General features: G+C 39.5%; 1 long non-coding RNA gene across 1 annotated transcript; it reads left to right on the forward strand.

Annotated features, from left to right (window-relative positions):
• Positions 1-2,705: 2,705 nt before the first annotated feature.
• LOC109250324 (uncharacterized) lies at positions 2,706-47,308 on the forward strand. Its single transcript, XR_002072986.2, has 3 exons — positions 2,706-2,822; positions 41,688-41,795; positions 45,983-47,308. It is a non-coding gene; the product is annotated as an uncharacterized LOC109250324 (long non-coding RNA).
• Positions 47,309-72,089: the final 24,781 nt, after the last annotated feature.

Here is a 72,089-nt window from a genome sequence, read left to right on the forward strand (position 1 = left end):
TTCTTGCTAATGATCCCAAAGCTTAGCAGCTTCAAATGTCACACTATTTTGGCCCGGCTCAACTAGACGTTCCACTCAAGTGTCTTAGAGGCTGCAATAGAGTCATTGACTGGGCTGTAGTCATCTCAAAGCTTGACTGGGGAAAGTTTTACTCCTAAACTTCTGTGGTTGTTTGCAGGATTTAGCTGCTCCCTGGCTGTTTTAATGCCCTCTGTTCTTCACTGGGTGCTGGTCAAAGACTGCCCTCATTTCCTTATCATGCTGGTCTCAAACACTGTGACAGTTTGTTTCATCAAAGCGTGCAGTCTAAGAAGACAATAGAAGAGATTTAGGCAGCAAGACAGAAGTCACAAGCTTTTGCTGTCTAGCCATGGAAGTGACATTCCATCAAATTTCTCTTACTCCATTGACTAAAACGAGTCACTAGGTCCAGCCCACACTCAAAGATAGGCACTAGATCCTGATGTGGATACAGGAGGCAAGATCCACTTGGGGCCATCCTAGTGTCTGGTTATTAGGTTAGGATTATACTAAATATGACTTTGTAAGTATTTTTAAAACTATCCAAGTTGATTTCTTAAATAGTTTCTAATTCTGTTTTTTTTTTTTTTTTTAATTATGCTTCTGCTAAGAATTTAAAGCAAATTAAGTCTCTGGGGATATATATATATATATATATATATATATATATATATATATCTTTGAAACTAGGCTGGCATAGGTGTAAATATCAGGAGGGAAGAAAGATGGATAAATAGGAAGGGAGAAAAAGCAAGGAAGCAAGGAAAAGAAACAATTAAAATTGAGCCACTATGTGAAGATAGGATTTAGAGTCTGATGCTGTTACCGCTGTAAGACTCAGGTAGTCGCTATGTGAATGGAGATGCAGGAAGTCGTGAATGTTGGAGCTCTTGGATATCATTTGGGTGGTCAGGATGGATGCTAGTGTTGTTGACTATAATGATAACATGCATGGAAAGTCTACTTTTCCCAGGCACTGTAGTAAGTGTTTCATATAACAATTATGGTGATGATGAAGATGATGATAATGATCATGATGGTGATGGGGTAGGGGTGAGGGTGGTAGTGGTGATACCATTCATCAATCAATTTGTTTGTTCCAGGCTCTGCACTAAATACTTTACATACATGTCTTGATTCACCCTCATAATAACACTATGGTAATATTATGTCCACTTCACATATCAGAAACTAGGAATTCTAAAGTTTAAGTAACCTGCCCGAGGTCACAAAGCTAACAAGCAGCACAGAAATAATAGTAATCTGGAAAGGGGTACTATGGAACCTGTTTGTGGTTTTAACTGCTTTGCTACAAAGCTCAAATTGTTGGAAATTGGGTGGGAAGCCTGAAGTCAGTAAGGAAGCAAGCGTGTGAACCTAGAAGAGTATAATTTTTAAAAATGTTTAATGTTCATTTATTTTTGAGAGAGAGAAAGACAGAGTGTGAGTGGGGTAGGAGCAGAGAGAGAGGGAGACACAGCATCTGAAGCAGGCTCTAGGTTCTGAGCTGTCAGCACAGAGCCGGGCGCAGGACTCAAACTCATGAACCAAAAGATCATGACCTGAGTTGAAGTTGGATGCTTAACTGACTGAGCCACCTAGGCACTCTAGAAGGGTATAATTTTAAAGAGATGATATGGGAAAGATGAGTACATTGTGGAAGATTAAGAGAGGCAAAGCTCTGATGGTCTGATAAATGATTGTATTAGTTTTTAAAAAGAAGAGGAAGAGAAAGATGATGGCGAATAAGAAACAAAGGAGAATGGTGGCATTATTTTTTTTTATTCATTTAATCCAATTTTAACAGCTTAGGAAGGATGGGAAAATACAAGATTTTATCAGGAGGGAGAGAAAAAATCTTGCAGGCCATTGTAAATTAGGGATGGAGATTACAGTGTTACAATATTCCAGAAAATGCCTTTTGTGAGATTTTTCATGGTGATAATTTGATCATGAGCTCGCGAGGTCCCTAAGAGGACTCTTCGCCCAAGAACTTAACAGGTCTTGGTTAAATTTTTAGAAATAAGAACAACATAACAAAAAGACCATACCAGGTTTTGCTCTCATGATGCTTATCATCTGAAGTTTAGGGTGACCTTTCAAACCTGGGCATTTTAAATGACCTGTAATAATTTGCTGGGATAATCAGCATAGACTTAGACTGTTGTGAACAAACTATAATTTTTGCTCATCCTCCTAATGAAGAAAATAGTCAATAAGCAGACAAAAATAAATAAGTGTGTAATCACAAGTTTGTGAGTCCTTTAATAGAAACAAAATTTACTTGCATAGGGTGATCAGGGAAGGATTCTTTCTGGAGGTCACATTAAACTACTATCTAAAGGATAAAAGGGAAATATTCATGTGAAGAGGAATAACATCACGTTTTCATACGACCTGATCTGGGAAAGAACTCTGCCTGTCCAAGGAACTGAAAGGGTGCTATGTGTCTGACGGCCCCAGTGAGGGAAAGGCATGAGAGAGGCTGGACATAAAGAGACAACCAGTAGGTCAAACAGGATTTTTATTTTAAGTGCAATAGGAAGTCACTGAGATGGTTAACTAATCTAATAGGATAATCCAATTTATGTTAACTTGTGTGGGTGGGGGCTGGGAGCAGTCTTGTGAAAGTATTTAGCAGGGGGGCAAAAGTGGCAGCAAAGACTGAGACAAATGGACAGAATCTATGTACGATCTAGAGATAAAACAATCAGCTATGCTGACGGCCAAATGTAAGGAGTGTGGTGACCACTTCTGAGCTGGAGAAGACTTTCAGACAAAAAGCCATCAAAATATGAAAGGTAAGAGCAATTGATTCCAGTTTTTAAGACTTAACTCAGTCTTTCTCCTCTTTTCCTTGAAAACGTCCACATTATCAGAGTTCTTTAGTGGAAAGCAAGAGAAATGGATTCAGAATGGCTTGGGTAAAAGCGATGGATGGAAAAGCTAATGGGGATTCAGAGTCAAGGAGAAGTTGGAGATCCAGGTTTGGAAATAAGCAGAAACCAAGGTACCTGACGAGGCAGGAAAGACAAGTGACTAATTCGGGCCACCATTTTCAGCGTTTCTGAACCTCTGTGCAAGAAATTGAATCCAGGAAGGGAGTATCTGACTGGCTCAGTTTGTGTCATCTGCCCTTTCTTTCACCAGACTGTAACCAAATGGAAAAGTTAATTTCTTATATGAAGTGCAGAAAGCAGTCATTAGGCAGCCAGACCAACATCTGACATGTGCACAGGGAGCTATTGAGAGAAGAGACTTAAAACTGGATATGGAGAGGGGCACCTGAGTGGCTCAGTTGGTTAAGTGTCTGACATCGGCTCAGGTCACGATCTCATGGTTGGTGAGTTCGAGCCCTGCATCAGGCTCTGCACTGACAGTGTGGAGCCTGCTTGGGATTCTCTCTCTCCCTCTCTCTCTGCCTCTCTCTCTCAATAAATAAATAAATTAATAAACTTTAAAAAAACCTGGATATGGAAAAGGGGGAACCCTCATGCACTGTTGATGGGAATGCAAACAGGTGCCATCACTGTGGAAAACAGTATGGAGGTTCTTCACAAAGTTAAAAGTAGAATTACCATATGGTCCAGTAATTCCCCTACTGGGTGTTTATCCAAAGAAAATGAAAACACTAATTCAAAAAGATATATATGCACCCCTAAGTTTATTGCAGCATTATTTGCAATAGACAAGATATGGAAGCAATCCAAGTGTTCATCAATAGAATTATTGAACAAAATTGCACAGAATTGTTGAATCACTACAGTGTATACCCAAAACTAACAGAACATTGTATTTTAACTATGCTGGAATTTTAGAAATAAATTAATTTTTAAAAACCTGAAATACCTCCCCCCAAAAAAACCCTGAAATACCCAATGGTCCAGGAGTAATCAGGCATCCACTCAGCCACTTGGGAAAATCTGAGATGGGGGGAGGGGGTGGGTAGTAAAACGGTTCCTGAATTATACTCAGGAACGTAACAAGTACAGGGCCAAACTCCTGCTTTCCTGGATGGAAAGAAGAAGAGTCATTTCTACAAACCACTTTCCCCCACCCTGATATAAAAATAGCATAATTGCTCGCATTTTTATCAGCCATATTTAATTTCCTTTTTGGTCTGCATTTGGTGATAATCCAGGGGAATTAGTGAACCTGGGTCCTCTTCACTACACTGGGCTGATTTAGCTAATGATCTGTTAATGAGTTGTTAATCACTTATTCAAATTGGGAGGGTTGGGTGACTGAGCAGGTGTTAAACCTGGAGGAAGAATCTGCAGCAGAAAACCCTTCAATTTTCATTTCACCGGGAGCAGGCTCCACCTTGCTCCCCCTTCACTTTTGTGGTGTGTGTGTGTGTGTGTGTGTGTGTGTGTGTGTGTGTGTTTCTCCCGCATTCTGGCAAGGTCTTGAACAAATTTGGCTCTTGATGTGCCCTGAAGGGCTGATAGCCAGGGTGTCCGGGTCTTGAATGTCCTATCTTGGTTGCTGATGCAGCTAGGAATGCTAGTTTAGCGGCATTTTGGCTACACCAATTGGAAAGCCACTGAGCTTCAGAAAACTAATAATTGATTCATCTCTCAGTAACTGTTCTGGCAGCAACAAACTATAAAATTCTAAATAACCGTATGGAACTATACAGTATATGAAGATACTGTCACAGGCATGATGGCGTTTCATCATAAATAGCAGCCCTGTGACATGAGGTGAGGAAGCATTTCCCACACGATATGATGATGAGGAAGGTTAAGAACCTGTTTCCAAGGTCACTTAACTTGAAAGTAACATAACTGGATTTTTTTTTTTAATTTTTTTTTCAACGTTTTTTATTTATTTTTGGGACAGAGAGAGACAGAGCATGAACGGGGGAGGGGCAGAGAGAGAGGGAGACACAGAATCGGAAACAGGCTCCAGGCTCCGAGCCATCAGCCCAGAGCCTGACGCCGGGCTCGAACTCACGGACCGCGAGATCGTGACCTGGCTGAAGTCGGACGCTTAACCGACTGCGCCACCCAGGCGCCCCATAACTGGATTTTAATTCCAGGTGTGACTGACTCCAAATCTTATTTACTGAACCATGTTGCCTCTTGTAGAATCTAAAGTAAACAACCTAAAAGATATGGAATTGATATCATATGCTTCACGCATGAAACACGTATCCTGCTCCTACACTGGTGTTATTAAATGACAGACAGGAGAAAACGTCCTTCAGAACCGCATGGAGAATTGGTTACCATTCTTAGTCTCCATTCCAGATCTTCCAGATTTGAGAGTAGGTCCCATGCATCTGTATTTTACACACTCCCCAAGCAGTGTTTGTGCACACTAACGTTTGGGAATTTTAGTCCCTCGCTGATCGCTTTACCCATTACCATAGCCAACACATTTAATAAGATTAATGACCTAGTCTCTCAGACTAGAGTATATTAGAAGCATACATTAGAAGATGGAATGGAAAAGAAAATGAAAGGCTTTTTGAGGTGAGCACACATATCAGGAGGGGTGATATTTGACAAACTCCTACTGAGAAATAAGAAAGAAACGCTAAAATGTAAGCACAGCCCTGTATTTGTGACAGTAAAGTACAATAATGGAAGCTAATTATGACCATCCTGTCTCAAAGGCAAAACAAAAAACAAAAAACAAAAAAAAGTTTAAATCATATTCAGTATCTTTTCTCTGTGAATACCAGGAAAGACACCATAAATGTTTAAAAAATTTTGTGACAGAACTGTAAACAAAAACTTATTTTGATACTTGTAGAGTTGACATTTACTTTTAAGAGTTTCCTGAAGTAAGGGGGTGCCTGAGTGGCTCAGTTGGTTAAGCCTCCGACTTCAGATGATGATCTCACGGCTCTGTGAGTTCAAGCCCCGCATGGGGCTCTGTGCTGACAGCTCAGGGCCTGGAGCCTGTTTCAGATTCTGTGTCTCCCTCTCTTTCTGTCCTTCCCCTACTCATGCTCTGTCTCTCTCTCAAAAACAAACAAACATTTTTTAAAAATTTTTTAAAAAAGAGTTCCTTGAAGAAGAACATTTTACTCTAAGTTAAAATACCAGATTTCACTTCTTACCCTGACAACTAATTTTGTAACACAGGCAAGCTTTTTCACCTCTATTTTCTTAACTTCAGCTTTCTCACAACTGTGAAATGCCCTAAGTTTTGAGGATAAAATCAAACAGTGGCTGTGAAAGCCCTGTGTATATGGAAAAGCATTGTATAGATGTTAGGTATTATAAGCATCTGAAAAATCCCCAGACCGTCTTTATTCCTGCATGGTTCCAGATTAATAGGGCATCATTGTATTCTACTAGTTCGCTAGAGCAGGAATGCAGGAAGGACTTATCTCTTAAATAAATATAAATATGAGTCCAGTGAAACAATTTATCAGAATATTTATGTTCCTAGTTTCTGTTCCTAGTTCAAACGAGTGACCATAGGCAAAGAATCCATTCACTTAATATAAGCTTTCTTATCTTCAGAAGGGGATTGGAAGTCCTACTGATTGTATATCAAAAAGCATGTCATAAGAGTAGTGGAGAATCTCTTGGAAAATGGAATTTTCTGGACATTCTTAGTTTCTAAATGCAAACTAGGATCAGCATTTTCGTTGAAGTGTCTGATCGCCAGAGCTGGTAGGTAACCCAGAAACCACACATGATTACTTCTTTTATCATTGAACATAGAAATTCTAAAGCAATCATTCCATTGACAAGTTTTACGGAAAAATTTCAGAGTTGGGTTAATTTGGTGAGATTGAAATAAGAATGGTTACTTGCTGCTGTTATTGGTTATTTGTCTGCTTTTCTCTTTGGTTTTGTGATGTGTGTGTGCATGTGTGTGTGCGTGTGCGCGCGCGCATGTGTGTGTGTGTGTGTGTGTGTGTTGTGCTTTTCCTGAGTCAATATTTCCTCAAATCAATGGCCTGAAAAGGAATCTAAATAAGGCAGAGTTTTTCAAAGATGAGCAATATATTTAAACCTATTTTTCTGCTGAGATCTATGTTTTCTCATTTTCTAGAGAAAAAGGAATGTTTGAGACCTACTGACCAGAAAGTTTTGTTTAAAAAAAAAAAAAAACAGAAATTTTTAAATCAAAGGAAATATGGGCAAAGCTGTCACTCCAACAAGATGTGCTAGTTTCTCTTTCTTTTTTTTTTTTTCTTAACTCTTTGTTGGCAGATAAAATCGAAGGGAACAAAAGATCCACATTTTCCAGAACATACTAGGAGTTTACAAATGCCTGCCTGATACTCACTTGCCAGGTAATTTACTTTAGGGTTTTAAGATACCAACTAGTTGTGTTTTATTTTTTCCCCAGAACCAGGAGGGAAATTCTATTTTTTTTTAATCATACCAGCCAATAATACTCACATGAAATCATCTTGAGAATTTCTTTAATATACTACTAGTTTGAGTATTTTATCCCGGTCAACAAAACAAAATTTGCTGTTTCATTTCTTTTCAGGATCATTGATTCTTATTTAAGACATAAGACCCAAAATCCAACATGATTCACCTAAACTCCCAAACCAAGACAGCTTAAAACATGTAAAGAGGCTTTGTTAAAGGTCATTTAGATTTCCTCTAAATTGGGGGAAATTCTGCCAATCCCCATCCTTTAAAGATAAATGCGTTCATTATACTACTTGGAGAAAGGGATGTGATAAAATAAATAGAAGTTATTAAAGAAAAAGGGATGGGCTGCAGTTGAGACAACTGTTTGTTTTGCCACAACCAAATTCATTTCCAGAAAGAAAAGTCCTTATCAATTTCTAGGGAATGGTTTGTTCTGTCACCGTGGATGCAGTGTTAGTGTTCTTTATGGCTCTCTCAGAGCCAGTGCAGTGACACCAATGTAAATAAAAGAGAAGAGAAGGCTTAATCATGCCTGTCACTGGCCAGTTATTAACATTTTCCAACAAGGGCATTAGAAGACAAATTCTGAGAGGTCAATTTGTATTTCAAGAGTGGAGCCAAAAGAGAGAACACTTACTTGAGAACAGCGTGCTTATGGCAAGAGCAGGTGTGTGAAGTCCACTTCAATTTGGCAAGCCTTTATTAAGCATCTTTTAGGTCACAGACATCATCATTCAAGGAGTTTATTGTCTAGTAGAGAAAACTGTTAAGGAAACACATAAATGCAACAAACATTTGTCAAAGCAATTTTAATAGACATATATACAAGATACAAAGGAGAGATTGATTAACACTTTCTGAAAAATTAAATTCAGGGAAAGCCTTGAGCTGGAGGCATGGCTGTAAGGGAGACAAAAATGTCTGACACAAGAGATCATACATGAGCAAAGGCTTGGACGTGTCCAATACCATGGCAAGTTCTAGAAAACATGGTTCCGTATGAATGGAGCCTAATGTTCCTGGGGAAGAAGAGATTTGGCAGACAAGCAGAACTATATGAAACAACTTCACATTGGGAAGCCATTGAATGGGTATTTTGAATAACAATTAGATGATTAGGAAGCTTTTTAGAGATTGGGTTAAATGCGATCATGATTGGAGACCTGGAGATGCTAGGAAAATTTGGGAAGATCTAAGAGTGAGAGATGTGATGTTCTAAATCAAGGTGGTAGAGGTAAAATCAAATATAAAAATGGTGATGCAGGTCAGAGGAAGTTTATTCTAGAGTTTCTAGGTCTTGGTGTTGTTTTGATACAGGATACGTGACTTATTGGATGTAGGCGTGATACCCAGCTATTTCAAAGTGACCACTAGTTCAAATCTATCATGCCCTTCTGTCCGTCTGTCCTCCACTGTATCGTCATAACAAGTTCTGTGTCATCCCCTACTCCTTTCTCAGTCTGCCATACCAGACCATTTTTCTATGCCCTCTGGAATCGTCAATCCTGCTGTCTTTGTGGTATATGTGGATGTTCACTCAAAAATCCATTCTGAAGTATAGGTACTGTGGTTGAGTTCATTTTGTCATTATTTGTGCAGTTTTTAAATACTTTCCTCAAATAGTAGATAATTATTTTCTCACATCTGTTTTAATTCTAGAAAAAGAAGAGCTCGTGCTGTCCTTCTGGTTCTCTGTGACTTCTTACTGCTCTTCCTGTTAAATTTAAACCATCTCCTTTGAGGTTTCTGCCCTCTGACTACACCATTCTCTAAATAGCATGATCTGTTGTTTTCCAATTTGTCCCTCTTCAGTCTTTAAATAGTCAGCCCCATGAATTTTCAGTCATTAAAAATTCTTCCCCAGTCTCTTTGTAGCCAACCCAAACCCTCAAAATTCTCAAAATGGGAGCATCAACTCTCATTACTTCAAATTCTATAAGGATAATTCATTGAACAACCTTGGTTCACATCCTTAGGTTCTTCATCTCCAAACGACCCATTCTAACCCTTTCAAGTTTATTCCTTGAACTTGGTTATACGTAGATTGCTTCACATTCCAAAATCTCTATCAGTCACCCTCTCTTCTAAACAAAATTTTTTTCTTCCGCCTTGTTTACCAAAATTTTCTTGCTTTAACCTTCCAGGTGCCTCCACTCACTCTTCCCTTCTAATCTTTAGAATCCAGAATCCATCTCTTAAATAACACTGTCGATAAAGCATAACATCATTTCCCCCTCAGTGTTGTGCCTCATCCCCCTTTCAAACCTCCAATATTGAATGAACCTGGACAAATATATCTTCCATTCCTGCACCTGAGTTGCTGAGCACAGATTTATTTATTCATTCATTCATTCATTTATTTCTTTGAATTTTTTTTTTTTTGAGAGAGAGAGAGAGAAAGAGAGAGAACAAGCCTGGGAGTGGCAGAGAGAGAGGGAGAGACAAATCCCAAGTAGGCTACACTCTGTCAACGTAGAGCTCACACACTGTGAGATCATGATCTGAGCTAAAACCAAGGGTCAGATGTTTAACCAACTGAGCCACCCAGGCCCCCCTGAGCACATATTTAAAAACAAAAGAAAACAAAGCACCCAAAAAGACAGGCTGGCTCTAGTATAACTCCATTGTCTTCAAACTAAGATGAGTATACTATATTGACTGGCAAGTCTACTGTTTCTCTAGTCCACTCCCTCTCTCCCTCTTGCTACCCCTGCTTTAAAGAGAAATAGAAGTAGGGCACCTGGGTGGCTCAGTCAGTTGGGTATCCTACTCTTAATTTATGCTCAGGTCATGAGCTCATTGTCGTGAGATGGAGGTCCAGGTGGGGCTCTGTGCTGGGCATGGAGCCTGCTTACGATTCTCTCTCTCTCTGTCTCTAAAAAAAACAAAACAGGGGCGCTTGGGTGGCTCAGTCGGTTAAGCGGCCGACTTCAGCTCAGGTCACGATCTCGCGGTCCGTGAGTTCGAGCCCCGCGTTGGGCTCTGGGCTGATGGCTCAGAGCCTGGAGCCTGCTTCAGATTCTGTGTCTCCCTCTCTCTCTGCCCCTCCCCCGTTCATGCTCTGTCTCTCTCTGTCTCAAAAATAAAAATAAAACGTTAAAAAAAAATTAAAAAAATAAAACAAAACAAAACAAACCAAAAACCCACTCTTTAAAAAAACAGAAAAATAGAAGTTATCATCTAGAAACTTTTTTCATATTCCCCTTCCCAGGCATAAAAATCTTCCATTGTTTATACTCTCCCTCTCTTCCTCTTCTGTTACAACAAAGGGCCTGTTCCTGCAAAATGTACTTCCATTCCACTTATTATGACTTTTTGAGGAATTTAACACTGCTTTAACCCTTCTTTCTGTAATGGTTAAATGTCCCCTTCAATTAGATTCTTCCACAAACTTTTAATTAAGCTAATTTGATCTCAACAAAGAGAAACAAAGTAACATAAAACAAAACCCTCCCTTGACCCCCAACAATTACCTCCAGCTAAATTGTTATCTTTATCTTCCTCTTGAGAAACCTATCAAAGAGATGTCTGTATCCTCAATTGTCAAGCCACTTCCATTTGACTCTAATGGTAACACCCAACCCTTCACTGAAACAGCTTTTGCGAGGAAAACCAGTGACCTTCAAATTGTTAATCTAAAGAGTAATTCTCAGTCATCTTAATTGACAATGGCTTTCATATCTGAAACACCATCTTCTTGAACTCCTGTGAAACCAGTGCTGGATTTTCACTATAGCTGCTTATTTCTGTCTCCTGTGCATACTAAGCCTACTCTCCCAGGACAGAAAATGTTGCAGTTGCCAAGACTGTCATAGTCCTACTTCTTTTAAGCTGTTTTGTATCTCTAGCCAAGAAATCAGCAAGAAGTTAATATCAGCAGAAAGTTAATATTTCAGGATTTGTGGACCATATATTCTGTTGTAACTATTCAATTCTGTTTTTGTAAAGTGAAAGCAGACATAGACAATATGTAAATTAATAGGTGTGGCTGTGTTCTAATAAAACTGTATTTACAAAATCAGCCAGTAGAATGGATTTGTCCCATGGAATTTGCCAGTCTTCTGGTCTAGATAGTCTCTTCCATATCCGTGGTTTTAGCTGCTAGTTAGAGATGAATCAAAAACTTGTATGTCCATGACCTCCCCTCAAAGTTCCAAATGACTTTTGACATTTGCACTGAACTTCGGACTCAACAAGCGTTCTTATGATTAAAACTAAAGTCCTTTCAATGGTCCACAAATACTAAAAATATGGACCCACACTCATTAATTTTAAATATGATGCCTATTATTCTCCCACTCCACTCCAGTCATATGGCTTCTTTGATGTTCCTTGGATATGAGCATGCCCAGCAGGCTTCTGCTCCAGGGTCTTGGTCCTGGCTATTCCTTCTATTTGAATACTCCACTCCTGGATATCCACATGACTGGCTAATTCACCTCCTTCGCCTCTTTGCTGAAGTGTTACTTTCTCAATGAAGACTACAGCAAACGTCGTATTTAAAATAACATCTTCCACATTTTGACAGTTTCAATCTCCCTTTAGCTGCCCTACTTCTCTTTCCATAGCATTCACTTTCCAAAACACTGTATGCTTTACTTATTTATTGCATTAGTTTCATATTAGTTGCTTCCTCTTACAAGACTATAAACTACCGGAAGGTGGTGATGGTTTGTCTGTCTTATTCTGATTTATCCCAAGAGCATAGAGAAGTGCCTGAAACCTAGTCCAACTCAATAAATACAAGAAGAAAAAATAAATAAATGAAAATATCTAAAGCTGTACTCATAGTGCTTAAAATTAATCTTTAAGTAAAACCAAAATCTTAGCGTCCACGTGCCATTTTGTCGTATGTAACACTCTATCCAGTCTTGTTACAATTGACCTTCTTTCAGTTTCTAAACTGCACCATGATCCCTCACTCCCTAGAGCCTTTGATGTTCCCTCTGCTTGGAATGCCATTTCACTTTGCCCAACTAACATCTACATCTCTTGTAGCCCCAACTCAATCAATACTCTCTTCAAACTTCCTTGACTTTCCTAAGTCAACTAACATTATATGTTTTCAAGGTGCACATTTATTTTTGGGACTTCTTTATTATTGTATATTTCCTCCACAGAGATTATAAACTCCACGAGTACAAAAATGTTATCTCTATCTCTGTCTCCATCTCTCTCTCTCTCTCTCTCACACACACACACACACACACACAGACACAATCTAAGCAGTTAGCACAGTGGTTAGCACTTACAGTGTGAGGGGGGAAAAGGAGAAAGCAAATGCTGGGTTTTACTCTTGAATGAGATGAGTGATGTTATCTACAACTAAGTTAAGGAGAATAGACAAGATAAAGCATTTGAGTTTTAATTTGTCAAGTTAGAGATGGTTATACACTGGATAATTTCTTTTTTGGCTATGTAGCATTGGAACTTGGGAGAGGCCAAATCCATGAATAGAGACTTGAGAATCATCATTGTATTAGATTGGATGAGATTCCCTGATCACACTGGACTGAATTAGAAAAAAGTCAGGGAATAGGACCCTGATGGGTTCCCCTCTGTAGGAACAGCAGATGCGGATGCCTCAACCAGAGGACTGAGAAGTAGAAGAAGAGGAGACAGAGCAGAGTATGTTAGCAAGGTAATGGTGAAAGGAAATGTACTAGGCTAAGGAAGGATATGTCAATATTGTGAAATGGTACAAATTATTTTAATAACGCCTCCCAAACGCAAGAGATAGTTCACTAAAATAGTATAAAGGATGGTAAGAATAACACTGACCATTTATTGAAAATGTCACCATGCATCTGGTACTCAGCTGGAAATATTGTCCTGAGCCTTGGGAGGGAAGTATTTTCTTCCTATGTTTTTCAGATGAGGACAAGAAGGGATTAAAAGTTTAGGTAACTGTCTTTCACACACTAATCACACAGTAATAAATGGAGTGCTGAGAACTCAAAGCCAGATCTCTATAACACCAGTAGCTATGTTTTTAACACTTAAAACAGGTTTTCCCAAATATCACGTGTCTCTCTGTCTCCATTACTATTTTTGCCTAAAACGTTCCACCATCTACCATGTTTATCATTATTTCTCTAATATTTTTCATCCAATTTTTTTTACTGTGGATTAGACTCATGTCCGAGGGTTTTATTTTGCATAAAGAAGAACACTTACCAATTATACTTTATTAAATGCTCAATTAATTACATGCATATCTAATAAACATTAAACAAGTTTATTTAGAAATGGATGGCTATATATTGTTAATAAAGTTTTCTTAAACAAGTTAAGCCATATTTACAAATTTAGTATATCTAAGTCTTTTAAATATTTCAAACACCTTAAAGAGCAGTACAACACAAATAGAGTTACTATCTATAGTATCTGGAGAAAGTGCTATACTCCATCTAAAACCCATTTCCAATTATTGGTACCATGCATTTGGTTCATTTTGTCATTGTACACTTGTTTTTATACTTGCTTATAGTTATAGTCAGATGACACCATCCTAAGGCTATTCTCAAACTTATTCAGATGTTTTCCGAAAGTCATAGTTATTTTAGACAAAAAGGATAAATGATAGCATCTCAGACCAGTCAAGGTTACAGGTTCTGGGTTATAAATTAATGGATTCTTGGCCAGGTGCAACATGTCGTTGTTTTTTCCTCTCCACAGAAATCTCTAGTAAAAGGCCACAGATTTATATGATCCGAAGAGAACCAGAGTATGTAGTTGCTTTTTCTGAATGTAACCCAAACTTGAGCTACGTAACATCAGATTCAGCTTCCTTTTTATGTCTTAACTTCACTAGGTATATTGATAAAGCTGTTGGGGCCCATGCCTTTTAGTTAGCTTTAAATATTTTGCCAACTGGGACCTTTACCTAGAATAATATTCTCTTAGAGTCATGTTTACCTGGAGTTATGTGGCTGTCTTGTTACTGTATTATATTTAACTGCCATTATTCACCATCACAACACGTTTACCAATTTTGCTATCATTGTTAAAAAAATAAGCCTTACAAGCATCTTTTTTAAATTAGCAGTGTCAGTTGGAGGTATATGTCCTAGGATAAACAGAATCAATTGCATACTTAGTCTTCTTTGAAGGAGCATAGGGGGTATTATCTTGAAACAAACTAAACTTTGGCTGTAAATGGTAATTTGGTTATTTACCACCAAACCCTTTTCAAACTGATAAGCTACCAGGATAAGTATGATCAGTTTTATGGATAAGTTTTTTTAATGAGTACAGTTCCCAATTTGTCTAGAACTTTCTGGATTACTCCAAGTATTCTGTATCTACCGAAATCTAGTTACACAGAAAAAAGCAAACAAATATCTATGCTTTGCAACTATGTATTTTGAAGAACATATAAAATGCCCACATACAATAGCATTTGTTCCGTAATTAAACCGCTAAAATTAAAATTTCTCTGTTTTACCTTCTTTTGTGTGAAAACTTCCTAACCTTTCAAAACTTTTGTAATTAACCATAACTTTCATCCGCTTTAATATTCAAATGACTATAACCTTCCCAGTAGAGCTCCTTTGAGCCAACTTCTTTGTTCTTTATTACTGCCCTTGACAGTCTTAAAAATGTCCTTGCCTTCTGTCAATAATAGTCATTTCTAGCACTATGCTGATTTTTTTCTTGACTCAAATTATTTTCCTTGGAAGTCTTAGTTCTTTTTTAGTGGAGAATATTGGAGACCAAATCTGAAATGAACTAGAAATGCTAGACATGAACATGATTGTTGGTATGGGCAAAAGTGTTGTGACTACTGTTTGTCCACATTTTGACTCAGAGGTGAAAAAAATATATATTTCCTTTTAGGAATCATTCATTACCTTTCTTTTAAAAATTTTTTTTTTTTAACATTTATTTATTTTTGAGACAGAGACAGAGCATGAACGGGGGAGGGTCAGATAAAGAGGGAGACACAGAATCTGAAACAGACTCCAGGCTCTGAGCTGTCAGCACAGAGCCCGACGCGCGGCTCAACTCGCATACGCGAGATCGTGACCTGAGCCGAAGTCGGACGCTTAACCGACTGAGCCACCCAGGCGCCCCAACCTTTCTTTATCTCTTATTTCCTCAATTTAACATGAAGTGTTGATGTTCCCTACTTCAGTAAGGGCTATAATTTTCATCACTACTAAGTCTTTCTACAGTCGAAACATATAGTTTCAATTAATTTACTTTTAAAAAGGAAACTTTAGGGTGCCTGGGTGGCTCAGTCAGTTGAGTGTGTGACTCTTGATTTCAGCTCAAGTCATGACCCCAAGGCTGTGGGATGGAGTCCAACAGCGGGCTCCACGTTGAGCAAAGCTTGCTTGAGGTTCTCTCTCTCCCTCTGCTCCTCTCCCCCACTCGTGCTCTCTGTCTCTCTCTCTCTCAATAGAAAAAAAGAAAGAAAGAAAGAAAGAAAGAACAAAAGAAAGAAAGAAACAGAGAAAGAAAGAAAAGAAAGAAAAAGAAAAAGGAAACTTTATGTCAGTACTTTAAATCACTACCAGTATAATCTGCCCTATGTTAAAAAAAAAAAAAAAAAATCCTAAAAATAAGAGCCCAGCAATGCACCCTGGCAGCACACGCGCGTGATGCGCACACACACACACACACACACACACACTCCCTCAATCAAAATTTCAGTGGGGACAATAATGTTTTGAGGATCTTTGAGGACCCACTTTCCATCGAAACAATCATAATTGCTTAAAATTATTTTAGAAACAGCCATTTAAAGTCTCTGGAAATTGTAAGGTTATGCAGCAAATGAGGAATCATTTATTCAAGACAGTCTACTAAATTTTGGTAAAAACAGTGAGATTTTCTGCCACTTGAGCCATAACATGTTACTCAGCTCCCCCCAGCCCAGCTGAGCATGATGGAAGCCCCACTTAATGGAGATATGGCCAAGAAAATAGAGCTGTCCATCAACTTCCCATCAAGCACCATAGTATTTCCTGGGAGGGGCAGGTAATAGACATTTGTCATTCCTCCCAGCTGCATGTTGCAGAAGCTACATTCCAGGTAAGTATAGCTGAGAGGTCAGTAACTCCCTTTCTTCACACATGCCCCACTGATAGAGTGGAAGTAAGACCACCTGAGAACACTGGAATCCTGTCCCTCCTCACCCCAGCTTGCTTATGAGAAGAAGATCCTATACAGGAGAGAAAAGCCAAGAAGACCCAGAAGCTATTGCTGGCACCCATCTCTTTGAGTGTAAAACAGAATGTCTCTATGAGAGAAGCAGGCCACTGTCCCCATCTCACTTCTACATCAGTGGCTTAAAGATTCTTCCCAGGAAGAGTCAGGTAAAAAAAAACAGAGAATTATTCTCAAAGGAACAAATAGTTATTTGAAACAGAGTACTGATAGGGGAATTCGAGCCTCAAAAACGGTTGAGATTTTGATGGCAACCAATTAAGAAAAGGTTGGTAGCTTCATGAGAGCAATAAGAGAAATTGTGGTCCAGCTAGTTTACCAGAGAGAACCAGGGAAAGAAAAAGCTATGAAGATCTCCCAAAGTTAGAACTAACCTCAAAGATTGACTTCAAAAGCTCTTCCTGCTCAGTGTTCCAAACTGAATTGAATAAGACAGTGAAACAATTTATGCCCTTGGGTATTGTCAAAAACAATAGAACAATTAACTAGCAATTAGGGCAGTTTCAAGCTGGATGTAATGCCAACAGAGGCAGAAAGCTTATAATGGAAAGACACTGAGGGGGCCCTGCTAAAACCACTGTCATCACAAGGTGACTGTGTGCATGCCCAAGGCAGTGCCCTCTGTGGAGTGGCCGCAGAGACTTCACACTGGGGGAGAAACGTACTTCAATAAAATAGTCAGTGGAGCCAGGTCACTGAGAAAATAAACAAGCAAACAATGAGCAACAGAAAGCTCTGTGAGAGAGGATGATTATCTAGAGTTGCTAAATTGTCGAAAATGTTAAGTTTTCGACAAAATAACTACAAGACACGCAAACATATAGGAAAGTGTGACTGTAATTAAAAAAAAAAAGCAGGCAACAAAAATTGCCTTTGATGCAGAAAGGGACTCAGAGGTTGGACTTGATAAAGACTTAAAATCAGTAAACTTGAAGATACATTAATAGACCGTATGCAGTCTGAAACATTGAGAGAAAAAGAAAAATTGACAAAGCCACAAAGAAATGTATGTTACTAGTAAGTGCAACAAGATATTTGTAATGGCATTAGCAGAAGTAGAGAAGACAGTTGCAGAAAAAAAATATTGAATATATATTTCAAAAAACAATGGCAGAACACATCTCAAGTTTGATTAAAGTTGTTGATCTACACATCCAAGAAGCTCAAGAAGATTAAGGCAGAATAAATGCAAAGAGATCCACACCCCAATGCTTAATAGCAAAAATATTGAAACAAAAAGAAATCTTTAAAACAGCAAGAAAAAAAATCTTGCCATGCACAGGAGACCATCAATAAGATTAAGGTCTTACTTCCTGTCAGAAGCAGTGGAGGCCAGGAGGCAGTTAATGACATATTCAAAGTGCTGTCACTAAGAATCAGAAAAACAATCCTTAAAAAGAAAAACAAAGTAAAAACTTTCCCAGCTAAACAAAATTTGAAAGAGTATATTGCAAACACACCCATTTTATAAGAAATACAAAGTTTTTAAGCCTGACAGCATCATTTTACTACGAAGGACATACCCAAGAAAATAATTTGAACACACATAAAAAACCCACAAATGTGACCACAAATTCACCTATGTTCACACATTTGATAACTCAGATGACATGGACCAATTCTTAGAAAGATACAACCTGTCAAAGCACACACAAGAAGAAACAGACAATCTGAATAGGCCAATATCTATTTAAAATTTTGAAAAAATAATCCATAACAGAAATGTCCAAAACAGAAAGCAGCAAATTCTGATGGGTTCATGGTTAATTCTGTCACAAATTTAAGAAAGTCATTATACCAATTCTCTATGATCTCTTTCAGAGGACAGGAGCAGAAGGAACGTTTCCTAATTCATTCTATGAGGCCAGCATTACCCCAATCCCAAAATCAGACAAAGACATTATAATAAATAAAACTATATACTAATATCTCTCATAAATATAGATATGAAATTCTTAGTAAAATACTAGCAAATAAAAACCAACAATGTATAAAAAGAATTATATTCCATAACCAAATGGGATTTATCTCAGGCATGCAAGGCTGGTTCAACATTCAAAAATCAATGTATAAAATCCATTAGATTAACAAGCTGAAAAAAAATCACATGATTTTATCAATAGTTGTGGAAAAAGCATTCCACAAAATCCAACACCTATTTATGGTAAAAACTCTTAGTAAACTAGAAATTGTGAGAAATTTCCTCAACTTCATGAAGAACATCTATAAAAAGACTACAGCTATCAACATACTTAATAGTGAAAAACTCAAAGCTTTCCTTCTAAGACTAGGTAAAATGCAAGGATGTCCCACTACACCACTCCTTTCCAACATCATACTAGAAGTCCTAGCTAATGCAATAAGAGAAGAAGAAAATAAACAGTATACAGATTGGGAAGAAAGAAATAAAACTGTTTTTGTTTGCAGAATACATATTCATCTATGTATAAAATCCAATTGAATCAACAAAAAAGCCTGCTGGAACCAATAAGCTATTATATTAGGTTGCAGGACTCAAGTTTAATATACAAAAGTCAATCACTTTCCTATAAACCAGCAATGGACAAGTGGAACTTTAAATTAAAAACATAATACTAATGGGGCATCTGGGTGGCTCAGTCGGTTAAGCAGCCGACTTCGGCTCAGGTCATGATCTCGCGGTCCATGAGTTCAAGCCCCACGTCGGGCTCTGTGCTGACAGCTCAGAGTCTGGAGCCTGTTTCAGATTCTGTGTCTCCCTCTCTCTCTCTGACCCTCCCCCATTTATGCTCTGTCTCTCTCTGTCTCAAAAATAAATAAATGTTAAAAAAAAATTAAAAAAAAAATAATGCTATTTATGTTAGCACCCCCCTATGAGATAACTTAGGTAAAAATCTAGCAATATGGTACATTGTCAATGAGGAAGATAGCAAAAGTCTGATAAACAAAATCAAGGAATAACTAAATAAATGGAGAGATATTTGATGTCATGAAGAGGAAGACTCAATATGATCCAGCTGTCAATTCTTCCCAACTTCATCTATAGATTCAGTGCAATCCCAGTCAAAATGTTGTGAATATCAACAAGATGATTCTAAAATTTATGTGGAGAGATAAAAGACCCAGAATAGTCAATGCAATATCGATGTAGAAGAACAAAGTAGAAAGACTCACACTCTCCGACTTCAAGACTTATTTTATTTTTTTTATTATGAAATTTATTGTCAAATTGGTTTCCATACAACACCCAGTGCTCATCCCAACAGGTGCCCTCCTCAATACCCATCACCCACCCACCCCTCCCTCCCACCCCCTATCAACCCTCAGTTAAACAGGCACCCTCTTGCACTGCTGGTGGGAATGCAAACTGTTGCAGCCGCTCTGGAAAACAGTGTGGAGTTTCCTCAAAAAATTAAAAACAGACCTACCCAATGACCCAGCAGTAGCACTGCTAGGAATTTACCCAAGGGATACAGGAGTGCTGATGCATAGGGGCACTTGTACCCCAATGTTTACAGCAGCACTCTCAACAATAGCCAAATTATGCAAAGAGCCTAAATGTCCATCAACTGACAAATGGATAAAGAAATTGTGGTTTATATACACAATGGAGTACTACGTGGCAATGAGAAAGAATGAAATATGGCCTTTTGTAGCAACATGGATGGAACTGGAGAGTGTGATGCTAAGTGAAATAAGTCATACAGAGAAGGACAGATTCCATATGTGTTCACTCCTATGTGAATCCTGAGAAACTTAACAGAAGACCATGGGGGAGGGGAAGAAAAAAAAAAAGATGGAGAGGGAGAGAGCCAAACCATAAGAGACTCTTAAAAACTTCAAGACTTATTTTATTTTATTTTCAATATATGAGATCTATTGTCACATTGGTTTCCATACAACACCCAAGGCTCATCCCAACAGGTGCCCTCCTCAGTGCCCATCACCCACCCTCCCCTCCCTCCCACCCCCCATCAACCCTCAGTTTGTTCTCAGTTTTTGAGAGTCTCTTATGCTTTGGCTCTCTCCCACTCTAACCTCTTTTTTTTTCTTTTTTTTTTTCCTTTTTTTTCCCTTTTTTTCCCCCTTCCCCTCCCCCATGGTTCAAGACTTATTTTATTTTATTTTTTTTTTTTTAATTTTTTTTTCAACGTTTTTTATTTATTTTTGGGACAGAGAGAGACAGAGCATGAACGGGGGAAGGGCAGAGAGAGAGGGAGACACAGAATCGGAAACAGGCTCCAGGCTCCGAGCCGTCAGCCCAGAGCCCGACGTGGGGCTCGAACTCACGGACCGCGAGATCGTGACCTGGCTGAAGTCGGACGCTTAACCGACTGCGCCACCCAGGCGCCCCATGGACTTATTTTAAAGCTACAGTTATCAAGACACTGTGGTATTGGCAAAAGAATAGAGAGCCCAGAAATAAACTCACATAAATATAGTCAACTGATCTTTGACAAAGGAGCAAAGGCAATACAAGAGAGTAAGATAGTCTTTTCAACAAACAATGCTGAGAAATCTGGACATTTACTTGAAAAAAAAAAAGAATCTAGACATAGACCTTACATTCTTCACAAAAAATTAATTCAAAATGGATCCCAGATCTAAATGTAAAGTATAATACTATGAAACATCTAGAAGATAACACAGGAGAAAACCTAGATGACCTTGGGTATGACAATGACTTTTTAGATAAAAACACCGAAGGCGCCATTCATGAAAGAAATAATTGATAAGCTAGACTTCATTAAAATTAAAAACTTCTCTGTGAAAGATAATGTTAAGAGAATGAGAAGACCAGCCAAGGGCTGGAAGAAAGTATTTGCAAAGGACACATCTGATGAAGGACTATTATCCAAAATCTACAGAGAAGTCTTAAAACTTAACTATAAGAAAGCAAGCAACCCAAATAAAAAGTGGAAAGATATTAACAGACACCCCACCAAAGAAGATATACAGATGACAAATAAGAAAAGATGCTCTATATCATATGTCATCAGGAAATGCAAATTAAAACAACCACACTAAATGATAGTGAAGATGTGATACAAGAACTCTCATTCATTGCTGTGGGAATGCCAAATGGTTCCCTACTTTGGAAGACAATTTGGCAGTTTCTTATAAAACTAGCCTGACTCTTCATATGATCCAGGAATTGTGCTCCTCGATATTTACCTAAAACTCAAGATTTCTGTTGACACAAAAATACACATACCAATATTTACAACAGCTTTATTCATAATTATGAAAACTTGAAAGCAACCAAAATGTCCTTCAGTAGGTGAATGGATAAACTGTGGCACATTAAGACAATGGAATAGTATCCAGCACTAGAAAGGAATGAGCTGTTAAGTCATAAAAAGACACGAAGGAATCTTAAATGAATATTACTTAGTGAATGAAGCCAACCTCAGGAGGCTACATATTGTATGATTCTAACTACACGTCATTCTGGAAAAAGCAAAATTAGGGAGACAATAAACAGTTCAGTGGTTGCTGGGGTTGGTGCGTGAATGGGTAGGAAATAGACAGAACACAGAGGATACTTAGGCCAGTAAAAATACTCTGTATGATGTTATAATAACGGATGTACGTTATTATACATTTGTCCAAATCCATGGAATACACAACACCAAGAGTGAACCCTAAAGTAAACTATAGACTTTGAGCGATTATAATGTGTCTGTGTAGGTTCATCCTTGGTAAAAAGAAATATACCATTTTGGAGAGCAATGTTGATAATGGGGGATGCTATTCATGAAAAGGAACTTTAAAGGATATTATTAAGAAACTGAAGCGGCAACCCACAGAAAGAGAGAAAAATTTACAAATTATATATGTTCCAAGGGTCTAGTATCCAGAATAAATAATTCTTACAATTCAATGATAAAAAGACAACTCAAGTGAAAATGGGAAAAAAAGATCTGAATGGATAGATCTACAAAGAAGATATACAAATAGCTAATAAGCACACACAAAAAAACATCAACATAATTTGCCCCTATGGAAATTAAAATCAAAACCATCATGAAATACCACTTCATCACTTCTTTTATAATCAAAAATAGAGATAATAAAAAGTGTTGTCAGGGTGATGGCTGCCCAGCTCTGTGTAAATACCAAAATTCATTGGATTGTGCACTTAAAATGGATGAACTTTGTTATGTGAATTCTATTTCAATAAAGCTGTTTTTTTAAAAAACACCCACCTGGGTGGCTCTGACGATTGAGCGTCAGACTTCAGCTCAAAGCATGATCTCATACTTCATGGGTGAGAGCCCCACATTAGGCTTTGGGCTGGCAAAATATAAACATTACAAATATTGACAAAAATAAACATTAAAAAAATGCTTGGGGAGTGTAATTTTTATGAGAATGTAGGGTTTTTTGTTGTTGTTGTTTATGTGTTTTTGAGGTAGAGAGTGCCAGTGGGGGCAGGGAAGGAGACAGAGGATCCCAAGCAGGCTCCACGCTGACAGCAGTGAGCCCAATGTTGGGCTTGAACCCAAGAACCCTGAGACCATGACCTGAGCCGAAGTCCCGATGCTCAACTGATTGAGCCACCCAGGTGTCCCTTATGAGAATGTAGTTTTATAAGAATATGGATAAGAGATCTTCAACTCAGCCTGGAGGTCCAGGATTTGGGGGAAGACAGCCTCTGGGCAACAGTTCTTGGATTTTAAAAGGAGTCATCTGGCCAACCAGAGAAAGAGAGAGAAAAGGCCTGGAGTGGGGGTGGGGGATGGGGGGACAAGTGTAAAGAAAGAGAGAGATCATGTTGTGGTAGAGTATTCCATAGGAAAACTACAAATTCAGAGGTAACATGAACTCAGATGAAGCTTGCAAAATAAGCAAAGGTCATAATACAGAGGGCTTTTTAATGCCAAGTTAAGATGTTCTAACTTAATTCTATGCCCATTGTAAAACCATTGATGGACTTTTGATAAAAGACATAATGATGATGATGATGATGACGACGATGAAATTTGCATCTTCTGCACTGGGCAGTTGGATTCTTCAAGAAAAAAAGAAGCATAATGGGAAGGATGAAACTGAAGGTGGTGACCACAGCTGAGATATAGACAAGAAATGATGACAGCAGGACATAGACCAAGGGGGATGGAGTTGAAGAGCAGTAGAGGAGGGAGCAGATTGGAGGAAGACTGAGGAGGTTAACAAAAGGTGTTATGTCTGCTAGGTTTGTGATATTGCTTGCAAGGGGAAAGTAAGAAGAGAGAAGAATCCAGGCCCAGGCCCAAATTGCCAACAGAATCATCCAGTAATATCTGAACCAACAAGTGAGCTAGGGAACACAGGAGGAAGACTGTGTTTCGAAAATGCTGTGTGATGTTTGCTCTTGAAAATCAGTTATGTGCCTTTTTCATCTAGTAGATCCAACATATACTACACTGCAAAGCAAATAGCTGATGGGACATATTGCAATAGATCCAGATTCCCAAACTGAGTGTGCAAGAGCTCAAGTTCCTGCTGAGCCAATTCCCCTAAAGCCAAAAAGGAAATAGCCAGTGTTTGGGGCAAATGTGAGAAATAGCTGAACACTCTACTGGTTTCTAAGCCTGCCTGGTGCTTCTACAAAATGAGGTCCCTGCCAAAGTTCATGGGGACAGGACTGGGGAGGGGAGGATGCTATTGGGGTGGAAAAATAGGAATGCTTTGCAGAATTTTGATTTAGAGCCTCAGCTGTAAATGCCCGTTGTTTCACTAACTTCATTTTGCTAATGCAAGAACAGCTTTTGCAGTAATAACATATTTCAGTGTGAATGTCTTTTTAATAATCCTTAATTTGAGTCCTAATTCCCTTGATAGCCACTTTGAGGAGACAACTGCATTCCAAAAGTAACATCGCATGAGCGCATTTGAGAAAAGACTAGCCATATGTGCACACACACACAAAATCATAAAGTGGGTACACGTATTTTAATTCATTATCATATTTCTTAAATGTCATCAAAGGAAGACCCCGAGCCCTGTAATAAGCAACCATTCAGAATTTCATGGGCATCAGCAATTAACAGCCCGTACCTTATCACCAGTCAGAATTTGTGCAGGACGGAGATAGAAGACAGCGATGCTATGATAAAAAGAGCAATAGCAGAGAAAGACAAAAGAGATGAATAGAGAAAAAAGCACAACTTCTAATGTAACCACAGAAGCCAGGGCAAGCGCACAGCTATGGGGACAGCTGAATATATTTTATCATGGGATCTGATATAATTTAGCAACATTTTTTTTTTTTTTATCCAGTGGAGAGAGCCAACAAGCTAAGTCGGATCAATGACTTGACACTGATGGGTCCAGAGTAACAAAGCTGCCAAGAAAACATTAATGCCAACAAAGAAATATGTGTGTGCCCTCACCTCTCCCCTCCTGAGCCCTTGGTAGAATACATTTATTTTTGTGTTAAAGAAAATTGCTCACAGTAGCACCCCTACTCCTGATCCATTCCCAGCTGTTCTATTCTTCCCACCTGCAGTCATTCTTAACTCTTGCTCTGAGAACAGTTTCATGAGACCAGCTTTGAAATTTGGACCAGGAGTCTCAGAGAGGCTTAGACACCATAAAAGAAATACCAGCAATGCCATATGTTTATACAACATACTTCACTTAGCCTGCCCGGAGGGAAGAATTAATTAACAAAGGGGAAACCAAATATCAGATTCATTATTCTTCCACCTCCAGTCCAGACCAAGTCAAGTCTCCTTGTTATCAGGGTTTTTTGTTTGGTTATCATCCTACATTCCTCCTTTATTGTACTTATCAAAATGTTCTTGAATAATTAATTGTGTAAGTATTTTTTGTTGTCTGTTTCCCTGACTGTGAACTCCAGGAGAATAGGGACTGTGTTTGTTCACCAATCCCTTCCCCGAATCTCATGAACACTCAGTAAATATGTGTTTAGTGGTTGAAGGAGGAAGCTAGGAAGAGGGAGGAAGGAAAAAGGCAAAAGGAGAACAAGGTAAGACAAAAAGAAATGCCAACTCTTGGTTACTCATGAGCTGAGTATATAGCTAAACATTTCGCAGGCATTTTGGTTCTATATGTTTAGTAAGCATTTGGGCCATGTGACCCCACCAGAGTTTTACTCATACATAAGAGGTCTTACAATTTATGATCCAGGTTGCATTTTCCCCAAGATATGCCTGCTACTGGCCTGCCATTTCTTTGTGCATTACTATGAACAGAGAAGGCAAGATCAGCTCTACAATTTATGAAATTTCTGTCTCAATACCCAACAACGCACACATATTTGAACAGAAAGAAAAGCACAGCAGAGTGATCCAAAAGAAAAAAATACAGTAAGCATAATTTCATTTGATCACAACTCTCTACCTTTGCATTGGATAGTTCCATCATTTATGCACCACTTCAAAAGTAGCCCCAATCACAAGAAGTCTTAAACATCATGAAACAATCATCTACAAGTAGCAAAATAATTGTTCATTATTTCTGGTGATGCTATAAGTACAAAACACAACACACGACACACACACACACACACACACACGCACACATATGCACACATATGCACACATACAGATACCCCTGGTGGTGGCACCCTAAAGGTAACCTGTCTTTAAAATTTTCCAAAGGACATAGGTTCTACAGCACTGAGCAATAGAACTTTGTGGAATCATGATGTTCTTTATTGATGCCATCTCCAATAGGGTAGATTCTAGCTACATGTGCCTATTGAATACTTGAAATGTGGTTGATGAGACTACAAAATTAAATCTTTAATTTTATTTAATTTTAATCCATTTATATTGAAATTTTAATAGCCATATATGGTTACTGGCTACTGTGTAAGACAACTCATGATAACACCCAAACAACTTGGCTGACGAGGAAGTCTGGCCTTGACCTCATACTCTTTGACTTTCTAATTCCAAAAACAGTCTGAATAGGTACTTCTAGCAATATCTGACTATCCTTCAATTGATCAGCCAACTACTGGAGATACATTAAACTGTGCAAATAAATATTAACCCTCTCTTTCCATAATTTGAATTGAAATGTCTATTTCTGGAGTGACCTCTTTGGTTTATATACAACAGAGAAGGGGGCATTGTCTCTAAAATGTTGGAATGCACATGCCTTATATGAAAGAAGACATGTAACTAGGGACACCTGGGTGGCTCAATCAGTTAAGCGTACAATTTTGGCTCAGGTCATGATCTCGCTCTTTGTGAGTTCAAGTCCTGCATCGGGTTCTGTGCTAACAGCTCAGAGCCTGGAGTCAGCTTCAGAGTCTGTGTCTCCCCTCTCTTTTCCCCTCCCATGCTCATGCTCTGTCTCTCTCTGTCTCTCAAAAATAAGTAAACATTAAGAAGGAGAAAAAGAAGGAGAAGGAGAAGGAGAAGGAGAAGACATGTAACTCTATGCTCTGGTGCGTCTAGGTAGTTCCAAATGTGGAAGACGATCGTGGGCAGGAAAGATCAGTGGAAATCTGAGAGGCTCAAACTGAGAGAAATAGAGTGGTTAGTTCACAGTCTGAATCTTACAAAGGCAGGAGATAGAAGTAGAGTGAATGTTTATTCTAACAAGGGCTCAGTAGAGGTTACCTAACTGTATACCAGTGAAAATCAGTCTGAATGCCACCTTAGCACTGTAGACTCTCAATACTTGTCCTGGATCATAAAGCACATAGAAACAAATTTCCACCAAATAACTGTTCCTAAGGGTGCAAATAAACTTTAGGAATTATATGAAGATTTTAGCTGTCAATGTTTCCTCTCTTTCTCATTCCCCTCCCCTAGTCTTTTACTGAATCAGTAATAGGGGCCCCTGGGTTGTTCAGCGGTTAAACATCTGACTTTGGCTCAGGTCATGATCTTATGGTTCATGGGTCCGAGCCCCACATTGGGCTCTTTGCTGACAGCTCAGAGCCTGGAGTCTGCTTTGGATTCTGTGTTTCCCTCTCTCTGGCCCTCCCCTGCTCACACTCTGTCTCTCTCTCTTTCACTCAAAAGATAAATAAACATTAAAATATATATATCAGTAATCAATTTTTGGCTATGTACTATGTTCCAGGCTCTGTATGGAGCATTAGGGGCTCACCACTGAACTAGACCGAGACCTAACCTTTAAAAAGCCACCTTAGGTTGGAGAAACAAACAAGTAAACAGTATTAAGTTGCCCTAAAAAATAAAAAACTCATCGAAAAACTAACATCAAAAATTTTTGAGCTTCCGCTAAATGAAAGCTGGAATAAACACGTGGTATTTGCACATAGTTCCGGGCCCAGACACCACTACCACCAAGCTCACTGCCCTTACATGTACACAGGCACACACAGGCACACACACAGGCACACACACACACACACACACACACGCACGCAATAACTTTTTCATACTCTACAAAGCCCATAAAAATGACAGGGTGGACTTGTTTTTTTTTTTTTCTTTTTGTTTTATTTTTATAGAAGATATTCATATCATGATTTTTGCCTGCCTTTACTTTTTCAGGATCCCAAAGGTAACAGTATTCAAAATTTCCAAAACTTTTAATTAATTTATTTTGACTTTGCTACATATTTTACATTACTAAGGATACCAGGTATTGGTCAGTGGGATGACATAGAAACCAGGTAAAGATGTTGATGCCACCATCCAGGCTGGCAAGTTCTGTAGCCACATGCATTCAAGAAAAGCTCTAGCTTGGGCGTTAGTGTTGGATTGTTTACACTTATTTGGAGAAGGGGGATGTCGCCCTGACACACTCTTGTTCCAGAGGGATCCGTTGATTTTATAATTGAGCTGAGTTTCAAATGTGAAACAGATTGGCTTTGCTGGCAAACTCAGAGCACAGGTGTGTTTATTTCTTCATAAAACAATGGTGCTCCTATACAAAGCCCCAGGACCCCAGATGGACCCCCTATTTCTCTCCACACAACCTCATCACCTGAATCACAGATGGAACCTACTTAACTCATTCCTTATGCCTTCTACTCCTCTCTTAGGCTCACTTAATTACCCCGAGCTATTGCTGAGTTATTTTTCAAGGACATATTTTTAAAATTATATCTCTTAGTTTACGAACGGGCATACATTTTTAAAAAATAATCTGATGCCTGATATGAATGAGTATCGCTCTTCAGTAATGAAAGTGCCATCTGTTCTTTAGAGTTTCAATTTCATGGAAATACTGTCTTTGCTTTGGTTGCCCTTGCTCCCACCCACCACGTTATCCTCTTATAATACTCCCCTCCCCCCAAGATACCATCTCAGGATCCATCAAAAGCATTACACTTTGTCAAGTTTTCCCATGTTGAATTAAAACAACCAGAATACTGAGTTTCCTTTTTATGTCCCTTTATTTATGACTCAGTATTCCTAACTCAACCTCTGCTATTGACCTTGGGTCACAGAGAAGAATATAACAAGAGGCTATTGTTTCAAATAACACACAATAAATAAAGGAGATGCATAAGCAGTTTTAATACATGGCCATGCGTATGATAATATAAGTACGATAACAAAGCTAGGATTAGATCAGAGAAAGAAGAGCAAGTCCGTATGAAGGGCCAAAAAACTCCCCAGAGGAGACCCTTCTTTTGTAGAGTTTCATAGGAGCCAATCATATATAAAAGCAGGAGGAAATTATTTGAGGTCAGAAGCAGGCAATTATTCCAGGTTTAAAGGATACATGATTGGGTGTTTATAACTAGAGGTAGGTATAAGAAACTAAATATTTATTGAGCACTTGTTCTATGATAGACATTTAGCATGAATCTGAATACATTGTTTTATTTATTCCTACTGCCACCTAGAACCAGAGATAGTTTTCCCATCTTATAAGGAAAGAGACTGAAGCTTAGAGAGTGTAAGTAAACTACCTAAAGCCACAGAGCAAGAAGTAGGGACATAATTTAATACCATATGCAAAGTCTGTCTAGTCCTTCCACTATATTTTGTAGGATTTTCTCAGCTGATCTTCCTTCATGAGAAGCAGATTTGGCCAAGTTCATAGGCAAACATTATCTTGTGCTCTCTGCACCCCCCCCCCCGCCACCCCCAGAGTTCTATTCCTGTTATCAGATAACAGAACATCAGGTACAATTTCGTTCAAGGAGTGATGAATCCACAGGTAAGCTCTGGGAGTTCAGCATGCCTGGATACCTTTCTGGTGGGATGTCATCTCCACTGGAGGTCTCTGTTTCCCTCAACCCTTATTCCAAACTTTTAAAGAAACTGCTGGCAAGGTTATGCTAAGGATAAAGTTAAACTCTGCCTGACTTTCTTCAGGCTCTAGGCTCTGGAAGTCAGTCCAAAGTCAAGAAAGCCAACAGTGCTTTTCCTGGTCATTAGGTTTATCAACTCTCTGTATCTAGTATACGCTCCATTAAAGGAGCTGTGTGACATCTACAAGAGAAACAAAACAACAGTCAGGATGACAGTAGCAGCAGCTCTTAAAATAATAGAACCACTTCCTTAGGGGGGAAAACCTTAAAAGTTAAGTTACTTTCTCATTTAGTTATCTCTACCCATTATTCACACCAATGTACACTTAGCAGGGGAAATGCAAGGCAGCACTTTACTGCAGTGAATGGATTCTAACTTTATACAGGATGCCAATTTTCTGACATCTGTGGAGTTGCTCTCAGAACTTGTTCTTCCTGGGAATTAGACTGATGTCTCTTGGCCATGGCTGGTTAGCTCTGATGGTTAGGGCACTATGATAATAAGGCCAGGCCCACGGGTTTGATGCCAGTGACATCCAGTCAACCATGCCTGTCCCTTTCCATTCATTCCACAGCTATTTATGGAATGTTTACTAGGTGCCAGATCATGTGGAAGGCAATAAACAAAGTGAAAAGGGGGCTACTCTTATTCTGAAGGAACTCACAGTTTAATGGAAAGACAATGGCACAGACAGAATAAGTCATCAGTGGGCAAATGATCAAAGCACTCTGACGGCAGACAGAGAAGCAATCCCAGAGCCTTGGCAGTTGTCAGGATATGGTAGCATCCTTGGAGGATAAATGAACTGTACAGTGAAGAAATAATGGGCCTCACCAGACTTTCAGGTCATGCACACACGTACAGAGATGTTTGTTGCTAAATATGATGCAGTCTGCCTGTGAAAAATGACTGAATAACATCTTGGAAGAGCTGTGACTAATTCCACCTAAAATCGGCACCCAGTGGGTAGACCTCAGCCCCTGGAGTGAAAAGTCCCAAGATAGATTTCAGCCTAGGCCAGAAGCTCCTCTTCCAAATATCTACCAGAGTTAGTGAGGTTAATAAGGGCCAGTGAAGGTCTCCAACCTGATCCCTAGGAACGCTCTAGCCATAGAAACATATGTCCTTCCACCCATAACCATGGAGGAAAACAGCCAGGAGTATCTATCTGACCAATGTCTCTAAAATGGGAAAATGTGAATGGATCAATGCAAATCAACCACTCCTGAAGAAAGAAATCTCAAATTATATATCACACAAATTTTAGATATACACGCAATGCAGTAGTACAGTATTAATCTTACCACGGTGCTCTGGCAAAATTACTCTGCTGCATTTCTGATATTTGGAATGAGGGTGTTCTTCACATTTAAAATAGAAGGGCACTGAATCATGTAGCATAGGGATGACTTCTGCAAGGCTCTGTCGTAATTCAGGAGTAAGGGCAGAAATAATAGAGTAACAGAGAGTAGTATGAGTAAAGAAACAATAGCCCTGCCCTTGGCCATCAGCTAATCTCTCTAGAATGGGGGAATGGAAGGATCCTGGGGTCTGGATGCAGACAGTCTTTGGCTCTGATCCTCTGCCAATGATTGACTATGTAACCTAGTACAAGTTCACGGAATGTCCCCTGGCCTCAGTTCTTTATTTGTACAATAAAAGAAAAATTCCACTGCCACGGGATGGCTGTGAGTTTTAAATAAGATATTGGATGCAAAGTACTTCAGATGACACACAGTAGAAATCAAAATCTGCCAGTGGCCTTCTCTCATTTTGCTTGCATCTGAAAAATGTGTGCCACCTCCCAGATATGCAAAGCTCTGAGGTCCTGAGTGATAGATCTTCTAGAAATCCAAAGTCATTATTTGCACTGTCACTTTATTCTGATATTTGAAAGATCTCTTTAGAACAACCCCAACACGTGACTGGGATACAATTAGGGATTTGCATTATTTTGCTCCTGCTAACCTCTGGTCCTCCAAAACATAAGAGGGTTGAGCTAACTGACACATTATATGTTATAGAAACAGGCAGCTCACATTCAGGTTGAAGATTAAACTGAGCCTGCCTATTGCCAGAGCTTTGTTTATCACCTCTGCATGTTAACTGTTGCCATTTAGCAAGCCTGGGTGCTGTAATTATTACCTGAAGCAAATAATATAGTCAGCACTTTATAAGAAATGCAAACTCCTCACCCTTCCTTTGGTTCTCAGAGCAATACCATTAATTATGATAAATTCTTCTGATATTTCTGTGACTGTGGTAGGTAATTTCTTAGGTATTCCTCTGCAATTTGACATCAATCATTGTCCACTTAGCATAAATTAGGGCCAAGACTCCGTGGCTGAATTTCACCGCTTATTATGCCTCATTCAGGGGAGCTAATTCCTTCTTAAATATGTATGAAAAAATTTAAAGGTAATTTTTTTTAGTATTGAATTTTTTTTAGTATTGAATGTTTTTAGTATTGAATGTTCCCAAGGCACAAAACTCATGCAGGGATTGTTAGAAGCCATCCTGTCTTTCTGCCCTATGAGGAGGATAAATTTCCTAGTAGAGTCCTGGAACTTCAAGATTCTGGGTTTTTGAATTTTGTACACAATGTTCAATTAACACATCCCACTACTTTGTCTAATTGTCTCTTGCCTTCCTCTTCTCCACAACTCATTTAATAAACTTGACAAAGTAGATTCTCATTAATTGAAAATCTGCAAAAGTGCTGGGCTATTGATTGCTTCTTTTCAGTGCTTTAAATCCTCAGAATAGATACCACCCAGGACGGAGGGTCAGAATAGTAGTATCTCCACATAGCAAGGTCACATGACATTAGGACACCATGAAGAACTTCCTGAGGAATTTGATCCCTCCTTTCTTTCCTCTCTTCCCATAGATTCAAACATCTGAAGTTGTCCCTGGAAAAACTGGCTGACAGCTCTCCAGAGTAGCATGTTCATGTAAAGGAACCTCCCTGCTTATTGAATCTGCACTTAAAGTTGGGGAAATCATATGATTTCTATGATACAGGAATTTATCAGTAAACATTCATATAGCGATGTTCTAGAACTCAGCAAGGCACTACTGACACTAAGCAAATGTGGGTATGGCCCACTGACTGTTGGGTGGGTGGGACTTGTTTTCCTGGAATGGAATATAGCAGTGACAATTCCCACAGCTCAGTTATCTGGCATTGAAAATAGCTTCTCCCATGTAATCAGATGTGGAATGAATCATAGGTCTGGAGAAATAAGTGAGGATTCATGAGGAAGGTGAAATTTGAGTTGCAGCCTGAAGAATCCCCTAGGACAGGTAGGTGGGGTGGGTGTTATAATAATCATACTGGCATGAGAAGCAGTAAGTGGTTAAGAAAAGTGACATCCTTCATGAACCAGGGAGAAGGTTGGCGGTTGGCCTGCTGTGCAATAAAGGTCTGACTGGAGAGTGTAATGTTGGATGGGTTTGCTGAAGCCAACCTTACAGTGTTCATGCTCTTTCAGATCTAGGACCTTGGCACAGGACAAATATTGCAGCTTACGGGAGAGGGGGTAGGAACTTCTCTCTACTAAATAAAGAAGATATTCTTGTAACCACTGTATAGACATCCCTCACAACTACAGAGTAAAAAAACACTATTTGACAAGACAAAACAAAACAAAACAAAAACGTGGTTAGACCCAAGACACTGAAACTCAACGTTTCATTTTTATAGATGAGGCTGGGTGTTGTGCCTTTCGGTGACTTACCGTCACATAGTCTGTCAGTGACTGCAAAGTGTTTCCTCTCGGACTACGGGGCCCTTTATTTTTGCTCTCCTTAACGACCCTCAACTCACTCCAACTTGTTCTGCCCCTTTAGAGAAAAAACTTCCTAATGATCATTCACGAAGGCTGTCCCTCCACTAAAATCCTCTTCCATCCCAGATTAAGATTCCAAGGTCTAGCTCCAATGTCACCTCTCTGAAGAGGCTCTGCTGATTCTGGAGACCAGTCATGGTGCCGCCCCTTTCCTGAACTCACAGTCTTCCACCTGGAACTCTGATGGCTCTGGTTCTACGCAAGTGTTGTTCCTAGCCACTTAGATGCTTATCATATCTTTGAGATTATAAATCTCTCCAGGATGAGAATCTTGGGTTGTTGATCTTGGTATCCCCTCTTGGCTTAGCACTTAACGAATTTGGTGAATTATTGTACTAAGTGTATTTACATCAACCAGTAGCTATCAAACACAATGTGCCCGAGCCATGAGTAAAAGTCTAAGATATAGCTGAGGTTGATGCCACAGAAATGTATTTCAGAGCATTTCCCGACCTTCGTCATCACTGTTATCATCATCATCATCATCATCGTTATCACCGTTATTGCCCACGGTGTGCTAGGCGCTCATTGTGACTTAGAACATTACAAATGTATGGGCATTCTGCCCATAAGTGGAGCTACCAGTTGGGACAAGATATCCTCCCCTCTAAACTCACTCTGTGAAATGTTGGCAGGTCTGATGGATTTGCCAAGCTAGCCGGCTTTGGTGGGAACTGAAACAATTTGTCAAACTCCAAGGGTTTGTGAGCATGAACGTGTATGGGAAAGGAAACTTAATGTTGCCTGGAATGTGAATCCAGAACTTTTAGCCAAGGCCAGACAAACCAGAAAGGAAATATCCCAAGGACACTGAAGTGGGCAACACAAGCCCCTGTGCAATTGACTCTGGTTAAAGGTTGACAGCAGGGAAGATTGACATCCTTGATTTCTAAGCATTGAGAGTGCCAGGCTCCTGCAGAAAGGGGGTTCGGCCTCAAATTAAAGCAGCTATTTATAGGGATGGAAGGGGAATTGAATTCCCAAACCACTACTCTCGCCCTTGGCCTCTACTGACGCTCAAGTGTTTGGGGGGGATTGTGTGCTGAGTCAACAAGCACAGGGAGTCAGAGAATTGCATGTAATAGTGATTTGAGATACCTGTTGCTAAATAGGCATGGTCTTAGGTCTCTATCTTTAAGGAGCCTGGCCTCCGAATCAGGGGCTGTGATGGTGTTTAGAATCACAAAGTCTGAGTGACTGTGGAAATGCACTGAGAGGGAAAGGAAATTGGAATTGATCTATGTGATCTAGAGCTGGGTTTGAGGATAGGGATGGGTTGAGTATGGGGGGGGGGGGAGATGCGGGAGTCCTGGAATGCCCACAAGCCACTATCTGCCCACTGTGGGCACCTAATAAAAGTGGTCTGTTCCCAGACTGGTTGCTAGCTCTGTATCATCCAGCATTGTGACTTTAATTCATCGAACTCTGTGCCTAATCTTCTTCAGAGTATTACTGTGGTTAGACAAGCCAGGATGTTTCATTAACATGTCTCTATCAAACCCTGTCAGCAAAACTGATAATAATAGATACCATTTATCAGCTATTTATTTCAATGAACATTGCTCTAAACTTTCCACATGTGTTCGTTTTACCCTCGTAAAAAGGCCAAGAGGTGGAAAATACTATCATTCTCTGTTTTACTGATGAAAAAACCTTAGAGACAGAGAAGAGAGATAACCCAGTTGAGGCCACACCGTTGACAAGTGGGGGATCCTAATTCAGGCAGTCTACTCCAGACCCAACACTCTTCAGCTGTATGGGACACGGTTGCTGGAGCCCGGACTGCCAGAGATGCCCTAACCCCTGAGAAAGATGTGTTCACAGTAGGCTCCCCAAGATGGAGACTGGTCAGTTTAGTCACAGAAATCTAATCTAATAACCCTTTGGTCTTCATGCCAAGGGCAGACTTCTCTTGTCTCTCCCCCTCCTCTGCCCACCCTGCTGTCTGTGGCAGATGATAGACCTGACACTTGGGAAGGCAGGATAGACCACTGGCTTCTGCCTTTTTGCTCAGTTTCCCATTGACTCTGCAGAGGATTGGGTGAGGGAACGGGAAGAAGAGAGGAGTCAAAAACTTATAAGCATTGAAAAGTTCTCCTCTCACTCATCTGTCTTAAGGTGGCAGATGTTTAAGCCAATTCTCTGGACTCTGCATGTTTCCCTGGGTTCCGAGCGCTCCTCCTGCTGGGCTCTTACACTGTAAATCCCAGGGTGCAGACCATGCATTCTATTCCCCCAGCTGCTGCTTCCTGCTAAGCCCAGGTAACCTCACCGGTCCACTCCACACAGACTTTTTCTTTGGAATCCATACCCTTTTAGAGTTTTAAACAGCCCCAGATTAACTCTCAATCTGCGGAGCCAACAGTATATAGTCCATGACCCCATGTGGCACCTGCAGCTCTTTCTTATCCAAAGCAACTCACTAGCCCTCCTCTCCTATCCTCCAGATTATCTAAGTGTGAGTCAGATATTAGCCCACCACACCTGCCAAAGACACACTGGCGCCTTCTCAAGGTCTCTAAATGTAGGCTGACAGGAGGTTTCATGGCATTTCCATGGTTCCCTCAAAAATTGTCTTCACCAAAAATTCTCAAATAGTAGACTCTTTTGAAATGACTCTGTGGGTGAAGGGAATTCAAGAGGCATAACACGTTTTCAGAGAGATCCTACTTTGCGTGTGCCTTATAGCGCACTGGCATCTTACTTTGGAATTTCTGTCATTATCTCAGTGCTTCAGTCAAAAGTTCCAACTCAACATCATTTCTTGAGCACTTGTGTTGTTTCAAGCTCTATCAAAAGCATTCTAGGTGTATTACATAAATTAAGTTTAAAAATAATTACAGAGGGGTGCCCGGGTTGTTCAGTCGGTTAAGCATCAAACTTCAGCTCAGGTCATGATCTCCCAGTTTGTGAGCTCAAGCCCCACATCAGGGTCTGTGCTGACAGCTCAGAGCCTGGAGCCTGCTTTGGATTCTGTGTCCCTCTCTCTCTCTCTCTGCTCCTTCCCCAGCTCACACTCTGTCTCCCTCTCTCAAAAATAAATGAATATTAAAAAAAAAATTTTTAGAACGTAAGAAATATTAACATCCACATTTTGAAGAGACTGCAACCTAGATTCCAAATACAGTTCAGTACAAAGTATGAACTCTCGGCCATTTTAAACAAAGGATCTGTACTTCTAAGTTGTCTACAACTCTACCATTTTACTCTGAAGCTCTTTCCAGTCTGACTCTCATCCCTCCCAACCTCATTAAAATGACTTTTTTGAAAGCCCTTGAGCACTTGTTGCCAGATCTTAGTACCTGATATAGTTGAGCACTTCTATCGTCTTGAAATACTTTATTCTCTACGATTCCACACACTCTTCTGATTTGTTTCCCACTTCACTGGTACCTCTCTGCTTAGTTGTTCCCTTGCTACTTCTCCATGTAGCTTTTACATGTTGACCTAGATCTTTGTTATGAACCCTCTTCCCTTCTTTATTTACATTCTCACCCTAGGTGCTCAGCATGATGCTTTTAAATATCATGTCTATGTTGATAACTCCAATGTATAAATCTCCATCCTGATATCTACAAGTACATTTTTCACTTGGGCATCTTAATAGGTATATTTAGCAGAATTTTTCCAATATAGAACTTTTGATAACCTACTCAAATATGTTCTTCCTGCCCTCTGTCCAGATTTTCTTATAAAAAAATAGCATTATGGGGCCCCTGGGTGGCTCAATTCGTTAAGCATCTGACTCTTGATTTCAGCTCAGGTCATGATCTTACAGTTCATGGGATTGAGCCCCATGCCTCATGCTGTCAGCGCACAGGCTACTTGGGATTCTCTCGCTCCCTCTCTCTCTCTGTCCCTCCCTCACTCATGGTCTCTCTCTCTCAAAAATAAATAAACTTTAAAAATTAGCATCACAGTGCAGCAACCCAAATACCACTGTTACACCATCCATAAATACCCAGTGCCCTTATTCTCTACCTTTCTTCCATCATCAAATCCCATTGATTTTACTTTTTTAAATATATTTCAGTCCTCTGTAACTTCATCATTGCTTTAGTCCAAACCACCATCCTTTTCCTCCAGATTGCTATGATATATTCCAGCTAATCTTCCTGATCTCATTTTATGTTATTACATCATTACATGGGAGGCAAGGTGACTGCTTAGAACTCTACATCAGATCACATCATCACTCTTTGGACTGAAGCTTCTCAATGCTATCTCGTTTTAATAAAATCCAAACTTGGTTCCATGGCCAACTTTTTTTTCCTTCCCCTCTCGAATTTCTTCTCTTCACTAATCATGCTTCAGCTGCAATGCCTACCCTTTATTTCTGAGCATGCCAAACCCTTTGCCATCTCTGGAAATTTACATTTGCTGTAACACAAAGTATTATTTATCCATGTGTTTGTTTGTTGGTCTCCCCTGCTGGTAACCAAACATCAAGGGAATATAGAACTTGTCTACCTTTTTGCTTGCTATATTCATGGGACCTCTCATACAGTAAGCACCCAAATGTTTCTGATTGACTGGGTGAATAAGATGAATGAAGGAATGAAGGAATGAAGGGATGAAAGGCTGAATCATGATATGTTGATAGATTGAATACTCCGTAAAGTAGGCAACCTGTCAAATCCCTGAATAAAATCTAACAAATGAATATGCTACAGAATATTAAACAAAAAATAGATCCTGTTTTCAACTGGCCCCCAACTTTCCTACAGATAACAGAGTCCCTTTGGCAGTTGAAATCACAACACTCTCTTTCTAGGTAGGGTTCAGAGTGAAGGCTCAGAGAGGGAAACTCTGGACATCTGATGAGCCTGAGGCAGGCAGGGAGAATGGCAGTTAGAGGAAAATGACCTTTCCATCAGAAAAAAAGTCTCCAGTCAGCCTTCAGGATCCTGAATGATCGCAGCACTGGAGGCTCCACTTGGAAGATTTTAATCTGAGAAAAATGGTTTAATACATAACATGCTGTGGGGATATTTGTCTGGGAGCAGACTGAGCTTAAGTCAAATACTCTGCATTTACAAATCCAACTGATTAATAAACAGCCAGAGAATTTTGCTCCTTCTCTACAATACACTCAGGAAAATGGATGGGTTTTATTATTCTACTTATTATTTTTTATCAGCAAAAGTAAAAAAAAAAAGTGTTTTCACCCATCCCTCCTAAGCTGTAAAATGAGAGAGGCAGTATGATTGTATATTGCTCGAAAGAGATGCAATTATAGAGAATTATAAATCATATTCTTTTGTTTGGTTGGCATTTTTTGTTTATTTGTGTCTAATGCAAAGAGCAGGAGATTTACCATAATTTGCGTTCTATAACCTGCAGTACATGTGACAGGAGAAAAAAAAAATCTATTAGCAGAAATGTGTTTTGCCTTTCTGGGCCGAAAGCAAAATAGCACCAGGTTGAAATATTCATCCATTTCTCCTGCCAGGGTTTATTCCTTTTAGTGACAGTCGTCTACCCTTAAAAAACAAACAGACACTTCTACTCTTAAGAAACAGACATGTCTACCCTCAAAAAACAAACAGGCAAACAAAAACTCTTAGGGATTTTCTCAAAAAGATATTGGTCAAAATACAAAGCTTTGTCTCCGGGTCTGGTCTTTGTGGCTCATTAATAACTATAGTGATACACTTCTTACTGAGGAGAAAAAAGATTATTTCTCTTAGGTTTTGTTTGTAAAACAAATGTGAATGACCAAGTGTGTTTTGCACAGATTCTGACAGGAGGAAAATATGACTGGGAAATACATCTGCAGCATTATATGTACCCAAGGTAGGAATACGATATAGGAAAGAATTCTTCCACTGGGTTTTCATATGCTCTGCATTCTGAGGCCACATTTTATGGCAGTGTTTAAGCCTGAAAGAATAAGCCTAAAAGAATAATGCTTGAATATTTGAGCAGGTTTTGTGATCATTTTCTCTGTATTATTTTCTCTGCATCCATTCAGGGCAAGTCAAGAGGATATATATTTAAATGTTAGTATAAAATCTTTAAACTAGACAATTGGAAAGTCGTTTAAGCTCTGAGGATAATAAGATATGAGACTGTGTTCCTAAGACAGTCTGGATGTTATAATCCATTCCAAATAATTTTAGTTTTGTGTTATATATTCAATGACATACTCCAGGGCAGATATAAAACAAGTAAACCCACATGTCTCTTTGTGTGTGATCTATACATTTACATACAAAGTTGCCCTGATATACTCACACACACACACACACACACACACACACACACAATTAGTAAAGATGCTTATAATAAAAGGTCAAAATGAAATAGAGATATTTGACTTTTTATGCCTTCTTATTTAGAGCACTTTCGGGTTCACTGGAAAATTAAGGGAAAGGTACAGAGAATTTCCATATGTCTCAGCAGCCCCCCTACATTAATAGCCTCCCCTATGTCAACATCCCCCACCAGGATGGCACATTTCACTGTAAGTGATGAACCTACACTGACACATCACAATCACCCGAAGTCTGTAGTTTACATTACAGCTCCTTCTCCGTGTTGTATGTTCTACGGTTTGGACAAATGTACAGTGACAGGCATGCACCATTACAGTATTCCACAGAGTATTTTCACCGCCTGAACCATCTTCTGGGTTCTACCCATTCATTCTCCTCCCATTCCCCTCAACCCCTGGCAACCACTAGTTTTTCTGATGGGTCCCCACTTTAGTATTTTCCAGATTGTCATATAGTTGGAATCATACAGTCTTATAGACTTTGCAGATTGGTTTCTTTCATTTGGTAATATGCATTTGACTCTCCTCCATGTCTTAGCATGGCTTAATAGCTCAGTTATTTTTGTGATGAATAATATCCCATTGTCTGGATGCCCCACAGTTTACGTATCCCCTCACCTACACAAGGACATCTTGGTTGCCTCCAAAGGTTAACAATTATGAAGAAAGCTGCTACAAACATCTATGGGAATGTCTGGGTGTGGATGGAAGTTTTCAACCCCTTTGGGTAAACACCAAGGAGCATGACTGCTGGATCATACAGTGAACTGCCCAACTGTCTCCCAAAGTGGCTGTACCATTTTTCATTCCAACCAACAATGAATGCAAGTTTCCTTTGCTCTGCATCTGCACTGGCATTGGGTATTGTCAGTGTTCCAGGCTTTGGCCATTTTAATAGGTGTGTGGTGGTATTTCATTGCAGTTTTAATTTTCATCTCCCTGCATATATACATATATATATGCATCTCTGTGCATATAATGTGGGGCATCTTTTCATATGCTATTTGCCATTTGTATGCCTTCTTTGGTGAGGTGTCATTTAAGGTCTTTGGCTCTTTTTTAATTGGGTTGTTTGTTTTTTCATTGTCAGGTTTAAGAGTTCATATTTTGGGTAGCAGTCCTTTAGCAGATGTGCCTTCAAATACTTTCTCCCAGTGGTTTGCCCTTTCATTCTCTTCCCATTTTCTTTCACAGAGCAGAAGATTTTACTTTTAATGAAGTCCAGAGTATCAATTATTAATTATGGACCATACCTTTGGTGTTGTACCTAAAAATGCATCCAAGGTCAGGTTTCCTTCTGTATTACATTCTAGGATTTATATAGTTTTATGTTACACCTTTAGTATGACCCATTTGGGGTTAATTTTTGTGAAGGATATAAGGTCTATGTCTAGATTCATTGTTTGGCATGGAGATGGCCAGTTGTTCTGGCATCATTTGTTGAAGAGATTATCTTTGCTCCATTGTATGAAGCATGGAATATCTCTCCATTCACATAATTCTTTGATTCTGCTCATGAGAGTTTTACAGTTTTCCTATATGGATTTTATATACACTATGTTACATACACATCTAAGTGTTTCATTTTTTGCAGTGGTAATATAAACAGTATTCCTTTTTTTAATTTCAAATTTTACTTGTCCATTGCTGGTGTATAGGAAAGTGATTAACTTTTACCTATTAACCTTGAATCTTAGGTTTTAAAATGGATTTTGTTGGATTTTCTGCCTAGTCAACCATGTTATCTGTGAAATAAGAGTTTTCTGTCTTCCTTCCCAACCTGTATGTTTTTTTCTTTTCTTTTCCTGCCTTATCACATCAGCTAAAATTTTCAGCTCAAAGTTGGAAAGGAGTGACAAGAAGGGATATGCTCAATGTGAACCTGATCTTAGTGGGAAAGAATACCATTAAGTATCATTCTCACCATTAAGTAAGTTGGGGTTTTTTTTGTTTTAGTTGTTGTTGTTGTTGTTGTTGTTGTTGTTGTTGTTTTTGCTATAGGTCTGTTGTTGTTGTTTTGTTTTTTTAGAATCTTTATTAAGTTGAGGAAGGTCCCCTCTATTCCTGGTTTACTGAGAGTTTTCGTCATGCATTGATGTTGGATTTCGTCAAATGCTTTTTCTCCATCTATTGATATGATCATGTGAGTTTTCTTTTTTAGCCTGTTGATGAGATGGTTTATATTAATTGATTTTCAAACATTGAAACAGCCTTGCATCTTGCATACTTGAATAAACCTCACCCCATTGCAGTACGTAATTTTACGCATTTTTAAATTCAATTTGCTAATATTTCATTGAGGATTTTTGCATTTATGTTCATGAGATACAGTTGCCGTCAGTTTTCTATTCTTGTAATGTCTTTGTCTGGTTTTAGTATTAGGGTAGTGCTAATTTTATAGAATGAGTTAGAAATTATCCTCTTTGCCCCTTTCCTCTGGAAGAGATTGTAGATAATCAGTTTAAATTCTTCTTTTAATGTTTGGTAGAATTCACCATTGGGCCAATCTGGGTCTGGAGCAATATTTGAGATTTTTGTGACAAAATGAGTTTTAGTCATGTGTGATATGATAGAAATTTGACAGAATAAAAGCCAGAAAGCATTAGGATTTGTTGGTTCCAGGGAAGCAAATATTAAGCATGATATCCAGCCTGTGATCTAAACTCAGATATATGCAATAAATAAATGAAGAAAGAAAAAAATAAAATCAGATACATGCAGAAGTAGAAGGAGGAGTTGTCAGAGAAAGACAAAGGCTAAAAGTTACCTAGGAACTGACAAGAGTCAGGCAGATCTTTTGCTACAAAAATAAGCTGAGGATAAATAACTAAGGAAAGTACCAGAAGAATCTGAAGAGGAGTAGCAAACAATGTTTTGGTGCAATCCAGCACAATCTTTTTAAGTTTTATTCTCTATTGTAGAACTGCACTCATGCTAACTCTGGCTCGATGGATCCTAAGGACATCACCTATACCCTGACAGTTTCGAAGGTTAATGAGTTAATTGCCAGTTTGGTATGGGTTTGATTAAATCAGGAGAAGGCTTACTTTTTAGTGCGTGCGCACATACAGACTCTTATGCACTTTAACTCAAATAACTTTTATTAGTTCCCCATTGCTCAGGTAATCTATTTCTGTGCAACAAACCAACTAAAAACTTCTAAAAAATATACCCATGGAACTTAGGGGTAAGGAAGTTGGACACAGAGTAGCAGAAATGGCTTGTACAATGGATGACATGTGGGACCTCAATTTTGAAAAATTCAAAGACTTTGGGTGAGTTGTTGGCTGGAGCTTGGAAAGGTTTGGGGGGCTTTCAAGTACATCTGGCAGTTGATCCTAGCTGATTGCAGGGACCTCAGGTAAACTGTCAACATGGCCTTTCTGAGTGGTCTCTACATATGGGCTAATTTAGACTCTTTCTCAGCCTGGATGCTGAGTTCCAACATGTGCTCCAAGAGAACAAGGTGGAGGTGCATAACATGTTTATGATGCAGCCTCAGAAATCACATAGTATCACTTCTGTAGTATATTCTTTATTAATTGTTGCAGTCAAAAAGTTCTTCCCAGCTTCAAAGGAAGAGACATAGACAACACCACTTGATGGGAGGATGTCAAGGTCCTATTGGAAGAAAAGCATGAGGGATACAAGATATTGCATTGCCCATCTTTGGAAAATACAAACAACCACACCAGTAAATCAATACAAAAAAATCACCAAATTTACTAAAAATAGAACACAATAAAATAATTTTGACCTTCAAAAAATTATCAATATTGAGCTAATAATGGGATAGATTTAAAAACTCTCTCATTCAGCAGCATTTGAAAGACGAATTCAGTAAGTCAGAGTGATCATCTGTATCTGTGGTTCTCTACTTTGGGGACCCCCATCTTATGACATTGTTGGGCTCCTGTTAAGGACCAGACTGCTGAAATACAGGGGTGGCTTCACAGCTTGTTGCTTAAAAAGGCTTAAGATTTGTGTTTATACTCTTCAGATTATGAAAGCAAGAAGATGGGGTATGCAGTTTTCAAAAAAGCCTGAAACTGTGAAGAAAACTGATGGAGAAAGTTTTAAATAACCAGATCTCTTAAAGAGATACTGGATCCATTCATACAGCACAGTAACCTATCTGTCCCACTCCATAGTCTCTGAGGGATCCAAAACCTGGTTGTTCATCTTCATACATACCTTGGGCAATATCGGTATCCCAGGAGACATGAATGCTGATTTGGACCACCTCTTCAGCATCATTGCTTTCTAGTTTCTCAAATATCATCTCCAATGACATTTTCCATTCTACTTAAGCTACTCATTCCCATAGTCTCATTCTAGACCTTGGCATTACTCAGAATTTCTCTATCTCAAAATCGTCCATCCTTTTACTATTCATCGTCTTCAAAGTCATGGAGAATTTTCATCTATTAGCTATTTTCACCTAATTCTTCATCCCTCTCTTTCGTCCTTTCTGCAACCATCTCAGATTACTCCCTTATTATCATCTCAGATTGCATGGTCTATCTTTAAAAAAAATTGTTTTAATGTTTATTTTTGAGAGAGAGAGAGCGACATACAGCATGAGCAGGGGAGGGACAGAGAGAGAGGGAGACACAGAACCCAAAGCACGCTCCAGGCTCTGAGCTGTCAACACAGACTCTGACGAGGCGCTCGAACTCACGAACCATGAGATCATGACCTGATCCAAAGTCAGTCGCTTAACTGACTGACCCACCAAGGCACCCCAATCTTTTTAATAATATTCTTGTCATTGCCCTTAAGCTCTGTTTTCCCTCCTTTTTAACCATTCATTCTCCTTAGGGCTTAGTCTTTTGAAAACCAAAAGCAGGAAGACTCCTTCATTTTGACTTTCCCATAAGTCTTCTTGAGGCCATGCTTTTTTTATTATTATTATCTAAATTCAAGTTAGTTAACATACACTATAGTCTTGCCTTCAAGAGTAGAACCCAATGATTCATCTCTTACATATGACACCGAGTACTCCTCCCAGAAAAGTGCTCTCCTTAATACCCATCACCCATTTAACCCATCCCCCCACCCACCTCCCTTCCAACCTCCCCTCCCCAGCAACCTTCAGTTTCTTCTCTGTATTTAAGAGTCTCTTATGGTTTGCCTCCCTCACTGTTTTTATCTTATTTTTCCTTCCCTTTCCCTATGTTTCTCAGGTTTCACACATGAGTGAAATCATATGATATGTCTTTCTCTGACTGACATATTTTGCCTAGCATAATACCCTCTAGTTCCATCCACGTTGTTGCAAGTGGCAAGATTTCATTCTTTTTTTCATTGCTGAGTAGTATTCCATTATACAGGCGATGCTCAAATGTGGGAAAAGGGAAAAGAGGAGAAATACCTGGAAGGAAAAACAAACTTGACTAATATTTAGCAAAGGATATCTGGCCACCTGAATAATTTAAAAGTTAATGTTGCTAACTACTATGAAGGAGAAATTCATTCACTATCAGAATGTGTCATAGTGATCTTAACTGTTCCCTCATCAAGGGCCCAAGGAATAAGGTGAAGGCTTCTGATCATTAAAGCAATGATGCACATCCTTCTCCCAGCATTTTATACTTAAAGTCGGTAAATCTGGTTCCCATCACCAAGAAATAAAGATGACGTAGTCTCCACTCCTCCTGTACAAGTTTCTCAGCATCCTGCTGCCTTTGATTTACTTTTGTTTGGAGGGCTTCCTTAGACAATTGTTTACTTTCCTCTAATTTTGTCTGAAAAATGATGATGGGTACAAGTGAGGATGATGCAAAGTGGAAGAGGGAAGTGAAAAATCTCCCCAAACCCGTCCTTCCCTTAAGATAAACCCTGACTCTGCATTTGTACACCAGCACCCCTAGCATCTGGGGCCACAAAAATCACCATGCATGCAAGGTGATGGCGTTGAACAAACCTGACATTCATCTTCTGTTGAGCTTTGGCAAAGAACATTAATTTCTAAGCGTAAGTAGTCTTTCTCTGGAAGTTAATGAGAGACAATCATTGTGTTCAAAGATGGAAAAAGAGACAAGGGCAAAAGCTTAAGTTACTATTAAGAATCAGCGGCAAATTCTGAGTCCTGACTTCAAATCATTTTTCCACCAGATGATCTGATCCATCCATTTCTGCTGACCATCAGCCACAGATCATTGGCTTGTCTTATGGCAAAGTCAGTACACACTGGAACGTGGTTGCCTCATCTGAATGCCCGAGGAAAGTCTACAAGCTTCTCTCTCTTTCAAGTTGCTCTCTTTCTCGTCTGTCTCTTTGCACCAGATCTGCCAGCCTCCAGGAGCTGAGAGGGGCAAGATAGTGACGAGGCCCCATCCTAGGGTATGGTGTGTCAGTTGCTAACATGGGTTCGTGGTGGTGGGTCCTTCTGTCTGTATTCAAAATCATAGCAATCCATTTAGGCACCGCTGTTCCTTCCAGGCAAATGTGCAATAACACAGTTGGCCCATTAACATTGCAGCTGCATAGAAGATTAGTCACTTTGCGCTGTGCTGCCTGGTTAAAGCATCCACGACCACTTACGGAATTTGGGAACAGCACTGCTGCAATGAGCTGATGCACTGTTTACAATCATTCTCAATACAGACAACACATCATTCTTGGTTTTCTGTGTGGGTTGGGTGGCTGAAAACATCTCCCACCAAGCTGATACTTTTTATACAGCTCTAGAGTGGGGGAAGAAAAGAGCCTTCCTGATGCTCCTTCTGCTCTCCATTGGGATTCTCCATTGAGGAAAAAGATGGGTTTCATCAACCGTCCCAAGAAAATAGGCTGATAACTTCCTCAATTAAACTGTGGCTTCTTAAATTCAGGGCTTGTGATTGGCTACAATGGATCCTGAAGCCTCTACAGGATAAGAACTACGCATGATTCTCCTGAAGCATTTAACAGGCATGGCACATGCTATTAGCTCCTTTGGTTTTAATTTATCCTAAGAAACGCATCTCTTTTCATGCAAATATTTTGTAGATATTGACGTATGGACTTTTCAAAGATTTTAAGATAGATGGAATACAACTTTGCAGAAGCTATTTCCGTTTTCACTCCACGCCTTAAATATAAGGAAGAAAGGCCCTTGGCACAAAGGGTGAGCCTATTTCCAAACGTTCACTGGAGTCGGCTTCTTTGGCCCTCTCTGGGATATGAAGCGACAACAATGTGAAATAGCTCTCAAGTACAAAAATAACTAATGGCATCTGAAGGAGTTAGGCCAAAGATGGCAAATACCTCGTCCCAGGGTTTCAACTGAAAGCTGACCACACTTAACACACTTCCACTCTGGAACAAAATGAGGGGCGCTGGAGTGGCTCAGTCAGTTAAGCACCCGGCTCATGACTTTGCTCAGGTCATGATCTCATGGTTTGTGAGTTCGAGTCCCACATCAGGATCCATGCCGTCAGCATGAGCATGTCCTGCTTGAGATTCTCTCTCTCTCTCTCTCTGCCCTCCCCGATCATGCTCTCTCTCAAAATAAACAACTTAAAAAATAATTAAAAACAAGAAATATAGCACATCAAACTGTAATGAAAATAAAAACTTAAACAAATATATACATAGAACATACTAGAGAGATGGGGGGGGAAGTCAGCTTTATTACTGGTAAAACATGCTTAAGAAGTCTTTTTAAATGTGTCACTGCAACTGGGTTTGCTAACACCTTCCCTAAAATGACAGCATCACCCCTGTTGCCACAAGACATCACAGACAGCCCTGGAATTAGTCTGCTCAGGCTGCCGTAACAAAATACCACAGGCTGGGTGGCTTAAACAACAGACATTTCTTTTCTGACAGTTCTGGAGGCGGAAGTGCAGGAACAAGGTGTCAGAAGATTTGGTTCCTTCTGGGGTCTCTCTCCTTGGCCATCTTCTCGCTGCACCCTCCTGTGGTCCTTTCTCCGCATGTGTCTATGTCCTAAATCCTCTCTTTTTATAAGGACACCAGTCAGATTGGAGTAGGGCCCACCCTACCGGCCTGATTTTAACTTAATTGCCTCTTTAAAAGCCCTTTCTCCAAATAGGGTCACATTCTGGGGTACTGGGATTCGGTAGGCAAGAATTTTGAGGAGGTGAAATTCAGCCTGCAACATCCCTCCAGCAAGTGCAGACGGCTTGCTACAAGGAAAGGCAGAGAGGAGTTTATTTTTCTGGGGGACAGCTCAGCTGATCGTTTCTCAGTCCTGGCTGTACATTAGGGCCAGCCAGGGAACTTTGAAAGCCATCAGTGCCCGGAGCTCGACCACAGGTAAACTGAGGTCTAATCTCTGGGACTGGGGCCAAGATATGAGTGGGTTTTGGAAGCCCCACTAGATGACGATGGTATGCATTCAGCACTGAGATCCACCAGATTCACTCAAAAGAGGCAGAGAGAAAGGAACAGGATGGGGGCACACACTTAGGTCCTTCTTACAGTATTCCCAATTCCACAAGGTGCTTCCCTTCAGAAAGATGAGAGGGGAAGGAAGGAGACTGACCACCCCCTAAGTATTCCTTTCCCTATGCAGGATGTAGGAGACAGGGAGCCTGGTTTAGCAGAAACACATCAATTATGCCTGGCCTGGGGGGAGGAGTGTCTTGCCCCCCACCACTCCTCCTGACATCTGCAAAGGAGGCGAGGCTCAGTGTCTAAGAACCAGGTCCTGTATTGCCAGCTCAGGCACAACCTTCTCAAACCTTCATCTCCGACCATCTCCCTGGGGCAGCAAATTGTTCCAACCTGCCCTTTGCACGGGACACTGATGGACCGTGGGAAGCTGAGATTTAGTTCTCCATTTCCTGCACCCCTCTGGCTACTGGATCTCAATTCTGGGCAGCTGGTCAACCCATCAGGAATCCACTAAAGCAAATCATTTTGCTTCTCCACAGCAGGCTGACTTCAGTAACCACCAAGAATTCATTACTGCTCTGGTTTGTTTACACTCGCTAGGAACAGACAGTGCCTGTGAATTATTTGGAGACACGCCTTTCCCTATAAATCAGGTTTAATCTATGCTTCAGACACGTAGGACAGCATCTGGAGCTTCCTCTTTCTTCCCCCTTTTTTTCTTTAATCAAATGGGTATGGAGGCACCTCCCTTTACAGGTCATATCCAGTAGGAAAAACAAAACAAACAACAACAAATAAATAAATAAATAAATACCTTCGAATTCAGCTGTATGGATCTGAAGCGGTTGGACACCTGGGTTTTAGCCCCAGCACCACTGATAACCATTTATATGAATTTTGGAAAAGTTATTTATCTCATCTCTAAAAGGATGGAAGTATTAGACTCGCCATGATTTACATGATGTGGAATCTCTAGATGAATAATGACAAATGAAGACAGAAGAGAGACACTGGCCATTTTTCATTTAATTAAATTAACTAAATTGTTACTGATCACCTACTACGTGCTGGGACTGTGCTGGCATCGATATAAAGCCATCCAGAGCATGCCTCTGCCAAGAAGTCCACTTTTAAACACACACCTTGGTTAGCATGGTAGAGAATAAGCATCTTTACTGGCCATGGCAGTTATAAGGATGTCTTGATCGATTTCTTTAAAAGAACAAAATATTAAGGTTTGGGCTGCATATATATAAATTTCTTTGGAGAATGTTAGGAGCACCCTTTCCCCAGAGACAAGACAACCAATAGCGAAGGTAAAAAAAAAAAAAAAAAAAAAAAAAAAGTAAAACAGAAGCCCAAATTGAAAGAACAGCATCAATATTTAATCACAGCAGGCTACGGGCTGTTGAAGCAAAAGGTATTAAATGTAATTGAAACCAAAGTATTCCGATTCCCACTGCGGGGTATGAGGTGGACCAAGGGCCTTTTCTCTGGGTGTCTCCCACAACCTGCTGGAATATTCCCTAAGTGGATTGTGTCATTAGGAACACATCAAATCAATATCCTAAGAAGGGTTCGTGTGTGTGGGGCCAAAGCATACCTTGGGTAATTTCACCTCATGTAACAGATTGGTCTCTTAGCCATACAGTAACAGAAGCATTTTCTTTCTACAAAATGGATAGCACAGAAGAATAATCTAGCTAGCATACTAATAAAGGAAAATAAAGGTATCTGGGAAAACTCTTTGAAACCCTCAATGGCTAATTTGGGAATTCCAGACTTCGTTACTGGAAAGACACAGTGAAGGTATTATTAAACAACTCTAATACATGAGATGTATTACACCAAGGATGCACTCTTATTTTTGTAATTGCCACTTATCTCAAACCTTTTATTCATGATCTCAGAGGACATTTTCAAAAGCTCATACTGTCACTATACCTTGATCAAGGTTAAGTGAGTCTTTCTTTTTCTTAAAGAATGATCACCTTCCTGGTCCCTTCTCCCCAACTCTCCGGTTTAATAACTGTGTCTTTTCTGGGTACTGTTATTAACCTGGGGTTTATGATCACCTCTCTGGAACATCAGTTTAACAATATCGCCTATCGTGAACCAGAGACAGAGTATCTACATTCTTTATGATTTGCCTTTTTGGGTGCCAACATTGATTACAGTCTTAACTATGGTTGTATGTTTGTGTGTGTGTGTGTGTGTGTGTGTGTGTGTGTGTGTAGCGGGGAGAGAAATGTGGAACTACCAGTTTTCTATACTTGGTCTTTTTGTCTTGTTTTGTTTTGTTTTGTTTTGTATATATACTTGTTCTTTAAAGGTAAGTGACTGGCCATATTCTTGGTCCACCTCTCCAAGTACAAACAATTTATGCATCCATGGGCCACCATCACACCCTTGGCAGAACTAGACACAGAATCAATAAAGAGATACTTTGCAGGTAAAGGGGAGAGGCAAAGTGACCCTCAGTCTTAAGCACAGCCACATGGTAGGTTGTCACTTCATTAGACACAGATGCTCTTAGACATAGGCAATGACACTTGTGGGTGATCAGAAGACCCAGAACACATTGCTCTTGAAGCATCAAGTGAACCAGGAGCAGGATTTTATTTTCCCATAACTTTTCTCTTCACCAGAATTGTGTTCTGATGTGGTATTCAAAATATGCAGCCAAAAACATGTTTTGCAATCTGCTGGACCAAAGCTATTTAAAGATTGTTTTTCCCGAGAAAGAGAAAAATTCTAAGGAAAGGCTGCATACCCGTGAGCACAGTTAATTTCAATAAATTGAAATGTTCTCATCACCATCATAACAAACATTGAGATACTAGGCAAGACACATAACTTTTTGGTGCCTCTGTTTTTCCATCTGTAAAATAAAGTGGAAATTACCATTTATGGGAAAGGTGATCCATGTATTATACGCTTCCCATATAGCGTGAAACAATTTGCACATTACGTTGGGAATATATGTTGTATTTATTTCAAAATCCAATGTATTTTTTAAATGAGATAAATAACAGTCAACATTTCTATAGTACCGATTTATGAATTTCCTTTCTTCCTTTAATTTTGGAAGGGAATAAAATTCTGCTGAGTCCCCCAGTGCATGCCCGTTTCCACATAGATGCCATGGAAAGCTAACAGTTATAAGATTCCCTTGGAGAAGACAGAGTCTTTAGTGTCCAATAACACCCAGAGTCATCCAGAATATTCTTATGATGTTTTGCAGGCCAAGTTTTTCTTTACCCTTTTATTGTTCTTTAGCTAGTAAATTGATATAGGACAGATTAACAAGAGAAAAACAAATTTAATTATGTATGTATGGAAGCCACAAAAAATATGATACCCAAGGAAAAGTCAGGCAATTGGCATCAGGAAAGACACCAAATTTTGCCATCCTGAGCTAGGAGGGATGGAGTCCGGGGCTTCAAAAGGGAAGAGGGTAGTTCGTAGGACAATAAGAAGAACAGATACTTGGTAATTAGATGTTTGCCCTGCCATACAGATAGGTCATTCAGATAAAATTTAGCTCTCTCTCTGAACCAGACCCCCTATCTAAATGCTTTTAATTAGTTCAGGGCAAGGTAAAGTTTTTCTTGAGTTTGCTGGGTCTTGATGGCCTTCAGTTCAAAATAAGCCACACACCGAAGTGGCAGATTTGGGGGTCACATATTCTGTTCTCCTTCAGTGACAGTGAGGCCTACAGACTTTTTACCTACATTTCCTGGGGCCTGAGGTGTTGCTGACATCACAGGACAGGTCCCAGGTCTTTTTTTTCACTAGTAAAAGGCTTATTTGGAATTTAGATATGTGCATGACCTCACCCCCAGGCAAGCTGGTCAGGTGCAAAGAAAAGTGCTCTGGAGTTGTCACGTAAAATAGGAGCAATGACTTTGTAGGGCAAGATTAGGCAGGAATCTCCAATTTAGACTTGACTTTAGAGTGGAACTTTCCAGAGGACAATCAGATATTTGCTTGACAAGCAATTCAATAATCTAATTTTATAGAGCCTTTAGGGGTGATGTAATCTAATCCTGTATTGCTACAGATTAGGTTATAAGGGCACAGGGAAGTTAACTTGCCAAGTCACATTGCTAATAAATGAAAAAGGAGACATTGATACCAGAAGTTCTGACTCAAATTCCAGTCTTTCTTCTCCATGACGTGTTGCACGTGGGGGACCCTGAATTCTCTGCCTTGGTCTGGCTTTACGAAAGTCTGTCCAGTCTGCTTGGTATAATTCAGTCAAGCACAACTGAACTATCTCAGAAGAAACATCACAGTACACAATGCCCTGCTAACCCAACCCTGGGCTCACTATTTTTATGACATCTTTCTTTACGTACTGATTAACTCCACAAATACTTCCGGGATATACGCTTTGAATCAGTTTTTGACATTGTGATTTATGGGAAATGTATATTTGGTCATTCAGATGACCAAAGTACATTTTCCATATTGACTTAGCTTTTGTCCATGGTTTCTGGCTCACCGGTCCCCAAACCCTTAGAGTTTGCTGAGCAGTAAAAGCCGATGGGAACAACTTTTGTTACAATATTTTGTCTCTTATCCAGTTTCTGAAAAGCTTCAGAGCCAAAAAAGTGAAATAGATGTCTTGTTATTCATAACAAGCCCCTCCCCACAACTGGGTTTATGCTAATGAGATGACTTTTGAAAGCACCTAAGAATAGGGGTTGGTTGCCAGGGGAACCAATCATGAATAGAGGGTTGGAATTTTCAGCTCCCCCCTCCAAGGCACACCTCCAAGGAGGCTAGAGGAGCTGCAGGTTGAATCAATTACCAACAGCCAATGATTTAATCAACGATGCCTATGTCATGAGACCTCCATAAAATATTTAACCAAAAAAAACAAAAAAACCCCAAAAAACAAAAAAAGGAGGGGGTGGATTTTGGAGAGCTTCCAGCCTGAGGAATCAGAATGCTTCCACATATGCCACCATGCTGGGCCCCAAACTCCACAAGGGCAGAAACTCCTTTGTTTAGGACCTCACTCTATGTATTTCTTCATCTGGCTATTGATTCACATCTTTCAATATCCTTTGTGATATGTCTGTAATCTAGTGAGTAAATGGGTTTCCTGAGTTCTTTGAGCCAAATTAATTGAACCCAAGGTGGGGGTTGTGGAAACCTCTGATTTATCACCAGTCAGTCAGAAACACAGGTTAACAACCTGGGCTTGGGAGTAGCCTCGGAAGTATACCAGGGGTGGTAGGCAGTCTTGTGGACTGACCCCTCAGCCTATATTCTGAGGCAATTGCTGGGTAAGTAGTGTCAGAGTAGGACACCCAGCTGGTGTCCAGAGAGCTGTTGAATGGGTGGGAGAACCTCCTCCATACACCCGCATTATAATTGGTAGCCACAATCTTGTGCGGTTACTACACTAGCCTTGCGGGTACGATGTTGAGAAAGACTTAGCTCCTGGCCCTGAAGAAATTTCAGTGTAATGAAGGAATCAGACGAATAGGGGAAAAACCTGCTATCATTGGTGCTACGAAAGAGGTAACCAAAGAAGGCTATAAGAACACATAGGGTCAGCAGTGGAAGTTAGGTAAGATTTACCAGGGGGGGATGAGGTCCAAGCTGAATTTTAAAGGAGGGATGGAAGAACAGCAGGTGATTCAGAAAGGAGGTATCATTAGTACCAGAGACAACAGAATGTTTAGCTGCACAGGGACGGGAAAAACAATGCAACGTTCAAGAAAACGAGTATTTGGACGTGGCAGGAATGTGGATGTGGTGAAAGCTGAGCCTTGTGAAATACATAAGTGACAAAATATGAAGGAGCTTTATAGCATACTGTTAATAGGGCTTCAGCTGTAATTGGAAGGCAATGGGAAGCCATGGAAATGATCTAACAACATATCTGTTTTAAAAAACGTTCATTCTAATAGCTGAGTGAAAATAGATTAGGGTGGGTTGGAGGTGGGGAGACTGGAAGCTCAGAGAAATCAGATAGGATGTGGTTTCAGGGACCCCCAAAATAAGTGTGGTGGACACTATAATGTACTACCCAGATTCCTCTTCAGGGACAAAGAGCTTATACCCCCAGCAGCTGGGAGTGCTGCCAGAAGGTGGACCTCAGTTGTCAGTCTTCTTTGAGGATTGCCTTGATAATTGCTATGCCCAAGGTCACACCTTCCAGAAGCAACTCGTGTCTAACAACTGTTCAGCATGGGGTACAAACGCCCAGCTTTCTCCTCTTATGTCAAGACAACTCCAAAGGACTATGCAGCTATAGAGCTCCCTCTGTGCTCAGATGAAGGCTTTATTGGGACTGCACTGTGGTCCAGCTTCTCCTCCTACTCAGTTCTGTTTCCTTCCACTCCAAAGTGTTGATACCCAAAGCACCCCCTGGTAAATGACCTGCCCACTAATTGCTAAGATCCACCCAGGGTCTGTGTCCCCAGGAAAACCAGCTTGTGATAAAGTTGCAGGTCTGTACCAGGATACTGGTATAAAGAAATCGGGGGAGGCACAGAAGTAATTCATATATATGTGTGTACATATATACCCATATATATGATTGACAGTATATATTAAGGGCCAATGGAGTACCAAAAAGAGGGACAATTTTCTGATGTGGATTATTGACTTAATGATCTTACTGTGAGATACCTGTAAGACAATGAGGAACTACATTACACAGACAATTGAATTCTTGAATTGAACCACAAAAGAAAGATCTGAGACTATATATATATATATATATATATATATATATATATATATATATGAGATAGATTAGATAGGTAGATAGATAGATGATAAATAATATGCATGTATTCCCTTTGGAGACATCATTTAATATTCTAGATGGAATTAAAAGCTATTTAAGTAGATGAAGTCATTAAGAAAAGAAAGAAGTCTCAAAACTGAAGAGGGCAAAATTCCAGTGTTCACAGATCTGGTAGGGGCAGCTCACACTGGCTGAGAAGGAGCAACCAGAGAGACAGGGCAAAATAAAGACACTAAGATTTCACAAGAGCTCAGAAAAAGGAGGCAGGCTACTGTTGATTAAGTTAAAGTCTTTTGAGGAATCTAAGGAGTTGAGAACTAAAAATGTTATTGACTTCTTCAATATGGAAAATACAGATAACATTAGCAAGGGAAGTTTGGGGGATGTAATGAAGTAGGGGCCAAACCAAAGCAGGGAGAGGTGTGAATATGGCATCTATTTTTGAATAAAAATCTTGGATTGGGTAAAAAATGCTGGCATGAGCAAGCTCCAGGCTACATTTTTACCACATTCATAGAAATTACAGAAAAGCTTTAATTTTAAATCTTTAAACAATCTATAATAATAATGGAAAATGAGAAGGGGGCCCATCAGTGGGCCAGATATTATGAAGAATCTCACACACGTGGAACGCAGATGGGTCAGGCTGGATGAGGATACAAAGCTTCATTCTGGAGAGTTGTTCTAAGATGGCAGATATAACCAGCACCTGACGTCTGGTTGGAGAACAGAAAGAACAACCATGCAGTCTGGCCCCTCCTCTACCTGAAGCCTGGGGCTGGAGAGGAGGAGCAGTGCCCTGTGTCTGGTGACACAAAGAGAAGAGGGGCATCAACTCACCACAAACCAGTTTCTAGAACATCCACTCAGTAGTACTGAGCAGTACTCAGCAGTACTGAGTCACAGAAGACCGTCATCAAGACCAACATTTTAAGAGAAGGTGATAAGTTCATGATGAAACACCAGTATCTGAGGAAGACCACCACCAGAAAGAGGCATTTCTGCCAAAATCAGTAGACGGAGATATTTTTAATATAGTAGCAGGATAAGACAGGATTCATGACATGAGGTACCCAGCAGCAGTTAGGGCACCTACACAAAGAAGCACAGTCAACATGCTCAATAAATGAACAGAGTGGACACAGCTGTGGAGCCAGCTAGTGAAGCAGAACATCCAGTGGAAGAAATATCCCCACAACGCAGAAGTTAGAGACACGAGGGATACATTTAGGTTTTCTCATACCTTTTACGGCAAATTGAGAAGCGACATTTCAGGATGTGAAAGAATAGAGAAAACCACAATGGCCTATGGAGATTTGGAGACAATGACCTCCAAAGGGATGGGAATAAGACGGAGTAAGATTTATTACTAGCAGCACTTCCTTCAAGAAGATAATAGAGATTACCTCTGAAGTAATGACGAAAAATAATTTTTGAACAACAGAGACACGCTATTCCCAGCCATATTATCATTCAAGTGTGCAAAGTAAATAAAGATATCTTCAGAAATCAAGAGTCTTAGAAATGTTACTGCTCTGTAAGAGTGTGTTACTAGCTCAGCTGCGTAAAAAAAATGAAAGAGGATGGGGTAAGGGGAGACATTGGTCACCTGCAGCTACTTCTATTCTCTCCTGAAATCTCACTAGCAAAACTCTAAAGGTATTTTAAAAGCAAAGCCCTCGAAAGATAGGGAAGACAGGAGAAGAGAAAACAATACAATTTTGAAGGCTGTAAATCAAATAGACAATGAATAACCTATTCTGGAGGCTTGAGAAAACTGAATCCCAAACAAGCAAGAAGGAGAGTTAAGAGCAAACCCAATTTATACCAGAATCTCTGAAAGACTCAGGAATTGAGGAAACAAAGCACCCTGGAAGCCAGTTTGAAGGGAAAGACCTAAATTAATGAGGACTGGTTGAAAATTGATTTAAGAAGCCGTCAGATCCTCTCACTAACCCGGGTTGGTGTCTTGCCAATCTTCCCCTCAACCTGGTGCAAGACTGGAGATTGGTGTTTTGAGAGAGGCGGCAGCAGCGCTCTGTACTGGTGGGCACAGGGCGCAGGAAGGACAGGAGTCAGTATTCTAAAAACAGGGTACGTCAGTGCATTGCTTGGATACTGGATGCTGACAACTCCTGTCCTATTTTTCTTTTTCTGTTTCTTTCTTTTTTTTAATTTTAATTTTTGAGAGAGAGAGCACGCGAAAGTCAGGGGTAGGGCAGAAAGAGAGGGGAACAGAGGATCCAAAGTGGGCTTTGTGCTAACAGCAGTGAGCCCAACGTGAGGGGGCTCAAACTCACAAACTGTGAGATCGTGACCTGAGCCAAAGTCGGATGCTTAACCAACTGAACCACCCAGGCGCCCCCTATTTTTCTATTTACCTCCAAGAATGAGGGCAATCAGCTCTTCACCCACTAAACAAGAGACTAGTAGAAGCTTCTCTGCGGAATCTGACCCATGCCAAGAGAAGAGACCTCAAGATGTTTCTCCACTCACTGGCCCAGCCAGATCACTCAAAGTCTACATAAACCACAGTCACTCACTCAGGGTTTCCCATAAGCTTGGTAAGAAAGATCCTGAAGCAAGAGCTGAAATCAAGGATTACCAAGCATCTGAAGATAGATTATAATATGAAAAACAGAAAACAAAACATCTAAATGAACACAATTGAGCAAAAACAGAGACTGTTCAGAGAGAAAAATATCTTTCTCTCTGCTTTCAAATAAGAAAAAAGTGCAACCATGAAATAGGAACAGGACGCAAAGTAAAGAAAGCCTGGGAGCTTAAAAAGAAGGCCCTGGAAATTACCATATGAAAAATATATAATATTTAATAATATAATACAATGATAGAAATTTATATGGGAGCCTGGGTGGCTCATTTGGTTAAGCGTCTGACTTTGGCTCAGGTCACAATCTTGCGGTTCATGAGTTTGAGCCCCGTATCAGGCTCTGTGCTAATGGCTCAGAGCCTGGAGATGGCTTTGGATTCTGTGTCTCCCTCTCTCTCTCTGCCCCTCCCCTACTGACACTATGTCTCTCTCTCTCTTAAAATTAATAAACATTAAAAATAATTTTAAAAAGGCACATATCAGAAAGTATATATATATATATATACATATGTATATATATATATATATGTATATATACATATATATATATATATATATCTCAAAGCAAAGGTGAGGAAATTATAGGGCAAGTGGAAGAGGTACAAATATAGATGAACATATATACAAATACATATGATCAATATATGTTCAATATATATGTTCATATATACAAATATAGATGAACGTACCCCCAGCCCAGTCACTGGATTGCAGGTCCTCATGACCTCAAAAGATTGGAAATGTGGGGGTATTTGAGCAAGTGCATTCAAAGATCAGCATGCTGGGAGGAACACTAGCAAAGAAAACAAGGGAGAGAATTCCCTGTGAGTTAGTGCGCTCTAATTCTGCAGCCAGGGCATATAAAGATGGAAAAAGAGTCATTATATTCCATAATCAACAGGCCATTGGTCATCAGGACCTTGGCAAGCAAAGTTCCCTAGCAGTGACAGGGGCAGAATCCAGATGGCACCAGACTGAGTACTGGTTGATAAATGATAATGTGAGAAAGTGACTGTTGGCTGCTTTTTACCTTTTTATTTGTAAGGAGGTAGGCGTGAATATGAGTATGCCGTGCAGACGAGCCATGGACCTCACGTCAGCCACAGCGCACAGTGGGCTACCAGAGGTTTGGCCTAGAGGAAAGATTCCAGAAACCCACTTCCCACGCCCAAGTCAATGAAAGTTTTCTCAAAAAATGAAAAACAAAAAAAGGCACAGGGAAGGACAATCCTATCTCACCAGGGGAGGGATTCGGAGAGCTGGCCTTTGTCAGAAAGGGCCTCACTCAGCACCTTCCTCTTCCCAGGCTCCCCAACATCCCATAAATACTCGGGCCTGCATACATCATTGGCTTTTGGAATCTTTCTAGAACCTTCTCTCTGAATCTCCTTCAAGCTATCTTGACAGTGTATATACCGCAGACTTTTCAACCTCAGATCTGGATCCTCTTAACACTTTTTCCTTGTCCTATCAGCACAGTGCCTGGTATCCCTCAAGCATAAAAGTCAGTTGTTTGCGTGGTTGGCGCTGTTAACAGGGACGACCAGCCAGTCACCTGCCATCCGCCACAGCACAAAGGAAGCCGGGGCGAAAAGGGAGAAGGTGAGGGATCTGAGCCGCCAGCCGTGGGCCATGCTACTCACCGTGTTCATTATTTCCTGTCATCTTCCTAATAATGCCGCAAGGCACCAGTCCACCCTAACTTTTGCCCATGAGGATTACAAGGCTTGGAGAAGGAAGAAACTTGCCCAGAGCTATTAGGTGGCTGAGCCAGGATCTGGGCCACTCTGTCTGCTGCCACGCCGCGAGAGGAAGCATTTGACAACTGATCGAGATGCGACCACCGCACCTCATTTCTAAGGCATTTGCTCTTCCGATTAATGTAACCTTCCTGAACCAGACGCACCATCCACAATCTGAATTGAAACGAGCTGCCTAGTGTTCAGGCGCTGAATGAGCAAAAGGTATTCCAGGGGCATTTTGTTCTTGGGTCTCCTGCTGCAAAGGGACGATCAGATTACAGAATTTGGCCTGGAGGCCTTCGTTCCCCTCCCCGGTCCCCTCCATTTCTCCCCAAGTTAGTTTTCATTTCCTAACAGTCATTAGCCGAGCTCTGGGAATGGAGCGTAAAAATTTCCCCTCACCTCCGGAGCCCTAACTGGCAGAAGTTCCTTCAAACTCCGCAATCAGAGCTCCATTTAAACCATCAGAACCTCATCAATTAGGCCTCAATGTACAGGGACCACGTGGTCTGCCGGTCACGCTGAGACGGGCGCGGAGGAGTAGCGCAGGCCTCATTATTGGCCTTAAGCTTTTGTGAAATTCCTGAATAAGCAGCCCAGAGAGTGTCTGCAGAAGGGCTGCTTTTTTTTTTTTTTTTTTTTTTTTTTCCTCCTGGCTTTAACAACCGCTTTTATGGACAATTTAACACTGTGGGTTGCCAGCTGTGTTAATGCCAGGCCCCCTTCCTTCATGATGTCGGCCTTGTGAAACGGCCATCATGTATAGAGCCCGTGCCCCCATCTTCCCAAGAAAACCGGGCCTTTCTTAACATCCAAGGCCAAGGATCCATGCCAAGGACAACGATTGTCGTCCCAGTTGCTGCTGGCACACAGGCCAAGGCACACACTGCTGCCTGGGCTCATTTCAGAAGGGTGAGGTCTCTGGTCTGGCGCAACTAAGTGCATGAAGTCAGGGCTCCCCCACGCAGTTCACTGGTTACTGAGAAAAGGTTACAAATGGGGAGGAGTGATGTCCAGAGTCTAGGCTGCTTCTTGGGTGGGAGGGGCTAGCAGATGAGGAGCCCGAGGGTCGCTTTGGTCGCCATAGCTGTCTGCAGCCTCTACACTAAAGGGGCTGTTTTAGTGTTTTTATCTCATTTGTTCTCCAACTAAGGTAAGTCCATGTCTTGGATAATGTCTGGCTGTTCAGGCTGTGCCTCACGTAACTGGATCCAGCCAGATCCAAAGCATGCTTCTTCCTGTGAAAGATTCAGGAACTGAGTTTTATGGCTTTGCTCAGCGCTGATTAATTTCTAGGGTATCTAAATAATCTGACGCGATTCCTATCAGATATAAACCAGGGGTCTGCCAATACAGTAATTTGCAGTGAAAAATATTAGAATACTTAGGTCCCATTGTCAATGTCTTCTCTCTTCTAAGACCTTAAGCAAAATAGAAAAAAATAAATAAGGAAACCGAAAGTGACTTGAAATCTATTTCGAAGCCATGAAAATATTCAGAAAATTTGAACCTGCAATTCCACTAAAAGAAACAAACTAAGGAAATCATTAGGATTATCACAAAGATTTAGTTATAGAAACTGCTGCTCATACAAATCTATTTTGAAAAAACCCCAATGTCCACAAATAGAAGATTGACTTCAAAAATTGATTTAACCATGCATATTAAATTTTAGATTGCCATCCTTGGTGTAGGAATATAGTATGATGCTCTACATTCAACAGTGGGCAATACACTTCATTTTCTTGTGATAAATCAGGCTAAACAACCTGAACAACTCTCCTGCATAAAAAAAAAATCTTTGGATGAATTATATATATTAAATATCTCTTGAAGGCCTATAAAAAATGAACAACCAAATAAAATGAGCATTTTTATTGCTTTGATTGTAGTTTTACACTATGATTTCCCACTAAAAGAAGGCAGAACTTGAAAAAATAGCTGAGTCTAAGTCTGGGGCAGGAGAAGGACAAGAGAAGCCTGGAATATGTAGGGTCTTGTCAGAAGAGCTTTGGAGGGAACTTGATGAAACTGTCAAATAGGATGATGGAATGGATAAAAAAGTGAGCCCCATCTATATGTGGCCTACGAGAGACTCACTTCAGACCCAAAGACACGTACGGATTGAAAGTCAGGGGATGGAAGAACATTTATCATGCAAATGCAAGTAAAGAAAGAGCAGAGGTAGCAATATTTATATTGGACAAAATAGACTTTAAAACAGACTGTAGGGGCGCCTGGGTGGCGCAGTCGGTTAAGCGTCCGACTTCAGCCAGGTCACGATCTCACGGTCCGTGAGTTCGAGCCCCGCGTCAGGCTCTGGGCTGATGGCTCAGAGCCTGGAGCCTGTTTCCGATTCTGTGTCTCCCTCTCTCTCTGTCCCTCCCCCGTTCATGCTCTGTCTCTCTCTGTCCCACAAATAAATAAAAAAACGTTGAAAAAAAAAAAATAAAAAAAAATAAAAAAAAAAAAACAGACTGTAACAAGAGACAAAGAGGGACACCACATAATCATAAGGGAAGATTCCAATCCAATAAGAAGATACAACAATTATATGAGGAGCCTGGGTAGCTCAGTCGGTTGAGCGACCGACTTCGGCTCAGGTCATGATCTCACAGTCGATAGGTTCGAGCCCCACGTCGGGCTCTTGTGCTGACAGCTCGGAGCCTAGAGCCTGCTTCTGATTCTGTCTCCATCTCTCTCTCTGCCCCTCTCCTGCTTGTGCATTCTCTCTCTCTCTCAAATATAAATAAATAAACATTTAAAATTTTTTTAAAAGAAGATACAACAATTGTAAATATTTATGCACCCAACATGGCTGCACTCAAATATATAAAGCAGCTAATAACAAACAGAAGGGAAGTAATTGGTAGTAATATAATAATAGTAGGGAACTCTAATACCCCCACTTATATCAGTGGACAGATCATCCAAACAGAAAATCAATAAGGAAACAGTGGGTTTGAATGACACACTGGACTACCTGGATCTAACGGAACATTACATCTTAAAATAGCAGAATATCCATTCTTTTCAAGTATGCCTGGAATATTCTCCCGAATAGATCACATATTAGACCGCAAAGCAAGTCTCAGCAAATTCATGAAGATCAGAATCATACCACGCATCTGTTCTGACCACAATGCTATGAAATTAGAAGTCAATCCCAAGAAAGTATCAGGAAAGAACACAAATACATGGGCCATAAATAACATACTGCTAAACGATGAAGGGGTCAACTGAGAAATCAAAGAAGAAATCAAAAAATACATGGAAACAAATGAAAACAAAAACACAATAGTCCAAAATCTTTGGGATGCAGCAAACGCTGGTCTAAGGGGGAAGTTTATAACAATACAGGCCTACATCAAGAAGCAAGAAAAATCTCCAATAGACCACCTAACCTTATCCCTAAAGGAACTAGAAAAAGAAGAACAAACAAAACCCCAAACCAGTATAAGGAAGGAAATAATAAAGATTAGAGCAGAGATAAATGAAACAGAAACATTAAAAAACAGTAGAGCAGATCAATAAAACCAGGAGCTAGCTCTTTGAAAATATCAACAAAATTGATAAACCTTTAGCCAGACTCATCGAGAAAGAGAGAGGAGAGAGAGAGGAAAACTCAAATAAGCAAAATCAGAACAAAATCATAAATGAAACAGGAGAAATGACAAATGACAACGGAAACACAAAGGATTATGACAGATTATTGTGAAAAGTTATATGCCATCAGATAGGACAACCTAGAGGAAATGAATAAATTCTGAGAAACATACAGTCTTCTAAAGTTGAATCAAGAAGAAATACAAAATTTGAACAGACTCTAATTATCAGCAACGAACTGAATAAGTAATCAAAACATTACCAACAAACAAAAGTCCAGGACCAGATGGCTTTATAGGAGAATTCTACCAAAAAAAAATATTTTTTTAATGTTTATTTTATTTTTGAGAGAGACAGAGCATGACTAGGGTAGGGGCAGAGAAAGAGAGAAAACAGAATCTGAAGCAGGCTCCAGGATCTGAGCTGTCAGCACAGAACCCGACGTGGGGCTCGAACCCATGAATTGTGAGATCATGACCTGAGCTGAAGTCAGAAGCTTAACTGACTGAGCCACGCAGGCGCCCCTTACTAAAAATGTAAAGAAGAGTTAATACCTATTCCTCTCAAACTGTTCTAAAAGTATAGAAGAGGAAGGAAAACTTCCAAATTTATTCTATGAGGCCAGCATTACCTTGATACCAAAACCAGATAAAGACACCACTAAAAAAAGAGAACTACAGGCCAATATATTTGATAAACATAGATGCACAATTTCTCAACAAAATACTAACAAACTGAACTGAACAATACATTAAAAAACTCATCACAATAAAGTGGAATTTATTCTTGGATTGAAGGGTGGTTCAATATTCACAAAGCAATCAACATGATACATCGCATTAATAAGAGAAAGGATAAGAACCACATGATCCTCTCAATAGATGCAGAAAAAGCATTTGACAAAGTACAACATCCATTCATGATAAAAACCCTCAACAAAGTAGGATTATAGGGAACATATCTCAACCTAATAAAGGCCATTTATGAAAAACCCACAGGGAACTATACTCAATGCTAAAATACTGAGAGCTTTTCCCTAAGGTCCACTGTCACCACTTATATTCAACATAGCAGTGGAAGTTCTAGCCACAGCAATCAAACAACAAAAAGAAAAATAAGGCAACTAAATTGGTAAGGAAGAAGTAAAACTCTAATTATTTGCGTATGACATGATACTATATAGAGAAAACCCTGAAGACTCCACCAAAAAACAACTAGAACTCCTAAGTGAATTCAGTGAGGTTGCAGGATACAAAATCAATATGAAGAAATCCATTGCATTTTTATATATTAGTAATGAAGCAACAGAAAGAGAAATTAAGAAAGCAATCCCATTTACAATTGCACCAAAAATAATAAAATACTTAGGAATAAATTTAACTGAGAATGTGAAAGACCTATACTCTGGAAACTATAAAACATTGATGAAAGAAATTGAAGATGACACAAAGAAATGGAAAGATATTCTATGTTCATGAATTGGAAGAACAGATATTAAAATGTCCATGCTGCTCAAAGCAATCTTCAGATTTAATGCAATCCCTATGAACATATCAATAGCATTTTTCACAGAACCAGAGCAAATAATCCTAAAATAGCCAAAGCAATCTCAAAAAAGAACGATACTGGAGTATCACAATCCCCGATTTCAAAATATACTACAAATCTGTAGTAATCAAAACAGCATGATACTAGCACAAAAATAGATACATAGATCAATACAACCGAATAGAGAGGGCAGAAATAAACCCATGATTATATGGTCAATTAATCTTTGACAAAGGAGGCAAGGATGTGCAATGGGAAAAAAAAAAATCTCTTCAACAAATGGTGCTGGGAAAACTGGGCAGCCACATGCAAAACAATGAAACAGGAGCACTTTCTTACATTTCCTTGACATTGGCTGTAGCAGCATTTTTCTACATATGTCTCCTGAAGCAAGGGAAACAAAAGCAAAAATAAGTTATTGGACTACATCATAACAAAAAGGTTCTGCACAGCAAAGGAAACAATGAACAAAAGACAATCTACTAAATGGGAAAAGATATTTGCAAATGACATTATCTGATAAAGGGTTAATATCCAAAATATATAAAGAATTTATACAACTCAGTACCCTAAAACCAAAAAATCCAATCAAAAAATGGACAGAAGACGTGAACAGACATTTTCCCAAAGAAGACATACAGATGGAAAACAGACATGTGAGAAGACACTCAACATCATTCATTATCAGGGAATCAAAACCACAATGAGATATCACCTGACACCTGTCAGATGGCTAAATAAAAAACACAAGAACATGTAAGTGTTGACAATGATGTGGAGAAAAAGGAACACTCTTGCACTGTTGGTGGAAATCAAACTGATGCAGCTACTCTGGAAAACAGTATGGCGGTTTTCCTCAAAATTAAAATTCCCCTATTGGGTAATTACATAAAGAATATGAAAAACACTAATTCAGAAAGATATATACACCCCTATGTCTATTCAGTATTATTTACAATAGCCAAACTATGGAAGTAGCCCAAGTGTCCATGGATAGAAGAATAGATTTTTTAAAAAATGTGGGGTAGATTTTATATATATATATATATATATATATATATATATAATATGGAATATTACTCAGCCAGAAAATGAAATCTTGCCATTTGCAACAACATGGGTGGATCCAGGAGTATAATGCTAAGTGAAATAAGTCAGTCAGAGAAAGATGAATACCATATGATTTCACTCATATGTGGAATTTAAGAAACAAAACAAACAAACAAAGAAAAAAAGAAACAAACCAAAAACAGACTCTTAACTAGAGTCTGAGAACAAACTACTGACTGCCAGAAGGGAAGTGGGGGGGGGGGGGGGATGGGTGAAATAGGTGAAGGGGATTAAGAGTACACTCATCAAGATGAACAGTGAATAATGTATCAAATTGTTCAATCACTACATTGAACACCTGAAACTAATATAGCACTGTGTGTTAAGTAAACTTGAATTAAAACTAAAAAAAAAAGGGGAGCCTGGTGGCTCAGTTGGTTGAGCATCCAACTTCGGCTCAGGTCACGATCTCACGGTTTGTGCGTTCGAGCCCCACATCGGGCTCTGTGCTGACAGCTCAGAGCCTGGAGCCTGCTTTGGATTCTATGGTCTCCCCCTCTCTGCCCTTCCCCTGTTCATGCTCTAGCTCTCTCTCTCTCTCAAAGATAAATAAACATTTAAAAATTTTTTTAATTTGTCAGATATATTTAAATACGAGTGCTTAATTATATACCCACTATGTCTATACATATTTCTATATATAAAATATAGTAAATACTAAATAATATATAAAAATATGTATGTGCATTCACACACTAATCACCTGCAGATGAATATGAAATCAATTCACTAGAGTAAAAACTTGTATATAAACAAATCAAGCATTATTCTGCTTTTCCCATGTCAACTGTATCACTGGATAACCAGCTGGTTGATGAGAAGTATCTCTTTATAAAAAGATTCAAATTAATAAATGCAAAAGAAATGATAAAAATATCATCATTGACAACCCCTCATTAATGAATAGATCAATGCACTGAGCGTAAACAGATGCTAATACCACATAAACAGAGACAACCAGATGTGATATGTCTCTTGATGAAAGTGCACACCACCATGGAAAGACATGCAAAACGCATGGAACCTGACCCTGGTGCAGCCTCTGGGTCTAGCTCACAATTTGCAGGCAATACAGAGAATAGAGGAACCTCTTGAACATCACTATGAATACTTAATCAGCTAAACCCATTCTGGGCATTTGGGTTTTCAATAGATGAATTGTAAGGAAAAGATAGGGTTATAGATGGGGCCCCGGTAAATTATAAAGGACTTCAAAGATACACCAAATAAAAAATGGACATGATTAAGCTTTAATGTCCATGAATGCACCTCTGGGATTGAACTATATGGAAACTCAAGAAAGCGATCACCATGAAGGCCAGGTTTGTGGTTATTTTTGGAGGAGAAAGAAAGATATGTGGTTGACACTGAACAGAAGATGGTGGTAAAGCCCTATTTCTAGACCTGAGCGTTGGGATTAGGGTGTGTGTGGTGTTCTGTATTTGCTTTTGACTCTACAATAAAAGGTTAAAATACTTTCAATACATCATTGAGTTGGCAATAAAACAAAGAAAATCCTGGAAGTCCAAAACTGGAGCAAAAGGGTGAATTCAGAGAGGTCAATGAGGATTGGCGATAGCTTTCAACCTGAGGGCAAATGCTTCATCTTGAAGTCTTTGAACCTCTCTGTTTCAAGGGCAACACGAGGTACTGGTTTGTAGGATCCTAGGGTCCCTGTCAGAAGAAAATTAAAATCCTCTCTGAAAGAGCACAGCTTCAGATCAGGCATCAAAAAGTTCCCACAGATGAACTTTAGAGGGTGTGAGCTCATAGTAAAAATGCCAAAACTCATGAGAAAACAAGGCGCCATGATGATGAAACATGGAAATGACCAACAGCAGAATCAGGCCTGTAAACACTCTCAACAATAGCCAAATTATGGAAAGAGCCTAAATGTCCATCAACTGATGAATGGATAAAGAAATTGTGGTTTATATACACAATGGAATACTACGTGGCAATGAGAAAAAATGAAATATGGCCTTTTGTAGCAACATGGATGGAACTGGAGAGTGTGATGCTAAGTGAAATAAGCCATACAGAGAAAGACAGATACCATATGGTTTCACTCTTATGTGGATCCTGAGAAACATAACAGAAACCCATGGGGGAGGGGAAGGAAAAAAAAAAAAAAAAAAAAAAAAGAGGTTAGAGTGGGAGAGAGCCAAAGCATAAGAGACTGTTAAAAACTGAGAACAAACTGAGGGTTGATGGGGGGTGGGAGGGAGGGCAGGGTGGGTGATGGGTATTGAGGAGGGCACCTTTTGGGATGAGCACTGGGTGTTGTATGGAAACCAATTTGACAGTAAATTTCATATATTAAAAAAAAAAAAACAAAAAAACATTAAAAAAATAGTTTATATCAAAAAAAAAAAAAAAAAAAAAAAGAATCAGGCCTGTAAAGAATTCAGAAAATGCAACTAAGAAAAGACAATAGATATTAAGTACGTTGAGTATGTTTTAAGAGAACAAAGTTTTGAAGGCAACCAAGTCGATTTTTTAAAAAACATCAAATGTAATTCTAAAAAATTTTTTTAGCATTTTGTTTATTTTTGAGACAGAGAGAGAGATAGAGCGTGAGCAGGGGAGGGACAGAGAGAGGGAGACACAGAATCTGAAGCCGGCTCCAGGCTCTGAGCTGTTAGCACAGAACTCGACTTGGGACTAGGACCATGAACCATGAGATCACAACCTGAGCCAATGCCAGAAGCTTAACTGACTGGGCCACCCAGGCACCCCTCAAATGTAATTCTATAAGTGAAAAGTAAATAAAAACAAAATTTATGACACCAGCGAGGGACATCCAAGTTCAAGTTTGATGAAACAGCCTGTGGCAGAGCAATGTTCTTGCCAAGAAAAATTGGAAAAGCAGAATAAAATACATAGAAACATCTATTTGAGGAAATTGTAGAACCAGTAAGGTAAATCAGGTTTTGAGGGGGAAATTTTAGAAAAGAAGAAACCTCTGGAAGAATTGAATCCACTTCTGCAGCAGATTTTTACCTCATTGTAGTTGCCAGTGTGAGGTACAGGACAACAGTCTGATGTGCCAAGCCCAGAGCTTAGGCAGAAGGGCACCCGCCGTCAGCCGGAGAAAACAGAGCCTATTTTGACAGTCCGGTGGGTTACAGAAGGAAAAAATTACAAACTCGAGGGGCCAGGTGCTTATACAAGAAGGGAGGGGTGAAGGTCTGAACCTAATTTTTTCCTTAAAGACCTGTAACAAATTCTGAAGCTGCTTGGGGTCTGAGGCTTAGAGGCCAACCAAGAAACCACTGTAAAAGTGCTGGTAATCTGACATGGCCAGGGAGAAAAAGATGAGATTTTAGGACCTTCCAGTGAGGAAAGGTCCTGGAGAATATTCCAGGCTCTCAGTTGGGAAGGGGACAAACCAGAGACAGATGAAACGCAGATGGCACAAAATAAAGTAATATTTTTTGAATCATTTAAAAATAGAGAATTAAAATGCAACATAACAGGGGCGCCTGGGTGGCTCAGTCAGTTGAGCATCCGACTTCGCCTCAGGTCATGATCTCACCGTTCGTGGGTTCAAGACCCATGTTGGGCTCTGTGCTGACAGCTCAGAGCCTGGAGCCTGCTTCATATTCTGGGTGTCCCTCTCTCTCTCTGCCCTCTCCCGCTCATGCTGTCTCTCTCTGTCTCTCAAAAATAAATAAACATTAAAAAAATCTTTTAATGCAACGTAACCATAATATAAAAGACAGGAGGCGTTTAATGGAATTCAAGTGTTGTGTGGTTTATGCTCTGTTAAATTATTTTAAAAAAAAAACTGACTAACCTGTTAGGAAAGCATGTTTTAATCTCAACATTTTCCACTGAAATAGTAGTAAAGTATAGTCACGATCGAATAGAGGAAAATAAACAAAAACTTTGACTAAGCCAAAAGCAGGCTAAAAAGAAGAAAAAGAACACCCGACAGAGATAAAATAGCAAAATGGCGGATATACACTTAACTAAGTTAGCAAGTTCATTAAATGTAAATTAGACTAAACCCAATTAAAAGACTAGGAACTGCCAGACTGGAGCAAGCAAATATAAGTCACAAAAGATGTCACTCCAATCTGAAGATTGAGAAAAATTGAAAGCACAAGGACAGGAAAATGTGTTCCAAGTAAACACTAACACCGCTCCCCTTCCCAAACACCACCAGGACATGTGTGTAGTTTTAAAACATATGGCAATTTAGGCTTTCAAAAAAAGAAGCAAGAAAAGGAGTAAAGAAGGCATTTTTAATAATAGAAAGATATCACAATCCTCCGTCTACAGGCATCCAGTAACCCAGCTTCAAAATATATGAAGCAATAATTGACAGAACTAAAAGGAGAAATAGACAAACTCCCAATCATAGAGGGAGACGCAAGCACAGCTCTTTCACTAAAAGCTAAAATGTGGATAAAAACCTGTAAAAATATAGAAGATCTGGACCACCTAAATAAGAAATGTAATGTAATGGATATTTATAGATTATGAATCCAATATTTATCTGATATTTAGAGAATGTAGATCCAATAAATTACAGTTGTTGGCAAACTTTTCCTTAAAGGTCCAGATAGTGAATACTTTAGACTTACAGGCCATGTGCTCTCTGTAGCAACTTCTCAAATCTGCTATTGTAGGTGATCAGAGACATAGACAGTTCAAAACTGAATGGACATAGCTGTGTTCTGATCAAACTTTATTTACAAATGCTCAGCAAATTCCAAGGACTTGCAATCATTCAGAACACATTGCCTGACCACAGCAAATGTAAGTAGAAATAAATGAATAAAGATAGGCCCATTATAAAATTAAGCATACACTATACAGTAAACTCTAGTTCAAAGAAAATCGCAAAGCAAATTAGAAATATGTTAAACTAAATAAAATAAAAATATCACATACCAAAACTCATGGGATATCTTAAAGCTGTACTTAGAAGGATATTTATAGCTAAAAAAAAAAAAACACAGCTACCTAAGGATCTATGTGAAGGATTCAGAAAAAGAGCAAGATAATAGCAAAAGCATAAGCAACAAATTTAAAAAGAAACAAGTAGGCCTATATCACACTAAAGAGCTTCTGCATGGCAGAAGAAACAACAAAATGAAAAGACAATCTACAGAATGGGGAGATATATCTGCAAATCATAGATTGGATAAGGGTCAATGTCCAAAATACAGCTGACCCTTGAACAACATGGGTTTAAACTGTGCGGGTCCACTCATATGTGGATTTTTTTTTTTTTTTTTCAAGAAATAGAGCACAGTTCTGTAAATGTATTTTCTCTTCCTTATGATTTTATTAATGTTATTTTCTTTTCTCTAGCTCACTTTATTGTAAGAATCCAGTGTAGAATATACATAAAATATGTGTTAATTGATTGTTTATGTTTTCAGCCAGGCTTCCAGTCAACAGTAAACTATCAGTAGTTAAAGTCTGGGGAGCAGGAGGGGGAATCTAAAGTTACATATGGATGTTTGATTACATGGGGGTGGGAGTTGGCATCCCTAATTCCCGTGTTCCGTGTTGCCCAAGGGCCAACTTTATATTAAGAACTCATGCAACTCGACAGCAAAAAAACAAGTAACCCAATTTAAAAATCAGCAGAGGAATTGAATAGACCTTTTATGAAATAAGACATGCAAATGGACAACAGATACGTGAAAAGATGCTCAACATCACTCATCATTAGGGAAATGCAAATCAAACCCACAATGAGATATAATTCCTCACGCTTGTTAGAGTGGCTATCGTCAAAAAGACAAATGATAACAAATACTGGTATGGATTTGAAGAAAAGGGAAGTCTTGTGCACTATTGGTAGGAAAGGAAATTGGTAAAGCCTCTGTGGAAAACAGTATAGAGGAGCCTCAAAATATTACAAATAAAATACCATATGATCCAGCAATTCCACTTATAGGAATATATTCAAAGGAAATGAAAACACTATGTCAAAGATATATCTGAACCATCATGCTCATTGCATTATTATTTCCAATAGCCAAGCTATGAAAGCAAATTAAGTGTCCATTGATAGGTGAATGGGTAAAGAAATTGTGTTTTATATATATATATTCATATATATACACATATATATGAATATATATACATATATATACACATATATATGAATATTATTCAGTCATAAAAATATATGAATATATATTCGTATATATGAATATATATACATATATACACATATATATGAATATTATTCAGTCATAAAAATATATGAATATATTCATATATATGAATATATATATACATATATATACACATATATATACATGAATATATATACATATATATACACATATATATGAATATTATTCAGTCATAAAAAAAGAAATCTTGACATTTATGACAACACAGATGGACCTTTCATTATGTTAAGTGAAATAGGTGAGAAAGGAAAGACAATGTATGATTACACCTTTATGTGGAATTTGACAAAACAAAAAACGTCACAGAAAAAGAGATCAAATTTAT

Source organism: Panthera pardus, unplaced genomic scaffold (assembly GCF_024362965.1).
Source record: "Panthera pardus isolate Hobbes unplaced genomic scaffold, ASM2436296v1 HiC_scaffold_12, whole genome shotgun sequence".
Classification (NCBI taxonomy): domain Eukaryota; kingdom Metazoa; phylum Chordata; class Mammalia; order Carnivora; family Felidae; genus Panthera; species Panthera pardus.